Genomic DNA, 72089 nt, shown 5'->3' on the forward strand with positions numbered 1-72089 from the left:
ATAAACTAAAGAGTACTGCAGTATACATTTGATTTCTGACAGTTTAAGTAACACATAGGGCGTGTTCTCGCTATATAACTTAAGTTGGAAGTGAATAGATTTAGATTAAGTCCCATTCTAATTTTTTTTAAAAAGGTCATTTAATGGAGGATTTCATTTGATCAAACACAATCCTACCCTCTCTTATCTGAAACACATATCTGACCGAAAAGGGCTAAATAGCAGCTTCTTCAAAACAGTTTAAAATTTTTCAACAAAAAAGGTCACAATGGCATTCACTTGCATTTGGAAAAAGATGAAATAAATGACAAGTCTATAAGTTTTGTTCTTTCCATAGGTGAGAAAAGAGACTTCCAGACTTCATGTATCTGGCTACAATTTAAATTAATGCGGTGGTTACAAAGCTGTCAGTAACAAATTTTTAAGTTTTTTTTAAATAAGAAACATGTAGATATATGCATATACCTTGCATATATTTATGCAAATGCAAAAAAATGAGGGTGGGGCTGGATACTATTTCTGACCCGCATAATCTTGACATTATAAATAGTACAGACAAGCACACTTTTTATAGTACACATCTCTGGGGACACAAAAATCACCTTTTTTCTTTTTTAAAGAGCAGGATATCTTAAAAGAAAAAAAATTATATATAATTTCAAGTTTCTACTTCATGTGAAGACAATTAGCACACTTGTCCAGCCATACTCCAGTCAGTTTATGCTTTCCAGGCCCTTAGCGATTCCACTCACAGTATCGTTGTCAAGGAGCTAAATTAGAGCAATGGCCCCACCCAGTTTCCAATCCATTAAACAGTTCATCTGTTCCAGATAGCCAAGGGCCTATTAATTTTATGAATGTACAATTTTTTTTTTAAGTTTTGAAGTACTTTTCTGTAAAATTTACTATTGAAACAAGTAGTACCATGCAAATCTTGCAAGACAACTCAAACCATAACCAGAATATGGAACTTTCGTAATTCTGGGTATGAGTAAAGGAGCAAGAAAACACAACAACTGAGTATTTGGAGTTGAAGTCATATCTTAGCAACTATTGAAGGTATGCTCCAAAAAACTGTACATAATATAGTACAAGATTCCAAAGGTAAAATGGTCCATTTGTTACTGGTGTTTAAGAGCGCCATGTTTTAGTTAATGCCAATTTCTTGGTTATCTTCAATAAATCTAGTGAATGGCCGATTTGCTCCTCCTTCTGTGCTCGGTTTCTCCAGACCAGCAACAGGTGGACTGCTGCCTGTGCGAACCCTGTCCATTCCGCTGGTCATCCTAGTTAAAGCTGAGATACCACTGCCCCCCAAGCTAACAGGGAGCTGAGGAATGCCTCCATTCTGTATAACAGAAATCTCGTTATTTTTCATAGCTAGACCATTCGTAATAGCAGCAGCGTATTGGTTCCAGAATGTTGCATCAACATTCATTGCCCGAGCTGCCAAATCCTTTTGAAACATCTCGGAGAACTTCATAGCATCACCACCTAGTAAAGCCATTGGGTTCTCCACTGACAGACGCCGCCCTCGTCTTGCTGGAGCATTATTCCACATATGGGTTCCCATGTGAACCTAACGGAAAACACAAAACAGTAACAAAAAGAAAAACACACTGTTAAAAAGAATATATTTTTGAATGCAATACATTTTTGATATGCAATGTGTTTTTTCAATTACCCCACTATTACAAACATCTGCACAGATTCTCTTTAAGGGTTTCATTCAGCAGGGAAATCTTGAAACAGTGAAGTATGCCAAATGCAATTCTGAAATAGAAGCATAAAATGCTGGAAATGCATAGCAGGGTCAATCAGCACCTGAAAGAGAAAGACAGGTTAAAATTTCGGATGTGACCTTTGTCAGAACATGAATTGTTTTTTCTTTTTCAGAAGCGAATCAACCAGTTAGCTATTTCCAGCATTTTCTGTTTTATATTTCAAATTCCCAGCTTTTAAACAAATATCAAATTTGTTTTGGTTGTAATCGCTCAGTTATAATTATCATTTTTTTTAAAAAACACAACATTTTAAATATGATTGAGTTTATAATTCAAATCTTTTAGTAGCAAATTTCTACTTTACTTTATTTATGTTGCTTAATTTGAATTACTGGATAATTCAACAAGAACTTACATTTATATAGCGTCTTTAATGTAGAAAAACATTCCAAATTGCTTCGCAGAGGCTAATCAGAAAAAAATGGATGCCAAGCCAAAGAAGGTGGTACTAGGAGAAGTGACCAAAAATTTGGTCAAAGAGGTACAGATTTTGTGGTGGGAAACAATTTCTTCAGTGCTCCTAACGTTTAGCTCGATGCAATTGTAGTTCATCCAAGACTGGATGTCGGACAGCACAGTGACAGTGGAGGGTTTGAGATAGTGGCGAGGTAGAGCCAGGGGTCATCAACGCATATGAATGGAAGCTGACCTCATGTCTATGAAAGATGTTGCCAAGAGGCAGCGAGGTAGACTTTCAACTTGCCACCCGGGCATAAATCTGGCATCGTGGATTGGCTGCTCATTATAGAAACTGCCTGATTTGCATTTTCAAATGGAAATGGAACTCCAGTTTAAAAAAAAAATAGTTTTTCACAATGACGGCCAGTTGCCAGGCCAGTTTCATGACTGGGTGGTAAATTAAAAATCTACCCCAGTATGTAGATGAGGATAGGCAAAAGTAAAATCAAGTGATCGCAGACCCACAATTCGTTTAGTGCAAATTAAAAACCAATGCGTATATGGTAGCCAAGGTTAGTGGGAAAGTAGAAGATTGGGAAAATTTTAAACGACAGCAAAGAATCAATAAGAAAGCAATAAAAAAAAAGGAAAGATAGATTACGAAAGTAAACTTGCACAAAACATAAAAACAGATAGTAAATGCTTTTACCGATATATAAAACGGGAAAAAGAGTGACTAAAGTAAATGTTGCTCCCTTAGAAGATGAGAAGGGGGATTTAATAATGGGAAATGTGGAAATGGCTGAGACCTCAAACAATTATTTTGCTTCGGTCTTCACAGTGGAAGACACAAAAACCATGCCAAAAATTGCTGGTCACGGGAATGTGGGAAGGGAGGACCTTGAGATCATCACTATCACTAGGGGGGGTAGTGCTGGACAGATTAATGGGACTCAAGGTAGACAAGTCCCCTGGTCCTGATGAAATGCATCCCAGGGTATTAAAAGAGATGGCGGAAGTTATAGCAGATGCATTCGTTATAATCTACCAAAATGTTCTGGACTCTGGGGAGGTACCAGCGGATTGGAAAACAGCTAATGTAATGCCTCGGTTTAAAAAAGGGGGCAGACAAAAGGCAGGTAACTATAGGCCGGTTAGTTTAACATCTGTAGTGGGTAAAATGCTTGAAGCTATCATTAAGGAAGAAATAGCAGGACATCTAGATAGGAATAGTGCAATCAAGCAGACGCAACATGGATTCATGAAGGGGAAATCATGTTTAACTAATTTACTGGAATTCTTTGAGGATATAACGAGCATGGTGGATAGAGGTGTACCGATGGATGTGATGTATTGGGATTTCCAAAAGGCATTCGATAAGGTGCCACACAAAAGGTTACTGCAGAAGATAAAGGTACGCGGAGTCAGAGGAAATGTATTAGCATGGATAGAGAATTGGCTAGCTAACAGAAAGCAGAGAGTCGGGATAAATGGTTCCTTTTCGGTTTGGAAATCGGTGGTTAGTGGTGTGCCACAGGGATCGGTGCTGGGACCACAACTGTTTACAATATACATAGATGACCTGGAAGAGGGGACAGAGTGTAGTGTAACAAAATTTGCAGATGACACAAAGATTAGTGGGAAAGCGGGTTGTGTAGAGGACAGAGAGAGGCTGCAAAGAGATTTAGATAGGTTAAGCGAATGGACGAAGGTTTGGCAAATGGAATACAATGTCGGAAAATGTGAGGTCATCCACCTTTGGGAAAAAAAAAAACAGTATAAGGGATTATTTGAAAGGGGAGAAATTACAACATGCTGCGGTGCAGAGGGACCTGGGGGTCCTTGTGCATGAATCCCAAAAAGTTAGTTTGCAGGTGCAGCAGGTAGTCAGGAAGGTGAATGGAATGTTGGCCTTCATTGCGAGAGGGATGGAGTACAAAAGCAGGGAGGTCCTACTGCAACTGTACAGGGTATTGGTGATGCCGCACCTGAAGTAGTGTGTGCAGTTTTGGTCATCTTACTTAAGGAAGGATATACTAGCTTTGGAGGGGGTACAGAGACGATTCACTAGGCTGATTCCGGAGATGAGGGAGTTACCTTATGATGATAGATTGAGCAGACTGGGTCTTTACTCGTTGGAGTTCAGAAGGATGAGGGCTGATCTTATAGAAACATTTAAAATAATGAAAGGGATAGACAAGATAAAGGCAGAGAGGTTGTTTCCGATGGTTGGGGAGACTAGAATTAGGGAACACAGCCTCAAAATATGGGGGAGCCAATTTAAAACCGAGTTGAGAAGGAATTTCTTCTCCTAGAGGGTTGTGAATCTGTGGAATCCTCTGCCCAAGGAAGCAGTTGAGGCTAGCTCATTGAATGTATTCAAATCACAGATAGATAGATTTTTAACCAATAAGGGAATTAAGGGTTATGGGGAGCAGGCGGGTAAGTGGAGCTGAGTCCACGGCCAGATCAGCCATGATCTGGTTGAATGACGGAGCAAGCTCGAGGGGCTAGATGGCCTACTCCTGTTCCTAATTCTTATGTTCTTATGTTCTAAAATAACTTCAAATGAAGAATAGGCCATATGTAATTTTGTATAACCAAATCTCTCATGATGCTGTTCACGGTTAAGCAGATGGGGTTGAATCTTTGACAACTATCCACCCAGCATGGATTGGAAAAGTGGGAATGAAGATTTAAAAATTCTCATCCTGGTTTTCAAATCCTTCCATGGCCTAGACCTTCCCTATCTCCAACTTCTCCAGCCCTCCAAGATCTTTGCGCTCCTCCAATTCTGGCCTCTTGTGCATTGGCAGCCATGCCTTCAGCTGTCCAGGCCCTAAGCTCTGGAATTCCCTCCCTAAACCTCTTTACCTCTACTGCTCTCTCCTCCTTTAAAACCTACCTCTTTGAACAAGCTCTGATCACTTGTCTTAATAGCTCAAGTAGCTCGGAGTCAAATTTTATTTGATAAAGCTCCTGTGATGATTTACTATGTTAGACGCTATATAAATGTAAGTTTTTGTTGGATGTCAGCATACTCAATGTGCCGTGGCCTGATTTTCCAGCTGTTTGTGACCTCCAGTCCACCCTTCCATCAAGCTAGACTCGATGGGAGTAGTCTCATGAACTGTACCCTGTTATTCTTGCATGACAGTACTACATGACATAATGCACGATAAATTACTCTTGCTTCTCAGCTGGAGCTGTGCTTAAGTGGCTTGTCATTTTAAGGCACAAAGTCTAATTGTTGTAAGTAAACAGGGCCAATGGTCATTCAGAGTTTAATTGTTGCTTGGGCAAGGAATTTTGCAAATTGGAATGCGCATGTCAATTTCAGATTGCAGCTCAGCCACCATCATCATTTTAAGCCTGCTTTGCATCTTTAACAAAATGCATCATCTGAAGTGCAATGTCTGCGCATGCTGCCACACCACTTTCAATATATTAAAAAATAAATAAATAAGAGTGGTTCCGAGGAAGGTTTTTGTCTGAGAAAGTGTTTATTTTTCTTGAATAAAATTAGATCTCGGAGTCAGTTCACTATCTGTTTGACAAGACTTCTTTTATTGGTCAATCACTGTATTCCTCTGTTGTACAAATAAATCTTTGAAAGGTTTTATCAAATCACTATATTGATTTCACTTGCTACAATTCCTCATTCAAACTTCTGTAAGAAAAAGCCCAGTGCTAGCTACAGAATTCATGACCTTCTGTCTCTGGTCTTAGGATTTTAACAGTCATGTTCTTCTCAGTTTGTTAAAAGCTAATTTCTATTGAAAACAAGGCAATTGTTGGGATTTTTAACTAGAAGCCCATTTGGATATGGATTTTTTTTTGAAGTGGAAGATTTGCCAAGTCTCAGTTGGATTGTCACGAGAAAGAATGAAAAGAGGAAATGTCTTATAGCACTACTTGTGCAAACATCCTACTGGTTAAACAATTGAGATATAGATGAATGAAACCTCCTACTTTCCAAATTAATAGGGACGTCCTTTATTCTGGAAGCTTTTTGGGGAGAACCAATTTCAAAATTTATCTATTATATATCAGCTATTGTATGTCATATATTGTGTGTCAGCTATCGGTAGCACACTCGCCTCTGAGTCAGAAGGTTGTGGGTTCAAGTCCAACTCCAGGAAGCTGAGCAAATAAATCTAGGCTGACACTCCGTGAAGAGCTGAAGGAGTGCTGCACTGTTGGAGTTGCCGTCTTTCGGATGAGACGTTAGAGCAGACAGGGCCTCGGTTTCTCAGGTGGGTGTAAAAGATCCCATGGCACTATTTTGAAGAGCAGGGGAGTTATCCCTCGTGTCCCGGCCAATATTTATCCCTCAATCAACATCACTAACACAGATTATCTGGTCATTATCACATTGCTGTTTGTGGCAGTTCGCTGTGTGCAAGTTGGCTTACAACACATTACAACAGTGACTATACTCCAAATGTACTTAATTGGTTGTAAAGCACTTGGAGACATCCGGTCGTCATGAAAGGCGCTATATAAATGCAAGTCTGTCTTTCTTTATGGTACATTTAAAAAGCAATTTTCACTTATCCTATCTCAGATGTCTCAAAGTACTGCAGACACAATGCAAACAAATTTCCTCAGGGCTTCGTAACGTTGGAGGAACCCTGCTTATCCGTGCAAATGGGGTTCCCAGTTATCTTCTGCTTAAGTTATGGTGGCAGAAGCCCCGAGAAAACTACCAGCAATTAATTACCTTGAAGTGTAGTGACTTATGCTTATGTGGCTCAGTCAATTTTTTAAATGTTTATATAAAATCGCACAATACTCCTGTGAAGCGCCTTGGGACATTTCACTATGTTAAAGGCGCTATATAAATACAAGTTATTCTTGTTTGTGGGGCAAATGTGGCAGCTATTTTGTGCCAAGCAAGTTCCCACAAACAGCATCGAGATGAATGATCAGTTAATCTGTTTGATAGTGTTGGGTGAGAGGACCGTCACCCAGGACACAAATAACTCTCTGCTCTTCTTCAAATGGTGCTAAACATCTTTAACATCCACTTGAACCAGAACAAGCAGCCCAAGCCCTTGGTTTAATGTCTCCCAATATAAATAATATTAATAATAACTGACAGCTCAACATTAACTTGATCACTAAAGCTAGAATTGGTATCTGTAACTTTTAAGATTGAACTCATTCATATGATATGGAGATGTACACGTGACCAAAACTGAACACTGCTCAAAGCTTCACTCCATTGAATTAGTTTGTGCAAAGGTTTAGGTCCTGTGTAAAGTGTAGCAGATCAAAGCCCTAACTGTCCAGCAGTGCTGTGTATTCACAGTTAAAGTGTAAAGCAATAATTATGAATTAAACACTAGACAATATTTGCTGCAACTAATGCCTGACAAATCTGATTTTATAACTCAGTAACAGAAAGTTATGCAACAGTTTGCTATTATTTTAAAGAAACACTACACAACAACAACAACAAATGCTTTGGCCCACAGTGAGGTGTAGTGTGGAGGAGGGAAACATTTGATTTAGGACAGGAGAGCATTATTAAAAATGACAATTGACTTCAGCCAAGCACATCATTAAAAATCCAACAACTGGTCTCAGGGTTGATGGTCCAGGGTGAGAAAAGAAAATCAGCTCTAGGACTCCCCACTCTTTGGTCCCTATTCATTGACCCTTGCTGGATAGTGCATATGTAGATGTCAAGTGAGGACAGGCCTGACATAACTGTGATGATTCCTATAGTTAAACAGACTGGCGACACTCAATGTCCAGGCTCATCCATGAAAAGCGAAAAAAACCCACAATGTTATTTTAGTTAGTTTAGCACTTGAGTTTAAGAACAGGTTAAAAAAATTACTCCAACCAGGAGCAATTTTCATTAATTTACACCCAGGGGCTAAAACGTATGGGGAGATTTTCCTGTTAAAAAATCTTGTGCATAGGATCATCAGGTTGCAGTGTATAAAGGAAAATGCATGCTGGTAATGGAGCCTGACTGATTCCCCCTAATAGGCCTGCAAGCCTCCCCAGGAAATCCAACACATTCAAACGCACAACAGGAAATATACTCCACGAAATCCACCTATGATTGAATGTGAGCTTGCATGGATTTAGTCCTGGATTGCACACTATCACACATTCCTCATATGTACATAAATAAGAGCCTCCAAATACATTTTCATTTGCGCCTTTTTCTGAACAAACTGTAATGATGTGTCATCCACCTTTGGTAATATGTAATTATGGCCATGAATCTCTTCAATGAGGTGCTTGTCAAGTATTCAAATTTTTTTTTGCATTCTTCAGTAAAATGTAATTGTACTCAAAAACAGGTGATGAGTCAGTTACCATTCTATTTCACGATTTTGGACCAACTGCTAATTTGAAAATCCAATTCCTAACTCTTAACTACTTTGGGGAAGAAGTAGTAGTTTATTTCTGGATGGAAACATTCCACAATGTTAATTTGCTGAGAAACATTAAATGTAAAAACTAAAGCAGAGTTTGGGCTTAGCTGGGGATATCATGTTGGAATAGCATAACAGTAGGTTAACATGATGTCAGATTATTCTGCAGATTTCCCTCTCCTCCCCTATCTGAATGTGTACTTCTAACAGGCATGTCAGCAACTATGTATTAACAAACAAGCTATGCTTTGTCATTATTAAACCCACTATCTTCTTCGCCCAGAACATCCAATGGGAGAACACTGCACACAGCTTCATTAAATATCATATTTTGAACTCCTCAGTTGGGCTAAAGATGTGGTACATTGTCACCACAAAACAATCTAACCGAGTTGGGTAGAGAAAATCAGATAGACCAGTTCCACCTTACTTATTCTCATCTGATAAGTACTGAATCTACTCGTGGTAATAGCATAAAAATGGGATGGGAGGGAGGGAACTATTATGTAGTGCACCTTTAAAAATTATGCCATGGCAGTCTAGTTTGAAAGCAAGCTTTAAAATTTGTGAATGAGCTAAAATTGAAAATTTGTCACATACTGAAAGTGACAGCTGCAAAGCTTTAAAGAACTAATGTGGATTTTCAAGCTTTAACTCCAGTAAATTTATATCCAGCATCCTTCCAAAAGAATATGGTTTAAGACAAAGAATTGAGAAGAGGCAGAATGCTGAGCTGTCACAGCTTTAAATATTTTGGTTGTTACATCGGAGAAGGAAAGGAATGTTAAGTGTAATCCTATATAGCATATAAAATTCAGTTTCAATTTCATAGGTTTGTTATTAATAAATTTTTTTAAAGTTTTGTTGAAAAAGAAAAAAAAAATCAATGTAGCTGCATTAATTTGGTTGGTCCATTTTATTATGATGTGGCACTTTTAAGACTGACATAGAAACATAGAAAATAGGTGCAGGAGTAGGCCATTCGGCCCTTCGAGCCTGCGCCATTCAATAAGATCATGGCTGATCATTCCCTCAGTACCCCTTTCCTGCTTTCTCTCCATACCCCTTGATCCCCTTAGCCGTAAGAGCCATATCTAACTCCCTCTTGAATATATCCAATGAACTGGCATCAACAACTCTCTGCGGCAGGGAATTCCATAGGTTAACAACTCTGAGTGAAGAAGTTTCTCCTCATCTCAGTCCTAAATGGCCTACCCCTTATCCTAAGACTGTGACCCCCTGGTTCTGGACTTCCCCAACATCGGGAACATTCTTCCCTCATCCAACCTTTCCAGTCCTGTCAGAATCTTATACGTTTCTGAGATTCCCTCTCACCCTTCTAAACTCCAGTGTATCCAGTCTTTCCTCATATGACAGTCCAGCCATCCCTGGAATCAGTCTGGTGAACCTTTGCTGCACTCCCTCAATAGCAAGAACGTCCTTCCTCAGATTAGGAGACCAAAACTGTACACAATATTCCAGATGAGGCCTCACTAAGGCCCTGTACAACTGCAGTAGGACCTCCCTGCTCCTATACTCAAATCCCCTAGTTATGAAGGCCAACATACCATTTGTCTTCACCGCCTGCTGTACCTGCATGCCCACTTTCAGTGACTGATGAACCATGACACCCAGGTCTTGTTGCACCTCGCCTTTTCCTAATCTGTCACCATTCAGATAATATTCTGCCTCCCTGTTTTTGCCCCCAAAATGGATAACCTCACATTTATCCACATTATACTGCATCTGCCATGCATTTGCCCACTCACCTAACCTGTCCAAGTCACCCTGCAGCCTCTTAGCATCCTCCTCACAGCTCTTGAATATCAATAAATCAACATTCTTTACAGTAATTACATACAATGTGAGCAGAGACAGTTTAAAATATTAAATTAAAGCCATTTTATTAACTGCATACTTCAGATTATAATTTTAATCAGGTATTCAGCTGAGGCTACATATACGATTGCACAATAATCAGATCTTGTATGGCTTTTGGATTCGGTCAGTTAAAAATGCAAACAACTATATTATGGCGTGGCCAAATGTTTGAATATACATATAGCTTGAATTCCTCATTTATGGCATGGTATTTTATATATAGGGCACCCCTCTCGAAAGAAATGAATTGCAGCAAACAAGAGATGTAATTTGCTTGATGACCAAAAAAACCTCAAACACTTGTCCTGGAAATCCCTAGATCTGTTGGAGCAATATGCAAAATTTGGAATGTTTAGCTTAAGCAGCTATTTACTGGCAAGGTTCTTCCAGTCATTATAATGCATCCCAAAATTCCATTCTGATTTTTTTTAATATAAAAAAGGGGTTACTCCATCCCACTTACTGATTTTGTAGTGAGATATTTTCGAGAGATATATGCTGGTCAGATACATTCCAGTGACAAATTAAATGACAAAAGCAGATAGGCTTAAATGAACCAAATGGGGACTGTTGTACTATGTGTGGGGTTTTAAATAAAAGTGAATTCTGAAAGATAAAAAGGTCTTTCAGTAGTCAAGGTCAACCCTCTTTCTTATTAAGCCTTACAATAATGTTTATCAACATATGCAATACATTATTAAATTACATTTAGCATTTTTATTAGTTCAAATATTCTTCCACCATGTCAAATGTTTTTTTTGACTTGTAATAATTTGACAAGATAATTTAATTGCAAACATTTTATTTTTCATATTTTTAATGTAAGGTGACAATGACCCAGGAATATGTTGATTGCCAATCCCCATGGTCAGAGACTACAATGAGTGAGTGTGTGCGTGCGTTGAGGGTGGGGGGGGGGGTGGGGGGAAAAGGGAAAACAAGACCTTTACGGCACTCTGTATAAATTAAAACCTCAATGCAGAGATAAATGATATAGGTGATTGGGTCATCTTTTTAACCATTAAAGCACTAGTCATTACATTTGCTATGTTAACATTCTGGATTAAATTTACTTTAGCAGGTTCATGGTTAAAAGAGTAGCAGCCTATACGTTCTTATCACTAATTTATACATTAAAATGATCTTACCTTAAGATTCCCTTTTGTTGTAAAAGCTCTGCCGCAGATTGTGCAGCCAAATGGCTTTTCACCAGTGTGTGTGCGCTCATGGATCTGAAGAGCACTTGCAGAAGAAAAGGTCTTTCCACAGGATGGACAGTTATGCTGCTTGGGTGTCCGACGAGGTGGCGGTGCCAGAATGGGTGTCATACCTGGACTCATGGCTGTCTGTGGTGCAGATGGAGCCTGTATACCAACTGGAACCTGCGTACCATCACCTAGGGAGATCGGCTTGCTGTGACCATTGACTTCCATTTTGACCACGGTTGGTGCGGTGCTGGTGACCAGGCTAGGAGTACTTTGGGTGGGACCTAGAGTGGAGTTGGGTTCAAATAACTGAGAAGGAAGTTCTTTCATCTTGTGAGTCAGTAAGTGCTGTTTTAAATTACCCATAGTGGAGCAACCACGATTGCAGATTGTGCAAAGAAATGGACGCTCTTTAGTATGGCTGCGGTAGTGAATTTCCAATGCACTTTTACAAGCAAAAGGTTTGCCACAGATACTACAAACAGTACTTTTCAACTTACCACATTCTTGGTTGGGGAACAGCATACTAAAAGCCTCTTCTTTGATGATCGGCCGACCCAGGTTGTTGGCAGTCAGATCTAGTGCACCTCCATTCTCCCGATGAGTTGATGGACTGTCCGCTTTTTCTGATTTCACTGTTGTCTGATGTGCTTCTTCTTGGTTGCCAAAGCCTGGTGACTTTGATGTTTGACTGTCAGCATTACTATGCACAGGTGACAATGCCTGCATTGAAGAAGAGCACTCTGACGTTGCTGGGCTACCTGCACTCTGACTTTCTAAATCACCCACAGCTGAGGCGGAGTCATTTGTTAAGTGATCACTCTCCATGGATCCATTTTCAACAGATTTCATGCTGGATCGCTGCTGTGTGCTCAAAGCACAGTCTATTATCTTCATCTGATTCTCTAGTGTAGCGATGCTAGAAATCACTGAAGGAGGGGAGTTTGGTGACGAACCAGAACAACATAATAATTGTTTTGAAGACTCAGTTGTGGTAATGTTTAATTCTGCCTCCTCATCCATTGAATTTTCATCCATCAGTTCATCATCAGGATAATTGCTCATTAGTTCAGCATTCATTTCATCACAAGCTAGATCGGTGTCCATACTATCCGAGAAGCCCTCTGGCAAAGGTGTATTTGAAATCTGTCCACCCATATGCATACGAATATGCTGTTGTAAAACTACAGCGTTTGTAAATTTTTTCTGGCAAATGGGGCAAGAATGTTGTACTCGAAGAGGCGGCTTTGCTCGGTGAACTCCGAAGTGTGTCTTTAAGTTGCCCTTGGTGGTAAAAGCGCGGCCGCAGATTTTGCATTTAAACGGCCTTTCACCTGTGTGTGTGCGATAATGCATCTTCAGAGCACTCTGGCAACTTAGTACGCGGTGACAGATAACACACTGGTTGGGGTCGGTCATCTTTTTATCAATGTTCTCCACCAATTGTTGCAGTTTTGAGGTCTCAGATGTTTGCATAGAATCTAACAGACCACCAAATGGGAATTTTGCCTTAAACTGCTCAGTTATTATGGGAAGCAGAGGGCTTGGAAGGGCTGTAGGAATGCTGTTCACTCCATTGTCTGCAGCAGTAGAAGATGTGGTAGAGCATAGAGTGGAGGAAACTGACTGCCCAGATGCACAGCTTTCTACTGGTTTGAAACTTGAAGTCGGTGCATTTAAACCTTGAACTATGGGAACTACATTACTGCCATTAATTGACTGTGGAGATTCTGCAGTGATTGGAATGCTGGAATCATTCTTGTTTATGTTTGGTGACAAAGAAGCACATTCACTTGATGGAGGAGATGGTCTTTGGGGTGACCTGTTTAAAGGAGTCACAGTTGGGGACTCACCTAGGCTGGTAATACTGGATAGAGTTGGAGGCAACTGTAATCCAACTGAAGTTGGTAAGGTTGACAGCACAGGCTTGGTGTCCAACCATGTTGTCACTGGTTTTTCAGGTGGCAAGGACATCCCATACGGAATGCCAGTGCTAGTAGGTACATTATCAAGGTATTCAGGGACTGGATATGGATTCATCTGGATGTGAGGGTATTTTTCTTTATGCCTCTGGAAGTGAACTTTAAGATTACCTTTGGTGGAAAAACGATTTCCACAAATATTACATTTAAATGGCCTCTCTCCAGTATGGGAACGAAGGTGAATCTGTAATGCACTGTCACTTCCAAAGACCTTAGCACAAAACCTACATTTATGCTTAAAAAATGGATCTTCTGAGCTTGTTTTGGGATCAAACACAGAAACATTAGGTGGTTTTCCTTTGCGATGTTTCATAAGGGCAGCCAGTGGATCTAGAGCATTAGTAGTTGCAGCAATGCTGACCAGTGGGTTTGGGAAGATCACACTACTTGATGAATTCTGAGGTAGCAGTGGATTAGACATGCTGGAAGCTGGACTGAGAAGATTACCATGTCCAAGTGATGAAGTTGAATACTGTAACTGAGAGGAAGCGTTACTTGTATTTGAACTGGAACTTGGAGTCAGGGAAGATGAAATTCCACTAGTGGATGGAGGCAAGGTGGATTCTAATCTGGGAGATACGCTGCTCGGTAAAACAGGAGTGCTAGCCCCAGAGGCAGGCTGTGTTATTTGCTGTGAACTATCAAAGGCAGAAGGGTGGATACTGGATGCCTGTCCTGTTCCCGAAGCTGAAATAACGGCTGATAATTGGTTAGAAGAATGATCACTGAACGAAACATGCTGGCTAGCAGCAGATACTGAAGTACCTTGGGAAGATGCTGATGGATTTAATGGGTGCAATGTTTGTGGATTCATCATCGCGACTTGGTTTCGGATTTGTTCAATCAGCTGAAGCTGGTGGAGCTGCTGCTGTTGCAGAGCCATCAGCTGCTCTAGAATCATAGGGATAGCCATGGTGGGTACTTCACTATTTGAATTAGGACTGTTAGATCGTGTGTCCTGCGAGAACTGTGCCACTGCCACTCTAGTGCTTTGCAAAGTCTCTAAAGTCACATTAGTGTTTGGCATGTTATAATTTGTCATGGATGATGATTCAGGAATCTGAGGTAGCGAAGTAGCAGTGCTGGAGGTCCCTTGATTCTGGTAACCTTTGTCAGTGGAGGCATCCACCTCCATCGGTTCGTCTTGCTCTGTACTCTTTACCTCAGAGCTGTCATTTCCCTCTAACTGAGTGCTATCCTCAGCAGCTTCACTCTCTACTTGATCACTTGGGCTACTGGCAGGAGAAGCCTCAGGGAAGTCTTCCGAGTGTGCTGCGTCCTCGTCGTTTACGATTAAGACTAGTGGATTCTTAGTGCAATTCTTCTGATGCTCCATGAAGTCAGACCACTTGAAGAATTCTGCACAGCATTTCTCACAGATGTGGGTTTCCTCACTTCCACTTCTGCTTTCATTCCCACTATCAGCATCATCTGGTCCTTCCCCTGGGGTTGCTAGGAAATCAAAAGGACACATCAAGCAATGACTTGCAAGACTATCCCTCCCTCCAATTTCAAGTTTTTGCACATAACTAAAATCAATATTTTTTTATTTTGTACAAATTACCTCACTTCAACACATCTCAGGTCCCTCTGTGTGTATTCTATCACTCTTTCTACCTAGCTAATCATTTTCTTTGCACAATCCATCAAATTATGAGGCCCTATCAATTGTGGATACTGCTGCTTAATGAAATTCCATAGAAGCTATTGATTTCCAATATTTTCATACAAATCACAGCTGCCTTGTCTGTTGGGTACAAATCAAGCCTTTGATGGACTCATTAGGATTCCCCTTTACCATCAGGCTTCCTCATTTCCAGCAAAATTAGAGAAGCCTTTGCCAGTTCACTTGACATCACTAAACTAATCTGTAACCTTTCAGGCTCAAATCAGTACCTGACAGGACAAACTGGCCCTGTGTTACTCAAATGTGGTCTCAGACTGCCCAGATTTATTATCTTTATACAGCATCAAGACAGTATGGATTTAATGCTAGTCTATATAATGTCTTAAATCAATGACCATATCTTTAGCTGCTTTAGAAATCTGAAGAGCAATGTACCCTTAAGCATTAACTCGGTACACTACCTTGTAGAACTCTGCACGATTTAGCTAAATTATTTCCTGTGCTACCAGTGAAACGCAAAGGCTGTGCCATAATTATTAAAAGTTATTGACAGAGACTCAACCTATTACAACTTTGAGTAGCAGAGTTATGCAAAATGACTTTCTTCACAGAATAAAACTGCTGCAAGAACGAGCATTGTTGTAAAAAGGAGGCAAAATTTAAATTTTTTTTGCAACAGAATATTTTTATTATGTTCGACAAAATCTTCATATAGTTCTACCTTACTTGCCGTTGCTTTTTACAAGACACACATGCATTACTACAAAATCTTCATATAGTTCTACCTAGCTTGCAGTTGCTTTTCGCTAGACACACGTGCATTACTGTAAAGATTTAGCTATTCAACAAACAAGTAAGTTCAATACCTGTAATTTTGATAACAAGTAAATTCTCAGGCATCAACTTTTATCTGTGCTCAAGAAAAGGCTCAGTGAATTAAATGCCAGTACTGTGATAGGAAACCCACTAATTGGTTTGTTTAATTATTGTAGGCAGCCACCTTTCTGGACTAGTCTTACCACTATGTGCCAAACAACAAGCATGTTTAATGAACAGGATTCTAATGTGCACCTGGTCAACTAAGAAAGATGAACCAAAGTACCAGTTCTATTCACAGTGGCATTTCTGATCCATATTATGCCTCTAGTAGACTCCAATGCGCAGATTGTGATTATTCAGTTGCGGTCATTCGCCACTTTTTCACATTGTTCAACATACAGTTCCTCCACTTCATAAGTTGCCTATGATTATTCAACATGCAGAAAACCACATGCAATTGTGAAAATCCGTCTGTGTTTCTGCCAAATTTTGTTAAACAAAAATCTTGGGCTCTCCAATAGTTCAGCTGGTTAGACCAACAACAACTTATATTTATATAGCGCCTTTAACGAAGTGAAACGTCCCAAGGCTTCACAGGAGTATTATGAGACAACAAATTTGACACTGAGCCACATAAGGTGAAATTAGGGAAGGAGGAAAGAGAGGGGGAGAAATTTAGGCAGGGAATTCCAGAGCTTGGGCCTAGGCAACAGAAGGCACGGCCACTAATGGTTGAGCATTTATAAATCAGGGATGCTCAAGAGGGCAGAAAACTCGGGGGGGGGGGGGGGGGGGAAAGAAGAGAGAGAGAGAGAGAGAGAGAGAATGAATGTGGGGCTGGATGAGGTTACAGAGATGGCGAGGGACAAGGCCATGGAGAAATTTGAAAACAAGGATAAATTTTGAAAATCGAGGTGTTGCTTAACCAAGAGCTAATGTAGGTCAGTGAGCACAGGGGTGATGGGTGAGCAGGACTTGGAGAGAGTTAGGACATGGGCAGCCGTGTTTTGGATCATCTCTAGTTTACGTCGGGTAGAATGTAGGAGGCCAGCGTTGGACTAGTCAAGTCTATAGGTTACAAAGGCATGGATGGGAGCTTCAGCAGCAGATGAGCTGAGGCAAGGGCGGAGACGGGCAAGGTTATGGAGGTGGAAATAGGCAGTCTTAGTTATGCTGCAGATGTGCTTGAAAGCTCATTTCAGGGTCAAATATGACACCAAAGTTGCAAACAGTGTGGTTCAGCCGAAGACAGAGGTTGGGGAAAGGGATGGAGTCAGTGGCTAGGGAATGGAGTTTGTGGCAGGGATCGAAAACAAAGGCTTCGGCCTTCCCAATATTCAATGAGAGAAAATTTCTGCTGATCCAGAACTGGATGTCGGACAAGTAGTCTGACAATTTAGAGACCTTGGAGGGTTCGAGAGAAGTGGATTAGAATGGGGTGTCACTAAGGGGAAATATGTAGATGAGAAATAGGAGGGGACCAAGGATAGATCCTTGGGGGGACACCCAGAGGTAACGATGTGGGGGGCGGGAAGAGAAACCGTTGCAGGCGATTCTCTGGCTAAGAATGGAAGCAGGCGAGTGTAGTCCCATCCAGCTGGGCGTTGGAGAAGGATAGTGTGGTCAACTGTGTCCAAGGCTGCAGGCTAGTCAAGAAGGACGAGGAGGGATAGTTTGCCTTTGTCACAGTCACTGTGACTTTGGGGAGAGCAGTTTTGGTACTGTGGCAGGCGTGGAAACTGGATTGGAGGAATTGGAGGGACCAGTGTGTAGTTAAGCCATTCCAGGTATTGACCGAGAAATTTGGTCGCACAGTGCCCATCTTTAATTCCGCTTTGGCAGTAAGCTGCTGGTTAGGTGTCTGCACCTAGCCAGCTTGAAGATGATGAGGCCCAAGATCGGCTGTCCCTCTGGGCTCGCCATTCATGCACAGGGATTGTTCACTGCACCCAAATTTCTAGGCCTTGATGCCTGGTCTCTGTTGAATGAGCTGGTTTCACCTAAGGTGACATGAGGCATGTAACAACTGATCTCAATGACACTGGGCTAGGGAAGAGAGGAAAAAGAAAATCAGTTGGCGTTCCCACTCCTGGTCATCCAGCCAGCCTTGCTAGATTGTGTGTGTGCACGCGCGTGTGGGTATGGTGGTTTTGTACATTGGACAAATAATGACCCTCTACATGTAATTCTGATCTTAGCTGTGCTGAATCAAAGCTTCAATGTCTCCCTGCAGGGAAAGGATATCAGATTAGTGATATTGTTATGTTGTCATGACTCCACCTCCCAGCAGCCAGCAAAAAAGGGCATTAGCAGAGATCTGGAGACAGGCTGTGAGGCTGTCCTCTTGGCAGAAACTCATGATACCCACTGGGACCTTGAATATAATGGAGAGAAAACTGAGGCGGCATGTCCTTCATGGGGTATGAACTGTCGATCAATATGTAGAAAAATGAAAGAACTCTAAAGCTAGTGACTTACAGTAGCATTAACTGGTGCACAATACAAAGATGACACTGTGAAGTAAGAACTGATACTATATGCAGTTCTCTTTCTATGTGTATAGTATATGCCTTACAGCATTTACAGCTTCAGATTTAGCATGATTAGTGCTTTTTATTTACATACATTTCAACAGTGACGACACTTCAAAACTACTTCATTAGTCGCAAAGCACTTTGGAACGTTCGGAGGTTGTGAAAGGCGCTATACAAGTGCAAGCCTTTTTTTAAAACCACAACTTAATACATACCTGTCCTCGGTAATTTTCTCTTTCACTATTTTTAGGCAGAAATATATATCTTTACAGCTCTTTATACCTGGCAGAAGCAATTTTAGTTGCTGAGAAGGCACATACTGCATGTGGTTTTACAAACACGTTATCAAGCATCGAAAAAAGACTGCTCATATCGTATGTGATATGCGTTAGTTCTTGATGTGTTAAATCATGGAGTCTTTGGGGCACAATTTTCTCTCAAAATATTTAATGGTCTTGAGGAGGACAGGAATGAAGACAGAGTGCTTCTTCTAAGGATAAAAACATTTGAATTTCAGGTAACGGCAAACACTCAGTGTACTTCTATCTGCTGTTTCAAGAATGGCATAGACAGCCTGCTGTCAACAATACCCAAATAGCTGAAATAGGAATAATGCATAGCTTATTTGAGAGGGGGGGCACCTAAAGATGTGAAATTAAAAATTAAAAAAAAAGTCAGCTAAACATCTTTCAGATTAGACATTATAACCAAAGCCCCGCCTGCTCCGTCAGGTGGATGTAAAAGATTTCACGGCACTATTTCAAATAAGAATAGTGAGCCAACATGTATCCATCAATCAACACCTAATAATCAGATTATCTGATCATAATCTCATTGCTGTTTGAAAGAGCTTGCTGTGCACAAATTGGCTGCCACATCTTCTACATTACAACAGTGACTACACTTCAAAAGTACGTCATTGGCTGTAACGCACTTTGGGACGTCCTGCATTCGTGAACGGGGCTATAAAAATGCAAATCTTTCTTTTAAAAAAAAACCTTTACTAAAAAGGTTAAAAATTGAGATCGTTTGAAAAATTGTAGAATAGAAAATTTAGCAATAATAAATGTAATATTACTTCACAGGGAAGCAATACAGCACTATTTTGAACAGAGGATAGATCTGTTTTTCTTTAATAAGGTTTCAGTAAAAAATATCTCTATACTAAATGATTTCAAATTCATTCTTATCCAAGACTGAAAAAGGTTCACTTCTGCTTTATTTAATTTATCAAGAATGTGCTCTATCTTCCTGTTGAATAGTGACATGTAAAATAATAGGTAATAGGGAGAGAGTTGCAAGGCTGTAACCCAGTTTAGAGATTCAGATGAGGTCAAATGGTTTTGCAACCCTTTTTGGAATCTTTGAAATTGCATTACAGACTTGCAAATCTTGGTATATAGAATTTGCAACAGTTGATAAAAAATTATTTAAAAATGTTGTTTAAACTTCCAGCTCAAGATGCATTTGGCTACATCCATAATGCAAGATAAATGTCAATCACAGAATTACAGGATCAAGAGCATATATGCTACAAGGAATATTTTAACTCATCTATGTCGCAAGAACTGGAGAAATTCACCAGCATGTGACCAATGTTTCCTGTAAGCTGCGCGGCTCCGCTGCGCTCCAGGGATCTCGCGCAGCCGGCTTTGAAAAAGAAAAACTGCGCATGCGCAGTATTTTGATTGGGCTGCGCAGTCCCGTAAAGGGGCCTGCGGCCCGAAAAAACATTATAGGGAAGAACATTGCAGGTGACTTGTATGAAGTAATTACAATCATGTAATTAACTTTTACCTGCATCATAGAATCATACAGCATAGGAGGCAGCCATTCTTCCCATTGTGACTGTGCCAGCTCTTTGAAAGAGCTATTCAATTAGTCCCACTCCCCTGCTCTTTCCACACAGCCCTGTAATTTTTTTCTTTAAGTATTTATTCAATTCCCTTTTGAAAGGTACTATTGAATCTGCTTCCACTGCCCTTTCAGGCAGTGCAGTCCAGATCATAGCAACACGTTGCGTAAAAAAATACCTCATCTTACCTCTGGTTCTTTTGCAAATGATCTTAAATCTGCATTCTCCAGTTACTGACCCTCCTGCCAATGGAAACAATTTCTTGCTATCTGCTCTACCAAAACCCTTCATAATTTTGAGGTTGTATTTCACCAAACAGGATATTGTCTTTCACCAAAGAGTTTACTGTACATTAGATTTAAGCAATAGCTTCTACATGGTTACGGAACAGTGTATTCAAGGTAGCAAAAATTTCCAGTCCTCATCTAGAGCTTTTCCACTGCCTTTAAATATGTCCCACCGCATTAGCTGCTCAGCCAGTGTTTTCCGGATGTGCAGCAACAGGCTCCCTCTTGGTGTTGAGGGTTCTGCCAGAAGCCCGCTACGCACAGCAAAACAGACACCACCTCGGAAAATTGGTTGGGGTTATGACGGGTTCAAAGCAGCATGCAGAACTCACTAATCGTGCCAACGAGGAAAATACTGGCCTTTGTGTGTTTCAAATTCCTCGCTCCGCTATTTATTTTGAGTGGGTTAATGCCTCTGCTGAAATAACAGAGAGGAATTTCAGCTGATTGAGTGAAATGTTCATACTGTAGTATCCCATAATGCAACTTCAGGGCCTAGATCTTGGTGTACATTCTTAAACTACAGGCTGAGGAATTTCTACAGCCTATTATACCAAGTATACGCTGTCATAATTGATTAGTTTTACTATTGCAAACATATGTTTATGGAATACATGTACATAAAGATAGAGACAGAAAAGCCATGGCCCTTTTAAATACCTACATTAATAGATCAATGCTAGGGTTGTTGCTGTCTACAGTGTACATAAATGACTCGGGGCTAGATTTTACACTTTTGTGCAGATCACCCAAAAATGGGCGTTATTTCCAGCGTGGGCGGTAAATGGGTTTTCCGATCACCAGCTTGTCGCCCATTCTCAAAGCCCATAGTCTCCATTTTTGAAATTGGACGTTACCACAAGCGATCTGAAATGAGCATTAGCATTAAATCTCTCTGACCTTCTGTCGTAAAGTGTGGCTGTCCTTAGCAACGACATGGCAATGCTAGTTTCCCGCGATTCAGGAGGTCAGGGGTCATCATTACATGTGCAGAAGAGGAGAGAGAGAGACTGAAAGCGTGTGTGGGTGTGGTGTGTGCTTGTTTGGTTGTTGTGGGAGGCATGAGGGAGATTCACCAGTAGCAAAAAGCCTACTAAGCACCCAGAACATAGTTGGCACCGAGTTTTTGTCCAACAAAGAATATATAACATGGAAGGGATGGAGGAGGCCCTGGAGCCGGTAGCCAGGAACACTGGTGGCAGAGGGTTCCCACTGGTCCCGGAGCACGGCACTGCATCCCAAGGTGCCACATCCCCATTGCCAATGACATCTTGTTTCTGGCTCGGAGCACGTTCCCACCTTGGAAACGTCCTCTCCCATATCCGTCCAAGCAGCGGTTCTCCAGTCATCGCCAACGCCCCCCACCTCCGCCAATGAAGCATCGCCTGAGGAGCTCCTCGACCAGGCGACTTGGCGTCAGGAGGGGAAGGGGAATGGTTGGTTTTTACAGAAATACTTATGATTTCAGACAAATGTTTAGCTTAAATGTTTTTTATTTAACAAAATCTTGTGCATTGGCTCAGATAGCTGCACTGGTGATTCCTTATCAAAAGGGTATAATTACACTTAACTTCAATCAACTTAAACTGTCATGGTGATGCCCACCATTGATGTATGACCTCCACACGTTAAAAAAAATTAACGCGCCGGCATCTTCTGCCCTTTCAATTGGAGTTCAGGACTGGAACATCAGGTCCTTCATTGAAACACCTGTGAACTCGTGGAAGTAAGTCATCCTCATTCGAGGGACCTCCTATGATGATGATGATGATGATGATGACCTCCAAACCCAGCAATGTGTCAGCCTTGTAAATACCACCAACGTTCTTTCAGGCAAAGTGCTCATTGATGAGCTCCTGTTGTAAGGCTCTTGCAGCTATCATGCCACCACGGGCCCTTTCATGCGGTCTACAGGGGAGCGGGAGCATGGTTTCAGCATCAGCCTGATTGTCTGGCCCGATATCAGCATCCACCTCCTCTTCCTCTCTCTCTGCTGAGGTGGACTGTCAGACCCTTCTGGCAATTCTTGTCCCCTCCTGATAGCCAAGTTGTACAGCATGGAGCACACGACCACAAATTGAGCTACCTGCTCAGGGTGGTATTGGAGCTTGCCTCCAGAGTGGTCCAGGCATCTAAAGTGCTGCTTAAGCGCTCCAATGGTTTTCTCCACGATATTGCGAGTGGCTCTGTGGCTCTTGTTGTATCACTTCTTGGCTTCGGTGTGGGTCACGCCGGGGGGGGGGGGGGGGGAGGATGAGGGTGTGTCCATCAGCCAGGTGGCGTGGCCATATCCTTTGTCCCCAAGCATCCAGCATTGACCTTGTGGCTGATTGTATCTGATTTGTTTAACAGTGCTCTCACGCAGGATGTGAGCATCATGGATGCTACCTGGAAATTTAGCATTCACTGCCATAATAATTTGCTGGTGGTCGACAACGAGTTGCACACTCGGAGTGGAATCCCTTGCGGATCCTGAAAACCTCTGCATCCTGAAAAGGTGCCCGCATCGCGATGTGTGTACAGTCTATTGCTCCTTGCACCTTGGGGAAGTTAGCAATTCTGTAGAATCCTAGAGCCTTCTCTGTCTGAGCCTCCCTGGTCATAAGGAAGCTGATAAAAGTCCATCCTGTGTGCATACAGGGCTTCAGTGACCTGTCTAATGCAGCAATGCGTGGCATGCTGAGACATACTGCAAATGTCGCCAGCCGAGGCCTGAAAAGAACCCGAGGCGTAGAACGACAGTGCCGCGGTGACTTTGACCTCGACGGACCTGATGGTGCTGGCAGTCTGCAGATCTCTCCTTATGAGCTGGAATAACTCAGTGATAACCTCTTTGTGGAAGCGCAGTCTCCGAAGGCAGGTGGTGTCAGGCAAGTTGAGATAAGGCTGCTTCTCCCTGTACTTACGGGGGGTGCAACGTCTGGTCCTCCTCATCTGTCAGGCATGTCTTACATTGGGCACATGATGCTGTAGAGCGTACCATCTGCCATCTCGAGTCTGCAGCATGTAATTGGTCATCAAGAGAGGGTGAGAAAGGAAAGGCCCCATTCCAATAGCTATCCGTTCTCCACCGATTGGTTATATAGGTGTCTTCATCGGGACAATCATTCTATTAAATTCCAATTGTCCACAGTATGATAAAGATGTTTGGAGGTTATGTGAACATCTGAACAAACACCTCCAGAGTACATCCGAATTCCCGAGGTTAAAGCAGAGCAGCCTTTTAAATGATGCAACATGTGATTTAGAACATGGTGTCCATACCGCTGAGAGTAGTTCCCGTTAATTCCACTTTTCCCCAGCGGTTTTTTGGGTGAGCGATATTGTGGGCGAGATGTGTGCTAGGTGGTGAAAGTGACGCTGGGCAATCTCCTGAGTGTTAGTTTCAGCAAATTGTGATCTTTACGACAAAATAAAGTAGGGGGTCGCTATTATTGAATCTCAGCGTTAGTTATGTGCGGAAAGGAACGCTGGGCGTTGGTTTCGTCCATTCTGATGATTCCGCCCCAAAAAATTGGGCGGGCAGTATTATTTGTTCCCGGCATTACGCACATGGGGAAAGTAACGCTCGCCGATAAGTCTCCGAAAAATGGACGTCAGTTTCCATTTTGTGGCTAAATGGGCGCTATCTGGGCATGATAACTCATTTCAGCGATAAAATGGACGTTAAGTATGCAAAAAAAAAGTGTAAAATCTAGCCCTTGGAGTAGGGCACAGAAACAAAACTCTCTGAATTTGCAAATAATACCAAACTGGAAGGCACTGTAAACAACAGGGACCAGACTATTCAAATACGGAAGGATATGACAAAATTGGAGATCAGGGCTGATGAATACAGATGTAATTTAATATGAACAAGTACAAAGCCAAAGCAACACATTGCTGATGGTGCTTACTCTACCAGCAGCCAACTGGAATGGCATTTCTGGACATTTTAGAATGGTTCTAACTCTGGGATATCTGTTTTACTGCACACATTCTGGTGCCCGACCATACCAGAACTACACCACTTTTGTATGAAAAAAGCTTTGGACCCAACATGTGTTAGCACAATAACAGATTCTGCAACAAATACAAATAGCCTTAAACTTAGAAAAAGAGGCAGGAAAAGGCAGTTTAGAGTAAACTATTTTATGCAGAGGCTGACAAATATACAGGGGCTGATTGTATCAGCTAATTCAAGAGAGAATTGGTTAAGTACCTGGTGAAAAAATTGATATAGGGTCATAAGAAATATTATGGGATATGATATTTCCATTACATTGAGACCAGCCAGACCTTTCTAGGCCTGTGCATTCCTATGTTTCTTACGATCATCCTTTAGGGAATTATTGCAGTTACAAACTGCAAGCTGTGATATTCCACATTAATCACCTTAACTAAAACCTTTCAGGCAAGGTACTGAAATGTTAGGCAACAATAATATTTTCTACTTATTTGTGGAAGAGCGATTTAAGGAACAAAATAAAACATTGCGGATGACTTTCTAATGAATAGATCTTTTTATCAATGTACACCAATGCAAATTTATACTAAGAGAAAAAAAACCTCACATTTATGTAGCACCTTTCGTGACATCAGGATGTTCTAAAGTGCTTAACGGTCAAGTACTTCTGAAATGTGGTCACTGCTGTACTGTGGGGAAATGCAGCAGCCAAGTCCCACAAACAGTAATGAAATAAACAACCAGATAATACTGTTTTGGTGCTGTTGGCTTTGGGATAAATATTGGCCAAGCAATCTAATTGCGCTTCTTCAAATTGTGCCAGGGAAGACAGGGCCTTGATTTAATGTCACATCTGAAAGATGGCACCTCTGATATTCCTTTAGTACTGCATTGTTAGCCTAGTTACAATTTTCTTGAGTGGGGTTTGAACCCATAAACTTCTGACTAAAGGTATGAGGACTACCACTGAGCCAAGGCTAACACACTGATATTGGTTGTTGAAAACCTAACAAAACAAAAGATCAATATCTGAGCAGCAAGGAGATGAATTATAATAGTTTATGTTGCATTTTGTTTAATTATTATTTTTGATTTTGTTTGTCGTGTCAAGGTGAAGGACCTTAGTGCTGGAGGACAGAACCTAACTTATCCCCAAGCATTCCCAGGTGAAAAATGGATCATAACTGCAGACTAAAGCTCCCTCTGTCAGAACGACAAGATGCCTTAAACCCAATGCCAGAAAAACAATGCCAACTCACCAATGCTTATTTTCCATTCCCCACATAAACTATCCTCGTGATCACTTGCACGGGATTACCAGCTAATGTCAATTTACATTCAGTTTTGATATGAACTAACAACCTTTCGAAAATAGGGGGCTAAAGTTTCTCTTTTCACAAAAAAAATTAAGAAATGGTTTCTTTTTCACGAACCTCGAAGGAAACATGGTAACACATGTAACTGTGATGCCTGCAAAAAAGTTTTACGTGGTAATAATTAAAATATTAGCCAATCATGATGCATCTGCAATAACGATCCTTGAAAGTTTAAGTTGCTAACGAGCTACTTTCCCTGTATAAATCTTCAAACTTATTTGATACAGCTGTGGGGGAAAAAGGTGGGTGGTGCAACTGTATTTGATAACGGCTCCAGGGCAAACAAGAAAAGCATATTTCAGTGACTATATGCTATAAATACTTATAATATTGTCAGGATAATATTTCTGTTGGGTGAGGAAGGATTCCAAACATGCAGAGCAGGCATGTGTGGAAGCGCATCACAACAATGGTGAATGCTGTTTGTAGGGCTAAAAGGACCTCTCAGGAAATGGAGCGGGGGGGGGATTACACAACCGAAGGAGGAATACCAAAGATACGACTGATATTACTGCAAAGTACCAGCACCGGATATAACAGATGATAGAAAGTTGTAAAAAAAATACACACAAAAAAAAGCGCTACTTTTGGAGAGAGGGATTTAAAAAAAAATAATGCAAAGTATTCGAACTAAAACTAGTAAGATTGTGTAAATGACATTATGCATGTCAAGATGGAAGAGAGAATGTAATGAAAGAAGTTCTATGAATTAGCTCACCTGGTCATATTTTTAATAACCAAAATTGGTACGTAATAGGAAGGTGCAAAGTGGAAGAGATCTCAGAATGAGAAAGTTCAAATAGTGTATAATGAGGCAAACAGAGGCTTCCTGAAAAGAATATTTGCCAAGATGTGAATTTTTTGGATGCTGGAGGAAAGTAAATAAGTTATTCTATGTACTACATTGTTCAGATATTTAACAATTTGCACTAATGTTACCTTAATGGATCCACAACCAATGATTGCGCACAGGAGCAAAATAAAAGCATATAATGAGAATGCAATACCCATAGGATAAATGTGCTTATATACTCATGATGTACCATCTGTTATCTTTATCGAGCAAGAAAAACACACTTGTCCTCTGCGAGAAACTAGAGAAAAAAAATTCACTAGAACAACTATCAGACACTTGATCTATTCTATTGGAGGGCAGGTAAGGCGGCTATAATTGGAGTGAAGATTAGCTGAAAGGAAAGGAAGAAACAAACTAAGGACAGAACTTTCATGACCTCAGGATTTCTCAAATGCATTACAACCCATGAAGTACTTCTTGAAGTGTAGTCAATGTTGTAACATAGGGAGACATCAGAGTCAATTTGTGCACAGCAAGGTCCCACAAATAGCAATGAGATTAATAACCAGATCATCTGTTTTTAGTGAGGTTGCCTGAGAGATAAATATTGGCCAGGATAGCAGAAGAACTCCCCTGCTCTTTTTCAAATAGTGCTATGGGATCTTTTGCACCCACCTGAGAGGGAAGATGGCATCTCCAACAGTGCATCACTAAGGTGTTGGTCCAGGTTACACAAGTCTCTGGAGCAGGGTTTGAAACTACAACCGTCTGACAGAAAGGCAAGAGTGCTACCACTGAGCCACGACTGTCACCTGGATTTACTGTTCACTGGAGTATTCTTCCCAGTTGGCTCCAGATAACATCAAAAGCCAATACCCTAGGCATACCCATGGAAGCTTGGCCATGCTCTGTTAAACTCCCGCAGCACGTCTCTACACATTTGGGAGTCCTTGGATCGGACAACCAGCTCTGAAGCTCTTTGAACGTAGATAAATGGAGCGTGTCTCTATGTGCAGAGAGTGCGCACTCTGTATTGTGCCTTGCTGATGGAGAAAATAAAAATCACATTTCCAGCACAGATAAAAGCACTTTGCGAGAATCAGATAGGTGATATGACTGTGGAAACACAGGAGGATTAGGCACGGAGTAGAGTTATAATGAAGAGGTAGCAGTGGGGCTGATTGATGAGGGGCCAGCTAATGCCACTCAAAGATACAAACTTTAGTGGGCCTGTTTGTAACTGAAGTCGATACAGTATATTCACTTGAATCGGTGGGACGTCTGACTTGTGTAGTGTTTGGATATTTGGGGATGCCAAAATCTAGATATGGATGCAATTACTCACAAGTGATATATTGGAGCTATCTGCACTGGTGACTACCATTGGAAAAGTGGCAACACCAATGGCATTTACAGTGGGAACTGCAGCTATGCAGACCATAGGCACAGTAGCGGAATCTCTCAAGAATGTCCCACTGCTGTTTTGAAATCTTTGAGGTGCAAATTTGACATTAAGTTAGGACACAAAACTGTAACAAATGGAGTTCAATGTGGGGAAGTGAGGTCATCCACTTTGGATCTAAGACAGACAAATCTGAGTATTTTCTTAATGGTAAGAGCAAAAGGATTGAGATGTCCTTGTACACAAATCACTACAAGCTAGTGCACAGGTATAAAAAAAAAATCAAAAAAGGCCAACAGCCTTTATCTTAAAAGGAGTTGGAACACAAATATTAGAAAGTTATGCTTCCGTTGTACAGAACCTTGGTCAGACCTCATCTGGAGCTAGGGACCATACCTCAAGAAAGATATATTGGCCATAGAGGGGCCTGAACCCTGGACTGGATAAAATAGGGTGGGAGGAGGCTTGTGTTGAGTATAAACTCCGGCATAGTCTGGTTGGGTCGAATGGCCTGTTTCTGTGCTGTCAATTCTATGTAATAAATTCCAAGATGGGCTGGCTTCAACTTACATGGTGAATAGTTGCAGGCAATCATGAGAGAGGCACACAGAGACTTCATACAGGCCCAGTGTTGTGTGTTAAGCAGATCAGTGGGCCTTGCAAGGAGATGCCCTCCAGCAGTGACATGAGTGGACCAGCAACTGGTTGGTCACGTTAGCAGTAGTTCAGTTTCATTACCCGTCACTGCACCAGTGGTAGTCAACACCTCTTAATGCAAAGAGTCCACAGGGACTCCAGAAAAAGACGTTCCTGGTACTGATGCAAGTTCATCAGGGTCTGTTGCAGATACAGTTGTTGGGCCTCCTGTATGGTGTGCAGTTTGCCACCGGTTCTATGCTCTCAACCAATAGGAAAAATGCAGATATTCACACAATGCAAGGACAAAATTCATTCACAAACCACATTAAACACAAACACCTTGTGATCAAAGACATACTCTTCTCCCCGTCCTTCACAAAAACAAATTCAGCAATAATAGTGGAGTAGAAGACTCCTCTGTACTAAACACTTCTATGCTGATAATTTCAAATCTTCAAATGACTAATGCCTAGTCTACCCTGACATTAAACACTCACTTTACAAAGTGCAATTGTACATTAGGGGAGGGGGTTTCCATTGATTGACTTGAAAAAGGACTTAGTAAGCAATAAATATTTGCTTCCTTTTGTTAAAGTTCGTTAAGATAAAGATAATGGGATTAAAAGGCTAGATAAATCCTGTGGACCTTAAGATCAGAGGGTCTTAAGAGAAGTAGCAGCAGGGATAGTGGATGCACTGGTTGTAATTTACCAAAATTCCCTGGATTCTGGGGAGGTCCCAGCAGATTGGAAAACTGCAAATGTAATGCCCCCATTTTAAAAAAAAGGAGGCAGACAAAAAACAGGAAACTATAGACCAGTTAGCCCAACATCTGTGGTTGGGAAAATGTTGGAGTCCATTATTAAAGATGTAGTAGCAGGACATTTGGAAAAGCATAATTCGGTCAGGCAGAGCCAGCATGGATTTATGAAGGGGAAGTCATGTTTGACAAATTTGCTGGAATTCTTTGAGGATGTAATGAACAGGGTGGATAAAGGGGAACCAGTGGATATGGTGTATTTGGCCTTCCAGAAGGCATTTGACAAGGTGCCACATAAAAGGTTACTGCACAAGATAAGAGTTCACGGGGTTGGGGGCAATATATTAGCAAGGATAGAGGATTGGCTAACTAACAGAAAAGAGAGAGTCAAGATAAATGTTAGGGTTGGCAATCAGTAACTAGTGGGGTGCCGCAGGGATCAGTGCTGAGACCCCAACTATTTACAATCAATATTAACGACTTAGAAGGGACCGAGTGTAACGTAGCCAAGTTTGCTGACGATACAAAGAAGGGAGGAAAAGCAATGCGTGAGGAGGACACAAAATATCTGCAAAAGGACATAGACATACTAAGTGAGTGGGTATAAATTTGCCAGATGGAATATAATGTTGGAAAGTGTGAGGTCATGCACTTTGGCAGAAAAAAAAATCAAGGAGCAAGTTATTATTTAAATGGAGAAAGATTGCAAAGTGCTGCAGTATAGTGGGACCTGGGGGTACTTGTGCATGAAACACAAAAGGTTAGTATGCAGGTACAGCAAGTGATCAGGAAGGCAAATGGAATCTTGGCCTTTATTGCAAAGGGGATGGAGTATAAAAGTAGGGAAGTCTTGCTACAGTTATACAGGGTATTGGTGAGGTCACACCTAGAATACTGTATGCAATTTTGGTTTCCATATTTACGAAAGGATACACTTGTTTTGGAGGCAGTTCAGAGAAGGTTCACTAGGTTGATTCCGGAAATGAGGGGGTTGACCTATGAGGAAAGGTTGAGTAGGTTGGGCCTCTACTCATTGGAATTCAAAAGAATGAGAGGTGATCTTATCGAAACAAATAAGATTATAAGGGAACTTGACAAGGTGGATGCAGAGAGAATGTTTCCACTGATGGGAGAGACTAGAACTAGGGGGCATAATCTTAGAATAAGGGGCTGCCCATTTAAAAGTGAGATGAGGAGAAATTTATTCTCGGAGAGTTGTAAATCTGTGGAATTCGCTACCTCAGAGAGCTGTGGAAGCTGGGACATTGAATAAATTTAAGACAGAGATAGACAGTTTCTTAACCGACAAGGGAATAAGGGATTATGGGGAGCGGGTAGGGAAGTGGACCTAATTCCATGATTGGATCAGCCAAGATCGTATAAAATGGCGGAGCAGGCTCGAGGGGCCGTGTGGCCTACTCCTGCTCCTATTTCTTATGTTCATCCCTTTTTGAAGGAGCAAGAATCGGAGATAGGCTCAACACAGACAAATAGTTATTAATGCTTTCTCTGCAAATTCCACATGTACATTCACATTTTTTTTTCCACTAAATTTGGCAAAAACATTGGGTTTGAGCTTTGGTTTAGACTGATGAAATTCATTTTACTTACTGCTGGCAGAGACTTCTACCGCATTAGGCAGGGATAGAGATGAAGAGGCATTTAACTAACTGTGCCAACAAGTTCTCCATTTTGTATATTTAATAAAACTCTTAGTCAAAAATTATTTGAAGGTCCTTGTCCTTCCTTTAGAAGTGCTCCAAGGCCTCACTCCACCCTATCTCAGTCATCTCCTCTCACCATATATCTCCTGCGCATGCACCCCCTGGTCCTCTCACACCGTTACTGCTTGTTCACTGCTCCCACTTGAAATACTGTGAGATAGCCCCCTCTATTTGAACAGCACTATCGAAATGTAAATTGTTGAAATTATGGCTCATAATTTACTGTCAGAATGAGGCCGAGGCTAATAGCACTCGCTGTTATTTATGCGCAAATGGTACCGCAATCTAAGGCGAGGTGCAAATGCACGATTAAATGCGGAAATCCAAACGTTGTTCTCTAAGATACGCTGCTCTGCCGTTAGATTTGTGAAAATGGCAACTCGTCAGTCTTACCCTTGAAATACATTGAATGGCGTGAAGTTGCTGCATTTGCACGGTAGATATGAACTAAACTCACCATAGAAAGTTCAGTCTTTTCCATTTAAAGTTGAAGGGGGAGAAAGAGCCCTCCTTTGCGAGAGTACTGACGCCCGTCACCTAGCCTTGTAGGTTAGTGGCGGCGGTAAACCCCTAATGCCACGATCACTTGCGCCCCAGAGATTGTGACGTCATCCGGTGTGCAGCACCACCAGATACGAACTTCGGTTACGCCCCCTGCAGCATTGCCGGGCTTCAGCACTGGCAGTTGCAGGAGGCGTTGTAAGGTAGGCCAGCCACTTGGGATAGCTGGTGAGGTAAGTGAATAATCTTAAGAACTCTCTGGATTTTTTATATTTTTAAGCCTTTTCTTCGGCCATAATTAATCAGCCCTATACCCCGTGAGTGCTTGGGGTAGATCGTCGCAGATCGCGGCTGCTGTCGGTGAGCATGGGAGTTGATTTATTGCAGATCCTACAGCAATGACCCTCCCCTTTAAGGGAAGGAAGGAGCCTACGATCCCGGCAGCGCTGCACTGGACATAGCGACAGAGCACAGCACAACCACCGCTCTTGTCTGGTTTAGCATTCCAAGGGAAGTGGTAGTGCTTGATTTGGCGCTCCACTGCCTTCCTGGAGCGCTAAACTGGAAGATTGCGTCGGCTTCACCTGCGTAACGCCCGGCGATACTTTTGCACTCATGCAAAAGTAATCGCCTCAAACTGGGTGCTATGCAATTTCTAGCCCTAAGGACTCTTAACGACACTAATCACTGCCAGTAAACCTCTCTGGCACTGAAAATTAACTATTAAAAATGTGTGTACGCACATTCCTTCAGGTTTTAATTGTTGGACATTTTAAATTTAAACTTTTTAAAATGTTTTCTCTGTCTTAATATTTCTTTCCTGCTCTTCATTTCTATTTCTGTACCTGATTGGACATTGAATTCACCCGCTCTAATTTTCTGCTTTCTTCTCAGTCCACGCATTGATAATTTCATAATCCTTCAATCTGATTGGTTAACGAGATGCAGTCACTTGGCCTGCTCACTCAGGTCCCAGATTCCCTCGCTACGATTTTACCAGTTTGCACTTTCAGCAATTTGCCATGCAAAAAAAAATTAAAAACCTAAACTTGCAAGGGCAAGTCTCTCTGTCTGTTGGATGCAGACTAGATCGGGCTTGCTAGTGATTACTCCCGGCAATCAAATAGCCCCTCAAGGGTCATTCATGAAGTCACTTTCAAAGGACTATCAGCATTCATAAAACCATAACCTAGTGAGAATTCAGCTGAGAAGAAAATTGGGTAAAAAAAAGTTGCTCAATACTAAACTTGCATCAGGAACAAATGACGACTTCAGGAAAGAAATATACTAGAATCAGAATTCTACTGTAATAAGTGTATTTAAAAACAAAAATCGTGCCAAAACTCCAAAAAGTAAAAACAAGCCACAATCCTGTTAATTCAATAACTTATGATGTTTAAAAACTGCCTATTTTTAAGTAAGAAAGTAAAAACAAATTCTCAGGCACTACATGTTTTGGATAAAAGACAAAATGGCTTTCCTAAAAACCTCTTCATGCAGTCTTAAAACACCCACCATCTCTATACCGTGGCATTTTACAGGAACCTTTTTGAGATAGCAATCTTTTTAATCCAAGTTTTCTTAATGAATACAGTATTTACTTCCCTGGCAGACACCAATAGAATTCATTACCTTACAAGAAAGCCCTCTTTATTAAATGTTCCTGCAGACCTCTTTGCGCACAGTATCTATTGCCTAAAACAGAAGTATGATCTGTAGTACTAATGCAGTTACTAAACTGCCACTGCACGGAAAGCTCCATAAATGACAATAGCCTTATTGCTCTGTACGCTAGTTTTTAAAAGTCTCTTTCCCTCTCCCCCGCCCCCTCCCCCCCACATTTTCCATCTTTAGGTCCACACCAGCTGCAACCTGCCACCGTGCTTCAATACTCTGGACCAATAACTGCTACACAGTCAACTGTCGCACAGTAAACAGGCCAACAGATGGGTATACTTCTGTGGGATTGGATTGATCCCAATCAGGTTTTCCGCGTCCCTACTCTGCCCTCACAAGCTGTACGGTCGTGCAGTGCGCCATCCAATGGTTTAGATCAGAACCTGTGATCCCTTACAATCAGAATTATTAAATTCAAGGAACTTGGGTTATGCTATCAACTCAAGTGTTTCAGAACTTCACTACTAGAGCTTCTAAGCTCCCCACTGAGTGATCATAGATGCTTCTTCAAAGAAACCCCGTTTTTCAAATCTCCCCTTCCTCCTATTTCCTAATGTGAATTTTCTTTTATTGAGACACCAAGGTGAAGGGCGAAGGCTCATGATGCAGGACACTACCATAGTTGAAAAGAGTAAAAGAAAAGATTAGGTAAATCCAGAAGTAGTTAAAGGTGATGCCCAGCTTGGGTTTTTAAAAGCCTGAAGATTATAGAAGGTGCCAAGTAGTGAGACTGACAAAGTTAGAATAGGAGACCACACAATCAGTTTTAATTCCAGCAAAGTGAGGGAGGAAGAGGACAGCCTGGCATTTTGCAGCTGAAAGGAAGGCAGGAAAGTGCAGAGAAATAAGGATGAGGGTACCATCAATGAAATAGAACGAGAGGGACAAGAGAGCTTACGACAGAGAAAGACAGGTTGGTGGCCAGTGGTGAGAGAAGGATTGCCTATCAGATGACAAGTTTCTTCTTCTATCCTATCTCGGGGTGTGAGAGGTGTTAAAAGACCCTCCCTAGATCATCTTTTCTGAGTGGAACTTTGTAGTGTTAAGAATGATTAAGGAGAAAAGAAGTGATTGGCAAGAAAGAGGAAACCGAGCATTTGGACAGCTTTAGCAATGGAGGAAATGCGAGAGCTTTATTTAAGGTCAGAGGAGATAATGAGGACAAGAATGTTGACAGATGGGAAAGGACTAAAGGTGAGGCCATTAAAGTTAATGGGACATAGCTGTTACTTCGACTTGCATGAGACATAAGCAAACTGTGCTGAAGATTTGAAAGAAACTGCATTCTCATTGCTCCATCGAAGATGGATAAAATGAAGTTATTTAGTCATTGCAGTGCAAAAGCACTGGGATGTTGTGTATACTGAAGACTTATGATCTGAAGGGCATTGATGACTGTAGAGTAGCTTTATCAACAAGAGTGGTTTAGGTTGGAGAATAAGTGGAGGAGGTCATTATATGAAGGAGGAATAGAGTGGGTTAGAGAACAAACCCTAGGGAGTTAAATCATATGATGAGCTATCAGCTACAGCACAGATAGAATAACTTGAGAGGAAACTGGATAGCCATGAACATAGCTTTGGTGGCAGGTCATATGATAACTTCATGGTGCCAGACCCTGTGAAATGTTTTGGAGTTGCCCAAAGCAATGATAGATGATGATGCACTGAAAAGTGTTCAAGAAGAATTTCAGATGTGCATCAGCAGTGGAACAGCCGTACGAAAAAAATCTATATTGTCGATCGTGGATTTGGTCAGAACTTTCAAGTTGCTGTATTGTTTGAGAATTAACAGCAGATTTATATTTCTTGGAAAGTACTACGGGCAATAGCTCAAATCGAGAACATCCTTTATAGAGATAAAGAGAATAGAAGCACATTTCTGAAGAGCAAGAAACATGGAGTGAGAGTTAGAAAGAGTTAAAAGATGACATAAGTCAGAGTAAGTTTGGAGGCATAGATCTTGATGGGAGGGATCAGAGATCTTATTGCAGTTCAGAGTACAGAGACTAGGGGTGGGTAAACTGTTTGTCACAAGAGTTGAACAGATAAAGAAATGGAGGAATGATCTACATTGCACTCATCAATAGTAGAGTTTAAGGAGAAAAGTGAACCAAAAAGATCAGCTTTTCCATTAGAGGAGATAGTAATTATATCATGACAAAAAAAAGAGGCGGAGAGAAATATTCTTAGAAGTTACAAGGGACAGCTTTGGCAAGGAATGAGGAGTAACAATTGCTGAGGGCCAGAAAGACACAAGTTGATATACCTTCTCAATAAAGCTATATTTAGCAGTAGAATGGCAGGCATGGCTGAACCAAGATGCAACACCAGATTTGACAGTAGGGGAGGAGTAAGGTATGAAACCTTCCAAGTCAACGACAATAGCACTTTACTGGTGCTGATAGAATGATAAGAGTAAAAGCCACAACTGGACTAGGTAAAAGCAGCAAAGAATTCTAAAAGACTGTTGTAGATAGTTGATTTATACTGCCAAACACAGAGGGGCTGATTTATATATAGTGTGAGTTGTTGCTGGGTATTCTGAAAGAGGTAAATGAGATAGTGATCAAAATAGTCTAATGAGACAGATATAGTCTAAAGAGTTCGAGCTCGACGAAAGAAAAAAGAAAGGAAGGAAAGAACTTTCATTGATACAGCGCTCTTCACAACCTCAGGATGTACAGCCAATGAGGTACTTTGAAGTGTAGTCTGGTGAAATGGAGGAATATGCAGTAGTCAATTGGCACTATTTGAAGAAAAGCAAGGATGTTCTCCCAGTGTCCTGGCCAATATTTATCCTTCAATCAAGATCACTAAAAAACAGGTTAGCTGGTTATAATTACATTGCTCTTTGTAGGAGCTTGCTGTGTGCCACCCTTCCTACATTTACAACAGTGACTATACTTCAAAAAATACTTAATTGGCTGTAAAGTGCTTTGGGATGTCTTAAGATCGTGAAAGGCACTACATAAATGCAAGTCTTTCTTTCTTTCTTTCCAATTTATGCACAGCAAAGCCCCATATACACCAAAGATATAACAGCGTGACAATGTCGTTTTGTGTGATGTTGGTTGAGAGATAAATATTGACCAGAACTCTGGGAGACCTCACCCGCTTTTCTTCAAATAGTGCCATGAGATATTTTACATCCACCCGAGAGAGTAAACAGGGTAATGTTTAATGTCTCTGCTGAAAGACAGCACCTCCAGCAGTGTAGCACTCGCTCAGTACTGGACTGAAGTGTCAGTCTCGATCATGTACTCATGTCTCTGAAGGTGGGGAAAGGCTTTTGGAGATTAACTGAAACACTGGTCCAACTTGGGTAACAGGTAGGCGGACATCGTTCAAGGTCACTCAAAAGGGCAAAGGACTCAGCATTAGCGGAATCATTGCTGATGAATATTGAAATCACTAGTAATTTCAGGAGAGGTGAAACTAGATATGACGAGATTACATTTTGCTTGACAAAAAGTTGAAAAGTTCTAGGGAGTTATCAAGGTTAGATAGGACAGGGATAGACTGCAAATTAATTTTGTACGGTGAAGGAGGGAGACTTTAGCCACAAAAGATTGAAATACACTGATTCAAAGAAGCAAAACGGTAAAATTCAGAGTTATCAGAATGAACATAGTATCAACTTGGCTGAGATTGTATCACTCTTGCCACTGGGCCAGAAGTTTCGGGGTTTGAATCCCACAGCAGGATTGGAGTATAGAATTGGCATTCAAGCACAGTATTGAGGCAGTGCTGAATTATCAGAGGTGTTCTTTGAATGAGCTGTGAAACAGAGGTCCTGCCTGCTTGTTCAGGAGGATGTTAAAGCTGTAATATGAAGACATCAGGTTTGGTAGTGTGGGATTAGATCCCTTCATGTTAGCCTATCTTGAAGTAACATAAGCACATAATGAGCTGTGTGTAATGGCCTTATCTACTTGAGGTGCTGCTTTTTTTAAAAAAAACACCTTATGAACTTGAACCCCCCCACCATGCCACTGCTCCTCCACATCACCCAGCTTTCCCCAAAGTATATTTTTTTTACCAAAATGTACATCATCACATTAACTGACATTGAGTTCCATTTGCCATGTTTTTGTCCATCATGTTATCAATATCTCCTTACAGCTTCCTTTAGCTCACATAATTATTTGCTATGCCTCTTATTTCAGTATCATCTGCAAATTTGGACACCAGTCCCTCTGGCCCAATACTGGAATGACTGATATACATAGTGAACAGAAGGTGACCCAGAACAGAACTCTGTGGGGCACTGCTATCCACTTCCAACCACTGAGAACTATCAGCACAGGTGCTTCATGGAGGTTTAGGTAGTGAGAAGGATGACCTGGTGATTCACAGAGCATGAACATGGAGGAGCAAATGAGGTGACAGTAGAGGAGCATGAAGCTTCTTCAATTGAAGAGCCCAGAGGTTCATTCCTCATGGGGCCTGCCATTGCTATCTGAGCAGGATCTTCTTATGGAGTCATTTTGAGGCTGTCGAAAGCACTATGCAAAGTATGGTGACAACTGTAGAGGAACCAGTCCACCTGTGCACAAGTCCTTGGTCAGGCCTCACTTGGAATTCAGTGTCCAGTTTTGGTCTCTTCACATGGTGGGTAATGTTGAGGCTCTAGAAAAGGATGCAGAGGAGGGCTACTACAGTATAAAACATATTGGTGATCAAGATAAGCTCATCATCATTGGCAGTCCCTCGAAATTGAGGAAGACTTGCTTCCACTCTTAGAATGAGTCCTTAGGTAGCTGAACAGTCCAATACGAGAACCACAGTCCCCGTCACAGGTGGGACAGATAGTCGTCGAGGGTAAAGGAGGGTGGGACAGGTTTGCCACATGCTCTTTCTGCTGCCTGCGCTTGATTTCTGCATGCTCTTGGTGATGACTTGAGGTGCTCAGCGCCCTCCCAGATGCACTTCCTCCATTTAGGGTGGTCTTTGGCCAGGGACTCCCAGGTGTTAGTGGGGATGTTGCACTTTATCAGGGAGACTTTGAGGGTGTCCTTGTAACATTTCCTCTGCCCATTTTTGGCTCGTTTGCAAAAGGGTTGCAACTCTACACTTTAGAGAAGCATAGACTTAGGGGTGATCTGATTGAGGTTCATTAGATAATGAAGGGAATAGATTTTGTTTAAATTGGCAGTTTGTTCCAATTAAATAGATTAGGGAGGACCACAGGTCACAATTTTAAGTTGTATAAGGGCAGATCTAGGTTAGATGTCAGGAGGTGGTTCTTTTACCAGAGAATAGTAAACCTCTGGAACTGGCTGGCGTCTCATGCAGTGGTTGAATTCCTTCAAGCAAGAGCTTGACCTGTTTCTGGCTGGGTGGACATCACCTCTTACAAAAGGTAGGTACTGCAGGGAATTCAGGCCAGAGTGATCGCCTGGACTAATTTTGATCGCCTGAATGGGTAAGAGAGGAATTCTAGATTTTTTAAACCCCCTAGATTGGCCTGGGTTTTTAAATCTAGTTTTTTGCCTCTCAAGAGATCACATGATTTTGGGTGGTGTGAAGAGTGTTTATTGTGGTATCACAATTGTATGGAACAGGTTGGATGGACTAGAGGGTCTTTACTTTCCGTCATTGTTCATATATTCATTAGTACAGTTATGCAAGAAGGCTTCTTAGCACTGCAATCCACCACAGTGCATGTGGCACTCCACGAGCATCTCATTGAATCATAGAATGATACAACCTTAAAGGCGGGCATTCGGCCCATCCTGTCCAGATCTTTGAAAGATCTATCTACTATGAGAACCAAAGAATCTACAGCAGAGGCCTCTGTGGTAGAGATGATAATCACAATGGGATTATTTCTACATGGATGTCCATCCACACTACTGCTACTGAGGCCTTGAACTTCAACATCTTGTTCATCTTCCCATGACTTCATAATTTTGAGAGAACATCCGTTTAGTTCATGGCACTGAATATCCACTGCCATAACTACGGTGGACCAGGAATTGCCTTGTGCTATAATAATGTGAGGGGACCCTGACCCTGCAAGAATTTCAGGGAGTTCAAGTAAAACAGGCGGATGGCTATGCCAGTATGAGTGCATCTTGGCCGGGGGCAGAACAGAAAGCGATGTTTCTTAAAGTATAGTGGGATTGAAGCTGGCAAGACCAGCCTGAAATGTAAAGAAGTGTGGAAGTCGGCTGCATTTATAAAAAAGAGGGCTGATCTGAAGATGCTGGAGTGTTCATGACTCCAGTCTGGAATAGCTGTGTGAGCCCCACTAATGTTGCTCCAGCAACTATTTTTTGCTGGTGTCCATTTTGTTGGTGGCAGGAGAAGGAGTAAGCAGTGGGAAATCCAGTGGGCATTGCCATCCCACTTTCTCCTGCTCCATCTCCTTTGCCTATGCCATGATGGGGTGGACAGAATTTACACCCACAGCGGGAGTCATCCTCGGGGCAGAGTTCCAGCGTCCCTGGATACTTTTCCGGTCTCACCAGTCACTGTCCACAGTACTTCCACCCCTGGAACACTCCTAGCTTTCTTTCAATTTACTATCATGTAGATGTTATACTAAACTATACACTAAATCGTGAGTAGCAGTTAATATTTCTACAACGTATAATAGTTTGTAAAACTGGTGATAATTTAAAAAGAGTAATTCCAGTACTTTTATTCTTATAAGTGAAGCAGCAATATAATGGACTTTGTGGGGGGTGCATTTTGCACTTATTCAAGATGAGGCGACGGTATTTGAAAACATTTCCCTGCACTCAGTGACAGCATCAAGCAACCTATGCCAGCTGTACCATACATTAGAATCAAAATAGGGCCCCATCTATACTGCACCGACAATGTGTCTGCACCCTCTTACCAAATGCTCTTTCACACATTGTGCACACACACAAATACACCTTTTCCTATAACCTCACTAGATGTCAATAAATAATCAAATCATAGTTTGTGAGAAGTTCTGTATTATTGACTCACTCTGGTTGGCTTGAGTGTTCAAATTCATTCACTTGGGAAACCTTGAATACAATTGACACAGTAAGGAGAGCAAAAAGGAAGGAGATCTGGCACTACAGGTAAAACAGCAGTATTCTAACCACTCTGCTCTTCAGTGTCCTCAGCATGTAATGTGTTTTACATGATCCAGAAACAACGTTTTACACTGCAACAGAGATCTAATCAGAAAGTAAGAACCCCTGGCCCCGCCCCACCCCACCCCCAACCATCACCACTACCGCTCCAAATAAACTGAAGGTGGTGATTCATTCATGAACTAAAAACAGAAAATACTGAAATACAGTGGATCAGCCAGCATCTGTCCAGAAAACAGAAAAGTTATGATATTTTGGGTGTTTACCCTTCACCAGAACTCACTCATGAACTTTGGCTGAAATTTAATTAATTATATTTTTTGGGGGGGGCGGGGTTTATTCAAAATTTACAGGTGGAAGTGGGAAATATTAATGGTGTATAATTCATTTCGGTAGTCCGGTAGCTTAACCTGTACTGTGCTTTGAACCCAAATCTGAAGTCAATAGGGTTGGAGTTTTGGAGCTGCCTAACAATTAATTTGCCTACACAGGCTGAATTTCATCAGGTCTCAGCTGAAACACAGGACAGATCACCATCTGAAAGGTAAGATTGGTGCAGGGAAAAACTGGCATTGACTCAACCCTCTCAAAACTATAATTGCTTCTGTCCAATGAAGGACACTGGGATAGACGTAGGCAGTTGCTGGGGAGAAGTCCAGAGTCAGCCTTCTTGACTGTAGCAGAATTCATGGTGGTGATCAGCGTGTGCAACAACACGTGCATTCATATAGCACCATTAAAATAGCAAAACGCCCCAAGGTGCTTCGTAATTGATGGTCACATTTGAGCAAGAATTAGAGGGGATTCAGGGAGGTGGCCAAGGGTGTTGGTTTTAAACAAGATTTTGAAAGTGGGCACAGATGTATCAAGATGAAAGGGTTTAAGGAGTTCCACCATGTGAGAGCATGAAGGCTCACCATTTGAAGAATTGAGATGTTTTTGGTTTGGCAATGCCTATTTTAGTTGAATTCCATTTTCTTTTCGTTAATCTATCCAATGATTTTCAATATTTTTGGATAAATATTAAGATTTTTATTTCTCCCCCATTATTCCATTTTCTACTTGACACTTCCCCGTCAGCTTTCACATGTACCCCAACAGTACCTAGCCTTAGCTCTCCACTAACATTCTTGATTTGACAGCTGTTGCCGTGTTGTCAAATGCCTTGTCCAACATCAAGTTGTTGGCAAGAGAGCATGAGGGCTCTACTAATATGAGTGCAGAACCGAGGGAGGGAGAACACATACTAGACAAGTGTTGAAAGAGTAAGGGCACAAGCAAGTGTGTCGAGCTCGAACCAGTTACAAAGGTGGGGATTTGAAAATGAGGACAAGGGTGTTGAAGTCAATGCACTAGGTGATGTGGAGCCATTGGAGGTTGACTACAATCTGTAAGATAAGTGAGTGGGACTTTGTGCGGAATAGAATGAGGGTGACGGAGTTCTGAATTAGTTAGATTTTGTGTAAGGTAAAGATTGGGAGGCCAGTAGAAAAGTTGAGTCTGAAGATGATAAAGATGTGGATGAGAGTAGGGGCAGAGGTGGAAGAATGTTCAGTGGACAGCTAAGGCTAGGTACCGTTGAGGTACATGTGAAAGCTGACGGGGAAGTGTCAAGTAGAAAATGGAATAAAGGGGGAGAAATAAAAATCTTAATATTTATCCAAAAATATTGAAAATCCATTGGATAGATTAAAGAAATGAAAATGGAATTCCATTAAAATAGGCCTTGCCAAATCAAAAACATCTAAATTCTTCAAATTTACAAAACCTGTAGGACACTACTATTTTAGGATTGTTATTCCAAATATTTACATTAAATGGAAATACCTCTCAAGCAAACACAAACATAAAAACCATAGCTATATTATTCATATCCACCTTTTTGGAAACCATTTAAGATTTCAATGTGGCAACTGTGAATAAAGCGCATTTCACAAAGTTAGTTTTTAATCCTAAATATGTAAAACGATTGTGATCGTCATTATTTACATGCTGAACCAACTGAATAAATATAAACAGCTCTGCTACCTTTCTTACTGGGGGTAGCAGTAGGGAGGAAGTGTGTCAAGGGATCCTTGAAATGGTACTGGTGGTACAACTATGGTGCATCAAGAGAGCCAGACAATATAACCAATACAGCTATTCAATGAGTTCTCTCATTCCTCCTCGCTGCAACAAGATTCAGGAACATGCTCAACTATAATGGGAGCACAGGGGTACATTTTAAAAAAAGGTCTGAAAAAACTCGGAGGGGGAGAATTTAAAAAAGACCACGTCACATATCGCTAATACATAAATACAATTTATATGCTGTAAAATGACTTTTGTATTTCACTGAGACCCAATTTCAAGTATCCATTACAGTGCTGCTGATGCATGAACAGTTTGGCATATACAGTATCTGGCACTCTCACGCTGAGTGAAGGGCTAATGGCATGTTAGCAACCCTTGCTGCAAAACATCCCTTTAAAAAAACCCTCAGTCTATGGATCAAAATAAATTTATATTATGACTAATGGGAAAAAAATTCTAGATTGTTTTTAAAAAAAAAATCTATTACTCCTGCATTACTGCCTCAAGTCACAAAAGCTAAATAGCAAGAATCCCCAAAATCACCGACTTGTGTAATGGTGAACAACTTTACATAGAGTTTTTAAAAACAGACCTCTGCAATCTGAATATCTGTTGCTGATGCCTTCATCAACTATTTAACTAGTTACAGACGTGAGTTTCCAACTATATCTCGGTTTACGTGATTAGTACTGCTTCCGTTTTTGTACTGAATTTGCATGTTGTTCTGTACAGGTATTAAAATACATAGTTAATTTTGCACATTTAAAAAAAAAATTACCCTTCTCTTATGCTACTGCAAAAGATAAACACGAGTCTCTCTCTCACGATGCTGATTTTATAGCAGCAGCAAACTAGAGTGATTCAAATCAAGACCATGTCAACAGCCCGATTCAAATCCCTCGCTGCCTTCTGCCCCCTTGTACAACACAAGAGTGTGCATTGACATGAATGTGATACAGTCTGGAGTACCTCCTGCCATGGTGCCATGTAAGTAGAGTACCAGGATTGAATTTAGCTCTGATCAATAATCCATATAGAACTCAATCAGCAATGTAAATGGGCTATATGATTTTTTTTAAACAATAAAATAACCTGCTCATTTTGTAGAATGTTGAAAAATATCTTGGTACACATCAAAGATTATATATGGTGATCCACTCCAAAGCAAGTTCAATAAAATGATAACAACTACCGATAAAAAAAAGTTACTTACAATTTAAAACAGAATTTGAGATTATTTCCGTGATATTAATTTTCTCAACATTTATATATACACGATAGAGATTTTTAAAATACGTCTTTAGCTTCCCATTCCCCAATACTTTACAGCATCCTGCATGGGTGGTATCAGGTGTTTTTTTTTTAAAAACTGGTTTTGGTTTGTTTCCCTTAAAAAATAAATTCCTCTACAGTGCATTGTTTTTCTGCTACATAAAGCAATTAATTTTGGCAGTTTTGTACTTTTCTTTTCAAAATATGTTAAATTACTTTACTTCAGCATAAATCCTCAATGTTCTCATGGTAATTTTTCCACCTAAAAGAACTCTGTACATGCTTACAAAAGAGGAAAAGGCTATGGGGAATATTTAGCATTAGCAGTTCTAATTTGGGTAAAGACTGCTGGAATTCCAACACTGCTGGCAACTAGTTAGTAAAAAAAAAATTAAACGTGAAGTCTTTCTGAAATGTAACAGATCTAAAATACGTAGTCAGGTTTGCATTTCAAAACCAACATCGGTAGTAGATGGGAAAATTACATGTCTCATTGTGAATTTTACTGTAAAATACAAATAGACAGCAGAGTTAAAAGGCTGTAGCAAAAAAAAATTCTCTAATATTCTTGGAGGGTATTTGTGATTTTTGAATGTGTGAGTAGCCAGCAAATGGTTCAAATCGCTGCTGAATCTGTATCAAATAATGACCCTGCCTGAACTGTATGAGAAAAATTAAAGAGGTCAGCAAGTCTGTTGAAGGACTTGATTTGCAACCTCTTCAAATCAATCTGCATATCCTGAATTTCCTGTTATAGTATAGGCAGTTATCAATCATTAGTTATATTAACTGATACAATATTATGATGGGACTTTTGAAATGCTTAATCTCCACGTTGACAGTGCCTTTTGTGAAACTCCCTCCTACATTTTAGAACCCCTCTGTGCTAGCCGATCAGTTCTGGCTATTCCTCTCAACAGAGGAAAGTATTTGAACATGGTTATAAAAATGTTATCTCTGAAATGTTATTTCTGGCCGACAACACATATTCCAGAAACTTCTCATTGAAAGTATCTTCTGAGTACTGGGTCTGAAGCTTCTGACTGGTCATAAGTACCTGATTCTTTTTAAAACCCTTTGATAAAATCATCACGGTTACATTCTGCTGTTATATCACATCACAGAAATCAATTATAACCTTTTGATAACATTTAATCAGCGCTACTTTTAGCCACTGCTTTATCAAATAAAACAGCCGAGGTAATGTAAATGAAAACTTGACATAACAAAAATGCAGGATGCTCCAAACTATTGGTGAATCAAAAACCATCATATTTTTTAAATCTCTATTTTATATCTAAATGTTGAGAACAATAATATTAGAGGGAATTAAGGGCTGTAATTCAATCTCTGTATGCTGCAGACATTCATTAACCGCCTGAACTTCTCTTGTGTGATTTATGCCTTCTGAACCTCCAAGTTAAATAATGGCCATTAACTTCCTGTCTGGCATTTATTATTCTCCATTTTAAGCGCTATCAAAAAATACAAGGTTCCCCCCCTCCCCCCCCGCCACAAAAAATTACTTTTTCTACAATGATCTTCCGTTCACAAATTATGAGTAAACACATATTCCTTTGTAAATGTTACCATTTTCTACTTTCCAAAAATATGCAAACAAGAAATAACAGCCATCGTTTTCTAAAGAAAATACATAATACAAATATACAACCCAACTAATAACCACCATCTCTCGTCATTTTTGTAGCAACTGCATTCCTCCAACGACACAAACTTATATATAATCACATAGGTATGAATCTCATTCACATAACATATCACAAAATACATGCATGGCAATTAAATTAACTAACTTATCAATCTGAAAAATTAGTTAAAATGAGGGTTATTACATCACAAACTCTGGTGGTCTTTGTACTTAGAAGGTTTACGTCAACACAAATCCTCCAAGACATATTTTATTGTGCAGTTAAAAAGATTTTAATGGGATTTCAAAAAAAATCTTGATGGTTTGCCTTACACTGGCTACACTGTTGTACATTTTGCGTTCTTCCACCTATGACTGCTTCTGCCAAAATCTCTTGGCCGCAAAATAAAAATTAGTTTGTTCTGTCTTATTTACAAACAGTCATTAAATAGGTAAAATGTCAAAACTTCTGGCATACCAGCACACAATCTCATCTGCAAGGCACTTGCTTGCAATTCTTAGCCAAGCCGTTAATATTTAAGGTGAACCCCGTTATATGTAATAGATCAGTGTGAGCAAGAAAGTGCTCGCTCCCAAACACTATGTACCCAGACTGCTGCTCCAATACTCAATAATTCTGTTGGGAACAAACAAAAAGATTTGACTATTTCAGAACATTACCTGCAATTTGCTTACATCAGGTTTGCATTTAAATGAATTGAAGTAAGTACTATGAACATATGACACAGTATGTCAGGCAAATTAACAGTTAAAGGGTACTTCAGATGCTTACTAAACAGAGCACCAAAGAAGGTAGGCTCCTTCTATACAGCCTATACGATTATTTTTAAATTGCATAATTCAGGCTATTTTTTTTTTTTTAAATATAAAAACCACACTGAACTTTTTCCAGAAGACTGGAGCCAGTTGTAAATAACTGCTCAGCTTAAATAGGGGAAGAAAGGAACTAATGTCTGTGTTACTTGGAGCCGAAGTACATCAGAATGTTTCCTTGTGGTACAGTTTCACTGAAAATTTGTGATGAAGCAATCTCTGCCTGTTGAATACATTAATTGTTTTTTTAACCCTTTATGGTGCCATGAATGCTGTGGAAAAAAAAGGATGAATCACCACAGACAGAATTCACGCTGTGAGACAGGAGGAGATAAATAGGGATTTCCCACAGAGTTTAACAATGCGGGAAAAATTCCAGATTGAATGGCAGATTCTTCCACCGTGGTCTTTGCAGCCAAAAAGGCTGCCAGCAAGAGGCTGAACAGACGAGGGCACTCTTGCTATGCTAAACCCTATCACTGACCTGGCACATTCATTATGATCTATTCAGTGGCCCAAGACTCAGGATCTGTAACATAGAACCACCTGTGGTACAGTCTGCAATAGTATTCTATTGGAACAGTTGCATTTTCTAAGTATTACAGCATTGCATTACCCGGACAAAACAATTAGCTCTTTGTATACAAAACGCAGATGTGGAAAGGGCTAAAACATTCCTGATATGATGTATTACTCTATGCATGTTGAAAGAGTAATATGTAGAATGCTGAGATTTCCGTGGTCTTCAAGTAACCTCCCAACAAACTTCCTTCTAGAAATAAAATTTGCTGTTCTTTTTAAAATTGTTGATGTGCAGATGAGGGTAGTATAGGCAAAGACACACTGACTGCATGGTATATGAACGTTAACAAGTATTATTGACACTCCTAGTGGGTGGTCTTAAATGGTTGATTAAGGAACAGAGAACAAATGGGAGATTAAATGAAGAAAACACTGAGCCTGTTCTCACTGTGCCATTGTCCGTCAGTCATTAACAAAATGCTGAATTTAGTGGGACAACACTGTAAAATTGAAAGTTGAAGCTGACACACATCAAATTAAAAACTTTCAGCATTCCTCTTCTAAAAGTGGTTCGGCAGTAATATGCTAACAAATGGTTCTGCCTCTGCACACAGAAATCGCTAGCTGGTTGGTTTGGAATTGAATGGAACTGACAAGAATTAGGTCATTACAAAGACATTCTTCAGCTTTTGACCATATACCCTGGATAGCTACTTTTTTCCCCTCCAAAAGAATGATCTGCAACTGCCACTGAAGACTGGAATACTGTACAGCATATGCACATTTGAATATATTGTACTAAAAAAAAGGAATAATTAAACGCAACATCCTAATATAAAAAGCAGGTAAAGTTAAAATTGGATCTGTACCTGCCTGTTTTGAGATGGTTTCTGTACTGTTCTCCTCTAAAAGGCGGCAAATTCAATGCAAATCAGCAGCGTGACAATGTTCATGCTGTTTTGAAGGTTCCACCTCAATGACGTCATGGACAGGGAACTGACACATCGGAGACAGCTACATATTCAACTTTTTCAATACTCTGATGCCATGGTCCGGTTATGTTCCTTTCACACCCAGCCATATTTCTCCCCTCTTTACCGTCATGTCAAGAAACTCAACAGTTGCCAGCAAGCATGACTTATGAGACACTGCATCCATTACGTCACTTCCAGGTCATTCCGTTTTGTACTATAGATTACTCCACCGCTAAATAGGTAAAATGTCAAAACAACGAGAAAAGGGGCCTTGACAGCTACACCGAAGCACGGAATTAAAGTTTCCCTGAACCAAAACACATTTCCACTTTAAGAACATGAACGCCAAACACAAAGCAGAAATTTAAAAAAAAGTTTGCTACATCATTCTTTTTTCTGATCAATGCTAATGGCAATTATTTTGCTTTAGCCTACAACACAACAACATTCTGCACTTGGAGGGTTAAGAAACTAGCCTAGCAAAAGCGTTTTCCCTACTTAAGGACTGTAAACACTTCTCTTCATCTAGATGGGCATGTGATAAGCTGTGGCATGTAACAAACTCACTGGGATCTCTGTTTAACACTCAAATTCAGTGTTAACACTTAACAGAACAGTGGTAAGCTGTGCCGCCAAGGTCAACGGCACAGATGTACTAATTGTATTATGAGTTTGACATCTAGTGGCCACCTCTGGCAGGGCAAAGCAGGCAAAGGTTAAATCAGCAAGCTCTGTCAAAGCGCTTCTAACTACCCACCCTCAGGGATAACCCATCAGATGCTTGTTGGCACACCATGCAATCCCACCTTTTCACTGAAGCCAAACAAAGGAAACTAATGTGTTACACTGGACAACAATGCAGTGCTAATAAAGAAGGGAAGCACAAAAGGTCAAAACAACTCCAGTTTTTTTTTGGAAGCCATGAATAAAACCAGCAACACATTCCAACTATAATTATACCAAATCCTTCCCCTCCCAATCTAGAACTGCACAACACAATTTTCTGCAGCAGAAAAGCTCGGCGTTAGTCACTTCAAATATATATATAAAACTGATCAAATATTCCCACAATTACATCATCATTTTTATTTTGCAAAGTAAATAATATAACTTGCTTTTCACAATTCAGCCACGCCTTCGTGAATATTTTGACAATGCTGTCACCCATGCAATATGTTCGCCTCATAAGTAGTTGAATGTTACCATATTATCAAAATCTGGTGGAACTTATACTGCGATCAAACCGCGCAATGCTGATCAATGTCTGAGCATAGGCAATACTTAGTAAAAATGCTACGGTAGCAGCAACCAAAAAAAAAAATTACTCAGAACAGCCTCAGAACGAATGAGAAACTACTAAGTTATGATAGATGTGTTTGCATATGCCAGTGTCATAATGTTAGAACTAATTGTTACTTAAATCTACTCCATCTACCCTAAACTGGTAGCAAAAAATTAACCACAGCAACAAGAATGTTTTTTTTTAAATAATTTTTGCAAGACATTGGAACTTTTTAATGCAAAAAGTGTGAAATGAAAACAAACATATCAGCTCCTTTGTCAGTTAGAAAACACAAGCTACCTTTTAAGCTATGTGTAGCAAGACCATTTTGTGCTCAGTAGCTTGAGAGAACGACGACATTTTTTACACTAGCTTTCTCTACCAAGTTAGGTTATCTTAAAAACTGAGCTTTAGTAACCTCTATTGTTGATCAAAACAATTTTTAGAATGGTATTAGTAAAAGAACTTCACCAGCTGTCTTTACCTCAGAGAAAATAGTGTAACAACATTTCATTTCCCTGGCCTACATATTCTATATCTTCTTCCCCATAAAGTCTACAGAATGTCTTAAAAAGCCGCAGATACAAAATGCTTTTGTGAAATATTTCATTTGGAATTTGTAATTGAGAAAGGAGAGAAATCAAAATCACTGCAGCATTTTAACTGTCTTATTTTTAGTTGTAGGAAAATGATACCGAATTACAGGATAACACTATAGGCATAGATTAAAAGTGCAATGTACAGAATCAAATGCAGTAATTCTGACAAAGCTGACAGTGTCTAGTGACAAAGAATATTATATATTTTAAGGCGGCTAAAGACCCAAGCAGTTAGTATTCATTGCCATGTTACCCTTACTACCCAAAGTGATTGATGTTCGTAATAGTGGAAGTGAAGTGTTTCTTTATCTGAAGCTGCAATTTAAAAAAGGTAAGCCCATCAAAAAAATTATTTTACTTTCTCTGTCCTTTTCTTTTGAGTGAGAATGCATTTCTTCAGGCACTCACAAAATGAGTGATCTACAAACATCACTGTTTTACATGGGCAACACGGTGCTCTGTGCAAATTTACTACAGTGCATTGCATAAAATAAATTGAGGGTCATCCTTTACTATAACTAAACATACCACCATCTGTCACAATTTAAAATTAGATTATCTTTTTGTACCATCTTCTGTAATGACAACTTTAAATTCCTGTTTTATTTTCATTAATCAATCGTTAATGTGACATTAAAAAAAAAGAAATGCACTAGGCAGTTCTATCTCTGTGTACAAATTCATTTAGGGTTGTTGCAAACTCAACTTGCTTTCAGTGAACGGTTTTAATTTACCAGAGCAGCAAGTGACAAACAGAAATACGGTACTGTCCATTGATGCCTTTTACCAAGCCTATCAGCTATTGTACTAAATAGATTACTATCATTACAAATGACAGATCATAATACTTCCCACAGAGCTATTTTTCTACAGTATTATCATTCAATTCTCAAATATTAACACAAAACTGCACCCTGAGAGGAGTGTTTGTCTTTATTAAAGATAGTTTTTGAAGCATAAATCATTGAGGAAGCTCAGCCGTGCAATGTATCTGGATGGAAAATGAGTGTGTCTCCATGGCATGAGAAACTCTTATTTACATTAAACTCTGTTCTTATCCCAGTATTAAAGTTCCCCACTATATTATCAAGCCCCAAACCAAGGGCTTTTCAGCACAGCATTTTTAGGAGTTCAAAAGAAACATTTACTGTATTGAATTCTGTGGATATATAAATAAGTGTATTCAAATTGATCACCTTAAATTCTGCAAGATTACACATATCTACTCAAACAACTCTCTGTTGGGACTAAGCAAAGAAAATTCCATTCTAAACTTCACTGTGCCATTTTTTGTGTTTCTAGCATCTCTAAAGTGTGTCACAAGAAGAATTATTACAGCATTCATTCCAAAGTATTTTAACAGTTCATACCATGGGAAAATAATTTAATGATCCATTACTTTTGCACTGAATTAACAAAGAAAGGGGAAAAAATAAAACCCAAAAACTTCCTTGCCAAATTACATAATAAAATGTAAACTTGACTGATAATGCTAGTCACAGCAGGGGTGGGGGCTGCCATTCATACCTCTACCTCTGGACTCCAATCAGTTCCTGTTGATTTCCAGATTGAAGATGGCAACATCTGATTAAACCACCGCATTATACCACAATCCCAATCTGAATGTGTGAAAACTAAACTAAAACTTCTCTATCAACCAATTGCCTCGTTTACAACGTCTCCTTAAAAAAAACCTCGTGAATAAATGTGGATTAATGTAGCATTGACATAAGTCAGAATTCCACAACTCAATGCTGGAGCATGTTTTACTTATGTCAATTCTGCATAGAAGTTTGTGGGTAAATATTTAACTATTATTACGAAATTTTTTTTGCACAAGAATGCAACAAAAAAATATGGATTGTGTCTGAAGGCCTCTCTCCTATTTAGTAGTAAGTCTATAAAACCCTGAAATCGTTACATTGTTGCAATGGGCGCTTGTGAGAGCCGGTTTACAGCTATTCACAAATCACAATAATAATGCTAAAAAAATCCACACTGGGATGCAGTGTAGTCCTTTTGATTGTGAGGCTGTCTTTTTCCCCCCGTAGAAATAAATCCATTCATCTGGCCATGTAGTCATTGAGGACGATACAAAACAAGCCAAGTGTGAGAAATTCTACGTGATGAAATAAACAAAAAACATTTCCATGACAAAAAGATACTTTGCACTTAATCTACCTTACCATATGCAAGCGTTTCTTTTTAACTTTGTTTTGTTGCCCTGCTCAAATCTGGCCTGGCATAAAGCTGAGAACGGTCCGCACCCAAAAAAAAAATACATTGCAGCTTTACCTTTCTGCTAATATATCTGTAAAGTCACGTGAAGTTTTAACATGGGCAAATGTTTATTGTCCGCTTATGTGCGACATTACAGCTGAACTCTTGAATATGCCTTCGGTGAAGATTTCATAGCCACACACAAATGTGTTTTATAGTGAGAGAGAGAGGGAGGGGAGCAGGAAAATAACCCTGCAAATGAATCCGCAGACCTGTCTACGAAACACACCACTTTTACCAGACGCAAGATTGTTTTTGTCCCACTTTGTCACATTTTTCCTCCTCGGTGCCTCTGAGGGAAGCTGCAAATACCGAGTTTATAATCTTAGAAGAACAACATTACACAAAATATTATCTAAACAGTGGGAAGCGTTCTGAAGGATGAACTCCTGACCACACTGCGGCTTCCTCCTCTACCTTCTCACATTTGACTGCAAACACGTTTTGACAGTTTTAATTTTGTAGCTTTGTAAGGAGGATGATTTCTCCTGTGCTGCTTTTTTGATGTTTTAAGTAGAATGTGGCTTCCAAAACAAAAATGGTCTAACATGCAAGTCGAAGAAACATGCCAGTCATGAACACTGGATAGTTACTTTCGACATTAAGTTCTCCACTAAAATTGAACATTGTCTGTAATTAAAACTCTTTTAGCGGGGTGATTTTGCTTGTAATAAAAAACTTGAATATTCGTTTTTTGGTCTTACGCCGTGGCGGCTCTGAAATTTGGTGGTGACTAGACTTATAGGTGTTCATTTTTTTGAAGAGATATATATACACACACACACACATACACACGTATATATTTCGCTAAAATTGGGCAGATCTAAAATCCGATGCTTTTAATAAAACAAATTTGGGGGCCAGGAGTGGAGGAATGAAGTGAGAAATCAAAGATGGCTGGCAGGTCAAGCTGGGAGCTCGGCGTCCGGCTTTTTGATAAATTCAACAACAAACACCACACACACCAGTCACACTGACCCTTCACCCAACTTCTCTCTGCCGCCACTGGCCCTCCTTAACCCGGACACCCAAAACTTCCCTCAAATTCAATAAATACACACGCAGAGTTTTATTTTTCTTTTAACAACAAGAAAGCTAAACCTCTCCCCCCCTCCCTCCTCCTCACCCCCCTCTATAAACTTCTGCCAAGCCCAAGCGAAACCAGGATGTCCTTTACTGATCACACACACTCTTGATATATATATATATATATATATTAAAACACACACTCTCTCGTCCATCAAACAGTGCGCCACTTCAAAGTTCTAAGATCCGGTATTATGCGAATAACCCAGGAAGAAAAGGATTTACCAACCAGTACGATTGCACTGTGTTCGCTCACATCTGTTACTTAAAACGCTCGAACTGCAAGGTTTCTTAGAAACATGCAGCTGGGAAGGAGAAAAGAGGGAGGGGGACGGGAGGGGTTGTTGTTGGTAGTCGAAGCTTGTTGTGTTTGTGTGTATAGAAGTTTGGTTTCCGGGGACTGAAACCCCGAGTCCAGCTCCCTTTCCAGCCCCGATTACAACTCTCACTGTGGGCAGAGAGGGGGAAGAGAGACAGAGCTGGAAGCCACCCAGCCTTCGACACACACACACACACACACCCTCTCTCCAAAACAATCAGCACCTCAACTTTTTACAACAAACAAAAAAATGAGAAAATAATGTAATAAAAGTGAAAGATAACGCACTAATCTAACAATATCACTTTCTAAAACTACCCGAACTTCTCGCGAAACAACTCGCAGGCTGTGCCGTTCACTCGGAAACAGCCTAAAAATGTGACAAATGTTGCAATTTTCTAATTATATATAGGAAATATTACATTCTTCGTCCGAAGTCCTTGTTAAAAGGGGGAGGGGTGGAAGAGGGGACTATCTGTGCAAACATTACAGAGTTGCAAGTTACCACTAAAATATGATGCAAGCTTTTTTGTGAAGAAAATATTTAGATACATTTTTTTTTAAATCCCCCCTCCCCTCAACATCACCATCATCTCATACACGTTTTACCCTCCTGGCTTATTCTCTTCGGGGGAAATAATATGCCAGGAGAATTTTTTTTTATAAATAAAAATAAATGGGGATGGAGAGAATCACAATAACAGTAAATAATAATAAGAAAATTGGAAAAGCACACTTACAATTTTGCGAAACTATTGCCACTGCTTCCTCGTCCGACTTGAGATGCTGGGGCTTAGCTTGCTTGCGGCGCGACATGGTAGTGGTGGCAGATACATCAGCAACAAATAAAAAAAAAAAATTTTTCACAAATACCCGAGTTGCAAAATTACGGAAATTAGCCGGGCAGGAGCGGCGCAAGTGCGCATGTCAGTATATAATTATGATTATCAATAATGCATTGCGATTAATCATCGGCGCATCTGACAGACGATTGGCTCCTGTCCAGCGGGGGGAGACACTTTGAAATTATTCAAATTAGAAGGGAGAAGGCGAGCTAGGGAGAGGGAAATAAAGCCACTAATCAATTAGCCGCCCAGTCACTCGCAAGGCAGCCGCGTCCCCTGCTTCCAGCTCCTCTCCATGTGTGTGGCGAACGCAGACACCCAAAAAACAAAAACTGTTGGCATACTTTTTTTCTCTGTAGGATTCAGGAAAGGTCTCTTTCAGAATGATTTTGTCCTCTCTTGTTGGGAAAAGTCTCTTTTCTTCTTCACAGCCAGTGCTGAGATATAGGCATACACATGTTTATATATATATATATATGTGTAAATATATATATAGAAAAAAAAGCTTCGGTTTTGATGGTAAGAAGAACAAGGCTTGTCTTTTTTTTAAACACACACACACAAACAAACTTTTGTTTTCATCTCTCTCTTCTGTGTTGTGTATATTATAAATATATATATGTATGTGTGTGTGTGTGTGTGTGTGTTCAAAGGGAGAGAGGCAGAGAGAACGAGAGACAAGAGTGCGAGCGAGAGGCCAGCCTTAATGCGAGGAGCAGCGGTGCGAGTCACGTCTTCTTGTACCCGGGCTCCATGAGCTCTGTGCAGGACCGGTTGCTGAAAAGGTTACGGGTCGAGTCGATGTCTTTCCTTGATGCCGAGTGTAACAGAACAAAACAAAAGCAACAGAATCCTCCAACAACAAAAAAAAACACTATTAGCTTATATATAAAATAGATAACAATTATTATGTTTTCTTAGTCCTTGGGAAAGTTGTCCGCGATTTGAAGGCAGCACTTACGGTTTTTTTCCCCCAGTAGAGTTTGAAGGAGATTTGACGGTAAGAAGTGCCGGTGTTATATGTAATGAGTGTCCTTGCGTGTCTCTCTATGTGAGCGCGTTAGAACTGTGACCGAGCCAACAAGTTGGAGCCTTTCTGCACAAGGCATCAGCGCAACAACACTACGACGAGCCGCCGCTAGGATGTACCAGATAGTTACTTTCACCAAACTACTCAAAACATCAGCACCGCTCTTCGCTTCTCTGCACACATCACTTTCTCATTTCCCCTTTATTTTCTCCACATTTTTGAAATCCGTCTCTCTTTTTTTTGTTCCTCCCCTCATTTTCTTTCATTTCTTCTTTTTCATCATTGAGACAGAATCGCAAAAATACTTGAACCCATTTGGCGTTTGCCCAGCCGCGTGTTGTGAACGGCTGGGTTGGGCGGGGGGGAGTTGTTCGTGGATCCGCCTTTGCGCCAGCACTGGGGTTCATCAGAAAGATTTGTTTTCATTTTTTTCTTATTTTGAGCAGTAACGCTATTCAAATCCGAATATAACAACAAACACTTGTTAAACTTTGCATTGATACCGCGCAGAATGCGGTAACCTACTTGCAATATATATGGTGTGATGTTACTGTGCAATAAAACGTGACATATAGGGACAGTAACGAAAGATTGCATCGTTTTCCACTGCGTGTTTTATAACTGTCACCAAAGGGTGTTATATTTAAGAAGGGGTTCTCAGTTTTGTCATTTTATTGCATTCAAAACGCGTTTGAAGAACGCGTTCTGTAATAGGTTATGCCTTAAAATGCTTCGTTGAACACAAATTACAGACACCCAAAATGAATGCAGAAAAGGACCAAATGAATTTATAACCGCCCTGAAAGCATAACGCACCTTTTTTTGTTGTTGCATAATTTATTTTACTTAATAAACAATGCAGCCTGAGCGATAAAGAAACGCTTACATCGCAGCGATCAAGTCGGTGATTTGGAAAGTGTGGCAACATGCGAGGCCAAATGTTTAACCATGTGGCGCTCTGCGAATTAAGGCGAAATCATTTGAATATATGTTAAATAAATTTGAGCCATTCGTTAACCTGAAACCAGAATCTTTGTTTCCCCCCCGCCCCCCGTCTTTGACGCCTCAGTGGAAACTCGCACTTAAAATGCGCTGTTGAATATGAAACGCATCTTACATTACAGAGATTTAATTAAGTCTTAAAAACAATGATTTTGTAAGACGGAATCTATCGAAATGTTAAGATTGTCTTAATCTACGTCTTGCTATCAAATCTTAAATAAAACGAATTCACAACATAAGTATGTTTTATTCCTGCTGGTAAAGACTCATATGCTTGTGTGAATCTGTTAAATAATATATTAAATCTTAGATTAATTTGGACGTTGAGATATTAATGTTAACTGCAAAGAATTCCGGTGATCATTTTATTTTGAAATTACGAAAGGACGAGCTCCCTGGGGAATTCAAGCCTGAACATTTATCAGATCACAGCCGAGTTACTTCAATAAAACTTAAGCAAGCAAATTATTCCAGCTACTCCTTACAATTTCAGTGTCTGCACCCCAATATTCTAGTTAAAATAATTTTGCAGGAATCGCGATTAAACTTCTTTACCATTTATATCGAGCGACAGGTATTTAAAGACGAGTTTGGAAATATGCTTTGCTTTGTATATAAAGTGACAGATTCCCTTACAGATCTTTAAAGTAAAAAAAAATGCAATGCCTTATATCTTCGAACTACATTGCGTTTTGACTTCCACACGCGTCAGCGAAATAAGGTTGGGGAAGTATTGGACAGGTTAAATTATCAGCCACTATACTTTGTTTTCCTGTACCTTACAAGACGACAAACTAATAGTGCTTGGGTCAGTTAATGCTTAGATGAGCTAAACCATATGCTGAGTGTTTTTTAAACTGATTTATATGAAAAAACAAAGGATCAATTTCAAAAGGAGGGTCAGGGCAGAATCGTTTGGTCAGCAGTGCGAATGTATTCGGCTGGTTCCGAAGATTTTTGTGCACATTGTAGCGATTATACCCGATATGTGCGCTCATGTTAGTGTGTCATAACTTTTCTTTTTGCACAGAAGTGCCAAAGCAGTTTCCAAATATTCGGGCAGCAGACCACGTTGATTCGGGAGAGAAGAGATCCGGGCTTTTTTTGTCGACATGTCACATTCTCAGATGATTCTAAAGAAAGTCACAAGCGAAATAGCATTCTTTTGTGTGAAATATTAGCTAAGTAAGCGACAATTAATTACACATCTGCTCGCGTCCCCGTTGTACAGGGCAGATATTAACATACCGATATTATATATTATTACATCGACAGATAATTGATAGCATAGCCTGTCATTCTTCAGCAATCACGATGATATATGCTTCCATCAAACGGAAATCTCAGTTGCTTCACCACAGCCAAAGCCAAACAGCCTGTCAAACATCAATTGTATTCATTTTTTTTTTGGTTGTTGCTTATTTAGACTCTTTTCATTGCTTCTCTCTCATTTCCCTGCGAAGAGAACTCTTGTTTAACTGATGCGTGTAGTCCCATCTAGAAGGTTATTATTAGCCAACATTATAGAATCCAGCTCGGGGAGAGAGAGAAAAAAAATCAGCTATTGATAATTGCAAGAACCATACAGCAGCTACTGTATCGATCGGCTTGTCCCCTATTCCCCTGGTATAGGAGAGATAAGAAGACACACTATTTAGTGGAATATAATTTCTTTTGACCTATCTGCTTCGTACAGACTTATGATGAATAGCCAGAGTGGCTATAGTGCTTTATCAGGAAACTTACTCCTATTCTGTTGCTGCCCCCTCCAAAAAAACCTGTCTACTATCCCATCATCATCAATATCATTACAAAGGCGCCCGAATAAAGATCTACTCGAGATTAAAGTGCTGCTTTATTATCTGACCAACTAATCTTTATTGGCCGATGATGGGGCGAAAAAACTGTCATTTAAACTTTTTTTTTTAAAGTGCAAAAAAGCGCCATTAAGATCCGCAACACAAAACGAAGCAGTTATCAAAGTTATTGATCAATTCCTCAAACCATTTGAGTAAAGAGACACCAGGCACAACAAGAACGACTCGGTGCGCTGTTACAGGCTTCCCCTTTCCCGGCTGTAATATTTTTTTCCCCCTCTCACTTAACTTGGAACGCGTGTTACTATAATAAACGAGTTTAAGTTGATCTAAATCTTCGGTTGGGAAAGTAACAAAATATTGTGTTGTGGACACCAACAAAAAAAGTCAAGCGCACGATTTCTATATGCATATGAAATATGTATATATCGAAATCTCGCCTCGTATTCACAGCGTTAGCATAATTTTAAGAGCATACGTTATTGAACCCATTAGCAATTACTGTATTGTGTGAGATTAGGTACGGGGGAAATGGAATTACAATCCCCATTGAGGTAATAATGGCAGAGGAAGGTTTCATTTCAATGAACACTCTATGTTGTTCACCGATAAAGAATGTCTTGACAACTAGTTAAGATGACCATGTAATTTTGGTGCGAGTGCACTTTTAGAGAAAACTTGTTTTCTTTCTCAAGTGCTAAAGTAAAATATAATAACGTGACACGAAATATCTCGTCTGCTCTGAATTTAAAAGCAAAAAAATACTATGTGCCCCCCCCCCCCCACAAACCCATTGATTTCAGTTACCATATCACGACCAACTTTTACAAATATTGCACCTGGATAAAGATTTGCACTCAAACCTGCCGACTCTTAATGGCGTAATCGTGCTTTTATTTGTAGTTTACATTCAACAGCACATCATTTTGTTGCAATTAATGCTCCGCTGCAATCCTAAAATTACAAACCTTTAACTCACACAGTGAAACAAAGTCTGTCCTTTGTGCGACAAGACTTTACACCGCGTTTCAGCGAAGAGTTTACACAAAATAATTTCAGAAATGGACTTTTTCCGAAAACGGACTGTTATTCCAAAACAAACAGTCTGAAGAATAAATACCAATGTAAAGATTACAAATGTATTCATTTTTACAAGACCTCCTGTTAATAATTCTCCAACCAAAGAACGGGTGGCATAAAATAGGACGCATTTGTAGCATATTAGACTGTAGACATTTATTTAAATGGGCACATTATTATGTTCCTCAAGAATTACATTTATTTCAGGAAATTTTTGCCTTGCATTGCTGCAACTTCCTCAGCTCCTTTTTTGGGTTTCTTTTAGCCTAAGAGTTCTGAATAACTGAGGCCACCCTAATTACGTTTGTTTTCTTGATGTTCGTTAGTAGGAGGTGAAGCTCAGAATGATACAGCTGGGGCTCCGAGGACAATCTGTCTGCTTCTGCAAGGTACTCTAAACTGCTATGGCAGGAGGAACGCTTTCACGCTCAGAAGTATTCCAAGTGATGCATCAAACAGGGTTCGTATACACTTGGTAGTCTGATCTAATGTGTTAGAAAAATAAACCGATTATAGGTCGTGCAAGCAGCCTCAACTGTTATAGTCCAGATAGGAAGGTACAGTAGTAACTGATAACTTGAAGACAAAAGGATATGATGATACTCTTTATCAAGAAAGGTCACATTTGGAGCAGAGATCAATCTCCTACAATCTATTCAGCAGACACTCCAAACACCTACCACTCCGATTCTGGATAGATGCACTGCAAACATAACAGATTGCTCTTCTGAGCAAGCTAGAAACTTTTTATAGTTGCTGTTATTCAGGCATAGAAAGTAAAAATGAAAACTTAAAATGTGAACCTATTGTAAAAAAAGTCACATTAAAACATGTTTATATTAATTAAACTCGAATATCACAGTTGAATAAGTGATGACTTGTAAACTATTTACATAGCATTTAAATCAGACACAACTTACACAGACTTTTCCCTTTCATGGCCCAGCAACATTTTAAAATCTATTCCTTATTTATGTAATAAATATACAAACATGCGCAGGTTGATTAGCACTTTTGCTTGGCCATAAAATGTTTGAGTTGTTTGATGACAGGTAACTTTTCAATCATCTGTAAATAGTCGAGTGCTTTAGATTTAATACAGATAGTGAAATTAGATATTTGATAGGCTTAGAGTTGCAAATTATATTGAATTGCAGGCAATTAAGAGTGATGAAAATGGGACTCAGTTAACTGAATGGTTTTTTTGCATATGCATGTGGTGAGATTGAAAATACACAAGTAACTTAAAACTATCAAGAAACTGCCTGTAGCTTTTGTCTCTTCAAGCTTCTGTTTTTGCAGCTCCCTGCTATCCTCCCCCAAAAAGTTGTTAGCACATTTGACTGAAACTTTGTAGAAAAAAGGTAAATATAGATTAAAATGTGAAATACACAAAAAAAAATCACTCAATAGTTAATCATGGGCTTTAAAAACAATAAATTTCAGTTTAAAAATGCTGACTGTTACTGAAAATAAGCAACATTATAGCAGTTTGTGATCCTGCTCTAACTAACATGGATAATATGGAAGAAAAAAACCATGTTTAAACTTTGTAGTATGACTATGTGATGTTTTGTCAATGCAAGTGATTAAAGTGGTAACATATCAATCATCATCAATAACCCATACAAATAGTTGAATCGAGTACATGATTGGTGGCTTCGTTTTTCTATGTCCTGCATAGTGTTTCACTGAATTGAATCATCTTTGTCATTTTTATATTGTATCACTTCAATTTTACATGTAATAGTAGAGCACTAATTCAACCCGAGTGAAAGCGAGTGTCACCTATGTGAATAATGGCAGTTCGAAAATGGATATGAATAAAATTATCAACATTTGTGAAATTAAGGGTAAAACTAACTGTGAAAATGGTCTAAAAATAGAAAGTGCATATACAATTTTTTTTTGATTACACTTTGGTTGACTGCTGCTGAAATTCATTAGGTGTCAATTGATTGAATCGCTGTAACACCTTGGTTTGAAATGTTACCGTTTTGGTTGAAAACAAAAGAAATATTTACCTTACGCTTGATTAATTATTTAAAATATTTAACAAGTTCCTTCCCTTTTTTGTATATGTGTCTGTGCTTGTATTGAGAGTGCTGGCTGGTGGTGGCAGAGAGCCTGTCACAGGCAGTTGCCACTCAGTGAAGTTTCACAAACATTCCTTCATTATTCATGCATGCTGTGCTTTATTACATACACCAGGTGTGAGCCCTGAACACTCCACTACACACAGGCAGTTAAAAAAGGTCAAATGTCACTGTTGGAGAAATAACAATAAAAACCTCAACAGCAGAGGTGTGTTGTCATGTGACTGACCACATGTTTGTCACTCAAACGTTATCAAACTGTACTCATGTTTTCAGTAAAGACTAAAACTGACCATTTCACCCAGCACCTTATCTTAATAAAATGTGAACATGTTTCATTAAGATAGTGACGAGGCCAAGATTTTGGCTGCACTAAAAAAATGGTTAAATTTAAATTACCTTCCCACTATCATTTTAAATTCACCACCTTTTAAACTCAATAATTTTGGATTCTTAACACTGCACAAAAAATTAATATTTCTAATTAGAAACAAATACATTAAAAGGTACTACAACATAACTAAAAAATTCATAATTTATACTTAAACTAAAGTATCCTGATATAAAATTACTTGTACTCCAATAAATAATTCTAATTTTATTTAACAGGCTAAGATTGTGGAAAGAGAATGCATATTTTATTGAGCTAGCTTTTTTATTTCGCAAAATAAATTATATGTACATGGCTTTCTGTCAGATTTTTCCCAAAGCTGAGCATGATTTCTCTCAAAACCATCGAGTGCACACCATCATTACTTTTACTCCAATAATTAGCAATATTTTCTAGCGTGTTGTGTTTCTCCTGTAAGCATGTTAAGCTAAAGTAGTTTACTTCTTCAATATCCTTAGTAATCTTGATAAATTCCCATTACAAGCACCCCTTTTTTGAAGAGTGTGGTGAAGATCACATTCCATTTTTAAAATAACATTTTAATAGACAAAAGACAGTTCTCAGCCTGTTTGCTACCAACTCTCCACAGTTCTGCCCTAGTTTCGAAATCCTCACTCACAATGAATAAGCTCATTCATAACTGTTCAGTTGTTGTTTCACTTGTGTTGTGATAATTTGAAATTATTACTGTAATCCCCATTAAGACTTTGTTTTAAAGTCAGGGGACCATAACATTGATAAAGTGGGTTCTGCATATCTCTATACTATTTAAATATTGTAACAGTGTCTTGTGGGTGTTTATTTTAAACAGAATCCTTTCTAACTTCTAACATTCTCCCTCATTTTACATGAAAAATAAGCATTGCAGGCTGTAAGGTGGAAGATGCTTCTTAACATCACTTCTTACCTATGATGAACACTTCTGAAGCAATATACAAAAATCTTCCTTTTATCAATATGTAATGTGACAAATAAACCTTATAGAACACATACACACACCCACATGCGCTCACACACACACACACAGTAATCTTTACATTTACCCAAACTGTTCCACTCCAGTGTGGTTCCAGAATTGCTGTCACTTTGAAGGATAATAGTCCATGGAGTCAGTCTAGAGTTAAATCTGTCTGGCTTAATGGCAGTTTCACGGAGATTTTATCTCTTCATTTCTTAAAGACGTTTCTTTAGTTTATAAAGAACGACAAAATATTGCTGAATTGGTAAAGTGTAAAGTGTCTCTGGAGTAGAGCAGAGGCTGGTTACTTTGGAAGAGGGAAAGCGATGACTCACAGTCACAGAGGCCAGAAAGTCTCAAGCAGCGCTGAGTTAACTGATCTCACTGCGGGGGCAGCAGGGTTGCTACAATTAGCTTCAGCACCCTGGGCTACAAAGGGGGTGGGGTGGGGCGGGAGGGGAAAACATGCAGGGTCCTGATTGCTATCCATTGACCCCTGTTGGAAAGATGTGTGGTGTGTTCATTAGACGAAGCCGGGAATGGCCTTGCGTGCCCCCATGGTGGAATAGCCTGCCGATACTCACTATTCAATTTTACAAATAAGTAATGGCCAGCAAGGTGAGGTGCTGGAGGGAGCTATGCCCCAGCTTAAACCAATATCTTCAGGAGAAAAGGAGCGGGTAAAGTAGCAGGAAGATGCCAAAATAAATGTCATAATGCATTTGTATTTCTCATATGCATTATATTTCAACACATTTTGGGTCAGCCATACAGGTTCCTGTTTATGTTTTAATGTTTTAATGTGTAAGTAAATGTGACCTATAAAAGTGTATAAAATTGTTGTTAATAATTAGCGATCAGTTGTCAGGAGAGTAAGCTTTTTGCTCAAATTAAGTCCAGTGGATCAAGAGAAAACTTTTCAAATTTGAATTTTAAAATGTTATATGTTTGTTTTGCACTTGTAGGGATTATAGGGTGCATTTACAGTGCAGCTACTAGTTTCAGACTGGTAGTTGCAAATCAGGTTGTCGCCAATCAGGTTGTCGCCAAGCAGTATCCAATTTACATAGATGGCTTCTGCCTGGCTGAAATTCTAACGGTCTTGCCTTTGGAGAGCTCTGCATAGGCATAGATAGATTCATGTGCAGACCTCTATTCCACCAGTAAATAATTCAAATATTTAGATTAATGCCAGGAAATATATATTTTTAAAGTGTCCACCATACCATTTGAGCACTTTGTAAATTAGATTTGACACTGCATTGGATTTATACTCTATGTTTGCTAGGGAGTGTTACATAGAATTTACAGCACAATGACAAGCCATTTGGCCCAACTGGTCTATGCCGGTGTTTATGCTCCACACGAGCCTCCTCCCACCCCTCTTCATCAAACTCTATCAGCAAAACCTCCTATTCCTTTCTCCCTCGTGTGTTTATCTAGCATTCCCTTAAATGCATCTGTGCTATTCATCTCAACTACTCCTTGTGGTAATGAGTTCCATATTCTCACCACTCTCTGAGTAAAGAAGTTTCTTCTGAAACTGGAGAGTTAAGATGGAAATCAACTTTCCTTGCCTACTGCTCCATTTGACTCTGGAGTCCGATCGTGTTCTGACTCTGGATTTGCACCGCCTGTTTAGCATCAGTGCAAAGCAGAAATTGACATTCAACTTGCAGTATAAATGCACCCATATTGCATCCAGTACAAAGTTGCAGCAGTCTGAAGTTACCTCTTAGATGTCTCCTTTCACCTGAAAGCACGATATAAAAACACTTTGTAGTGTTGCAAAATCTGCAGTATAAATGTTCGCAATCTTGAGTAAAGTTATTCTTTAAATCTTTGGATTTTTGAAAAAAGTCAAGTTGCATTTTCAGTGTAAAAGTTGAATTAAATATAGCATCAAGAATCTGTCTTTACATAATAATTTCCATGGTCTAATTTACTACCTAATTAAAAATGTGATTCTTTAAAATCAGTCGTCCAAAATTTCCACACAGGCTGTCCCGATCTGCCAACATAACTATGGCAGGAGATTGGTAAACCCCCAGAGATATAGTGTAAATGGGTATTAAGGTAGGAGATTAGAACTACCCCAATGGGAATTCAGGGCCCGTATTATGATTAGGGCCCCTTTTCAAATTCCAATAATTGTAAAGAAATATGGTTAACAGCACCATCTTTTTTCTTGTTTTGTTGTGAATTTTGTAATGGTTTTTGCATAAGCAGTGATGCGGCATTTGTTGGGAAGTATTGACTCAGCAAGGTTATTCAGTGAGCCATATAGGGGGAGTGGGACTAGCTGAAGTGCTCTTGCAGAGAGCCAGCACGGGCTTGATGGGCTGAATGGCCTCCTTTTGTGCTGTAACCATTCTATGATTCTATGATATAGCCAGTGAGCCATATGGACCAGGAAGATCCCAGGTGTAATCGCTGGTCCATGTGAGACTGATCTCAGCCAGGGTACCAGTAGTGGTGGTTCAGCTGGCTTCTGTGCCGCTGAGTTAGGAAGAGGAAAATCGGCCAGGATTTCTGCTCCTGAACATGATTCTGTGGCTGAGGTTGCATGCGTGGGGCATTGGATGGAGACACGATTGGGATTAAGCGTGACGCCCCTACTGTCAAAGAGCCTGTCAACACTCACTCTCAAGGCTCCCATGTGAATAATGGAGAGTTCAGAAAGGTGAAACTTTTCTACCCTTTTTAAAAAAAAATGTTAAGCTATTAGACATCACTCAATGTAACTCCTTTTTTTGCCCAATTTGTCTCCAACTTCCAAAATAATTAGTTGATTGTGGAGTTGGCGGGTTGGAATTTGTACAGGTAGTCTACAAGAAATCCATTAACTTTTCAGTTTTAAGTTATTTGTGCTGTGTTTATGCAGCAGAGTCACACTGAAAGTGGCTGAGAATTTAGAATCTCTCTCCCGCTGGTGACGAAGCAGCAATTCCATCATAGCAAGGTGAGAAACAAGATAGTACCGGTAATAAAATAAATGATGGCAGCTACCAGTCTGCTGCCTGCTATCCTGGCCACCCTTCAGATTAGTTTAATGAGAGGTATTGGGGATTTGGATCCCAAGTATGTTTTCCCTCCATGGCCTCGCTCCTTCCTATCTTTCTAACCTCCTCCAGCCCTACAACCTGAGATCTCTACAACACTCCAATTCTGGCCTCTGGCGCCATCCCGATTTTAATTGTTCCACCATTGGTGACCATGCCTTCAGCTGCCTATGCCCTGAACACTGGATTTCCATTGTTAAACCTCTCTGCCTCTCTACCTGTCTTTCCTCCTTTAAGACGCTCCTTAAAACCTACCAATTTGACCAAGCTTTTGGTCACATGTCCTACTATCTCCTTATGTGGCTCGGTTTCAAATTTTGTTTGATAACGCTCCTGTGAATCACCTTGGGACTTTTTACTACGTTAAAGGCACTATATAAATACAAGTCATTGTTGTTGTTGACTTCTTTCCAGATAGATCTCAAAGAACCTTTCCAGTCCTGTATGTTTCCTTAACATTTCTATATTTAAAAAACAATGTTATCTTCACCACTTTTTAGAGCCCAAGTCTTAGGTAGGTTGTGTGAACGAATTTGATGAACAGCCAAGATGGAATTTGATGGCAGCCATATTAATTCAGTGTGAAAATCCAATTGTGCAACTTGTTAGTGCTTATAATGACAGATATAATACTGGTTTCAGCAGGCTCACAAAGGTGCATATTTTTTATTCCAAGTATTCTAAATTCTCCAGGTTTATATAATATAGAGGAGCTGAGCCACCTAAAGCATTGGCTCCAATTTAGCTGAGGTATTACTTGTCTTTTACCATAATTTGCTTAATGTTAGATGTACATTGGTGAGATTGGGTTGGGTAATGTTTGGCAATACAATTTTGGAAGCAACAGAAAGCAAGATAAACAGAACAATTTTGAATACAAAAGTTAAACAAGGTCCTGCAAATGGTTTGATGCTGCATGCTGTATATAAACTCAATTGAAGTAAATTGCACATAACCAAGTAGTGAATTTTCTTGTAATTCACCTTAAAAATAACTTGATAACAAATCCAATATACCTTCAGGTTCTATGTTTCAAATTCAATATTCCTTTAGATTCTACATTATTAAATTGATATTCTGTCAGGGCCTGTGACAGTTGACACCTTGGACACAACAATTGTAAGAAAATAACTGCAAAGAAAATTCACTGCCTTTATGTAAATGTGAAAAAAACTTCTGATATTTCTTGGTGAATTTTATGCAAATTTAACCTCATAACTCAGTTGCAAAGCAGAGTGTACTGGAGCCTTGATGTCCAGGTTTATTATATCCTCCAAATCCTGGATTGACTTACTGCTTTGTAATCAATCAAAAGGCATCCACATGTCCTCCATGCATTTAATTGAAACAGAAATGAAATATCTTTATGTTTAAAGCAACTATCCTTCTTAGGTTATGCATATTTATGGTAGAATCACCAATCCTGCTTCAAACAATACTAATTTACACATTTAAGCAGAGAAATTCGGGTCGTTTGCGCCCACCTTTAGCGTCCCTGGGAGCAAACAACTTCCCGCCCGGGTGCAGCGCCGCTACCAACTCCCACGAAATTCCGCGAGAGTCTAGCGGCGGTACTAACTGGTAGTGCCCTGCCCCTACTGGTAGCTCCCTGGGCTGCTGCGTCAACAATGACAACGTCAGCACCATGTGCAGCGATCTGTTTTTACCCCGGAGCGAAAATTCGGTAGCGTCCTGTGAGGCTGCCGCGGGCGATGCCCACGACAGCTTTGTGGGATGTGTACCAGACTTTAGACCGATCGCAGGGCAGAAATTAAAGGGGAGGTGCGACGAACACAATGTTACAAATGGCTGACCTACTGGTCGCAGCATTCTGATGTTCATATTGTGGGGTCTGTGCCGCGATGTTGCAGCCCGGCACTCCGCTTCTGCGCCAGCTGTTGCCACGGCACCCTGATCCCTGGTGGTGAAATGGTGGCCCCTCACCCCAATGCAGAGTCCTCAGCGTGCCCTCCCCTTTAATGGAAGGGGAGGACCCTGTGTTCCTGCCAGCGCTATGTGCCTCTCCGTGTAGCGCTGAAAAATTCCCGAAGGTTAGCGCCCCAGTCAAGCCCCAAGATGAAGTGGCGCACAAGACTTTGCGTTCCCTTCCTCTCGGGGACGATAAGCTCAATTTAGCTGCCAGGGCAAGACTTTTGTGCCTGGCACAGGAAGTCCCGCCTCGCAGCTGTTACCGCCCTCAACCAGAACGATACGCAATTTCACCCTCTCAATCTGATCAGTGGGCAAAGACCCTTTAATTAGTTAAGTCAATCCTGCTTCTCTGACAGGCCATAGATTCGTGCCATGTCAGAGCTAATGGCCAAAAAATTCAATTACGCAGCACTTGTTTTTTGAGTGAACAATGTGCACAGCAGGACCCAATATAGTGTGCGGTGTGCATGCGCTCATTCTATACCAGTAACGCTCTGCATGCCATTTTGGTCAGGGCAACGTGCAGTCCTCCAGGGAACCCACCTGAAACTGGTGTTAGTCCCAATGATAGTGCACATTGTGGGGGGGGGAGGGAGGGAGGGGCGTGGCGGGGTGGGCGGGCGGCCTAATGCTGGTTTTGCACCCTTTTCTAAAATTTGCTCCTGACCAACTACAGCATGGTCAGTTTTCTTAGGTGCATAACAGCCACACCAGTCCATTGAGGCTGCCACCCGAACGGTATGTTTAAAGCTTTTACTTACCTGACTGTGGAGCCAGGAGTGTGTTCCTCACGGCTCCACGTGAAAACTGTGGGCCACTGCCTGCCATCGTTCACACTCAACCCCCCTGCATTACCCCCACTCTCGATTGCTTCCCGCACCCCTTCTTGGACACCATCTGAGAACCTCGGCCGACGTCCCAACCCCCAATCATGCACCCCACCTCCGCCGCTCAACACCCCCCCCCCACCCCACGGCCAGAGAGCTGCCTCTGGGGCTATTCCGGGTGCCCTCAGCTTGCCGGCACTCATCCTAATGAGGCTGGTGGACCAATTTGCCCTGGTACTGCCTTTGGCTTCATTGGTGCAGCACTGCGATCGTGTCCGATTCAGGCATAATCCAATTCCTAGGCCTAGGTGTGTTTTTCCATCCTTCTACTCCACTATGACTCCATGAATATATGGTGCAGGGTGAACTCAAAGGGTAATAACCCTTTACCAGTGTTTGTAACCTTGGATAACTGCTGGTGCTATTCTCCGCCAACGCATTAAGGAAGATGAGATTATAACGCAGGGCACTCGTTTGCTGTAACTGCAGCACTTCTGCATCTTGGTCACGTGCCCCGTACATGTCTCTCTCTCTCTGTTGTGTCTAGTTTAGATTGCTGACGTGAGGAGCTCTCAGCCCTGGCTCCTGAAACTCCTGTAAGTTTAACATGTTTTAGTTGATTAATGAAATATCGATACATTCTGAAACGCATGGCGATTCCGAAGAGGAATCGCCACAGAGATCTACTAGATTATCCTGTGTACAGCAATTCTATTGCTATTACCGCTAAAAAGGAAAACATTACTGGGCTGACTTCAGTCAGAGTGAGGTTAGATTTCCCCATTCATACCAGAGGAGGATTGAGGCAAGAGCTCTGACCTCTGCCTTGACCTCATTATGAAGTGGGCCAGTGTCATTATCTGTGCAGGCAGGATCCCCACTACCAAGAGGGAGCCTGGCATTGTTGAAGAAGGAAATGTGGGCACAGCTGCAGTGAGACACTTGCTACAGTGACAGTAGAATAGAGACTGATGTTAAATGGAGCAGGAACACCCAGAAGATCAGAAGTGTAATTGAAATTTAGGCCTCAGACTGAGTTAAGGCCTAAACAAGATCACCTTTTAGGGGCGTGAGGAGAAGGAGAGGTGCCCATGACTGAGCCCTTTCATTCCAAAAGGTGGGCCTTCTGCATCTTCCCCAGGGCTTACTGCCACCCTCTCCTGGCAGTCTCTGGTGTTGACATTATCAGCGGTGGAAGAGAGGGAAGTTGGGCTGGTTACTGGACACGACCTCCCTGTCGTCCTTTCCATGCAATGAGATGGTGACGGGTTAGCCAACAGCCTTCCTTGCCAGGGTGGGGAGGAAAAGTTAGTTGTGGGGGGAATGGGATATGATGTTAGGCCTTGCCTCCCCCACAGATTCCACAATTGTCCTTCATTATACTATATTTGGATGGTATAATGGAGGAAAATCTAACACACTGTCTCCTGTCTGGCATCGAAAGATGAGTGTGCCTGGTAGTGGGAGGGTGATATTTCTGACTTAGTGGTTGACTCATCCCTCCATATATTTCAGGTTTCTTCTCAGTTGAAATCAGTCTCTTATGATGACCCTGTGGAGCATCATAGATTGGCGGTGACACCCTTTCTGCTTATCTTCATGGCTGCTACAATTCTTTGAATGTTGGATCTCCAGTGGCAACTGGTTCTATTGTCAACTCTTCTTCCGAATCTTCCTTCTGCTCCTCAGACAAGATGATATGGTTCCTTCCCTTGAGAGCTCAGCTGATAAAGCAGTGAGTAGTTGAGCCAAACAGCTCATAGAAATACCAGGTTTAACCCATGGCCTGCACTGGATTTGTTGATCTCGGTTCTTGGTAGTCAGGGTGTGAAATCCTTCCCAGGATCTTAGGGGCCCCAATCATTTTTGGACCCTGAAATCCTATAATTTGCAAAATAAAATCCCAGGAATTAGGAATTACAGAAATCCATAAGGCGCCTTTGCAGCATAGCACTGTCAGCCATATGCCAATATACAGGAACATCTTTGAGATAGTTTTTCAGTTGTCTTTAGAATCCTGAAATCAAAATAAATCATGACAAAAAGCAGAGATTAGATTATTTTAGCACTTGGGTCCTGGAGCAATAACACAGTAATAGTCAACAACGTCTGTGTCCTCCAAACATTAGAAATAATTAAAGTTCCTGGGTTGTCTGAAATGAAGCCATAGAATTGGGCTCAAATTTCTGAGCCTCTGTAAAAAAAAAACCTGAGAAGCATTGCTTGATATTTGTTCGTACTAGTTCCTTATCCTATTGTAGGTAGGTAGCATACCCGGTCATGACCTGGGACTCCGAGGATGTGCAAGATCCAGTTCCGGGATTACAATAGGATTGCAAACCCGAGTGACAGTAGAGACGTTACTATTGGTTTGAGTGCCATTTAACTAGAGAGGGGGAACAAATCAGGCAGAGTTCCTGCTCATGATCACTGTCCAATGCCCCTGCTGGAGGTGTGCATCTGTGTATGCTTGGGTGAGGACAGGATTGGGCTCAGTTGCAATGCCTCACACAGTCGAGTAACTCATGGACACATATATACACACACACACACACACACACACATGAAGAATGATCAGGATCCAACTGTACCCCAGCGAGGAGTCAGCACCTTCAAGAAAAGAGGGAGGCAGAGAAGGAAAAATTAGCAAAGTAAGGGGAGAGAATATAAAAAGATAATAGGGTAACTTTTCCTCTTCACCATTGGGCGTTAATCTGGCGGATAACCCAACCGTTATCGAACCTATGGAATGAAAATTGGATGGGTTCCCTGATGTGCGGGCAAGCTGCTCTGACAGATTACTGCCATGTGGTGAAGACATAAATTTACCCGAATATGTTCTTCTCTGAAGATTCAGCCATTGGTCGGATTGCAGATGTGAAGAGATGAATGTAGGAATTATGAAATGGGCATTATCTGAGGAGTTTTTTTGTTGAAAGACCACCACATAATAACTTGAACCTTAATTTTTAAAAATCTTTCAAGAATGCCAAAACAAAAGGATAATGAATATTATGTTTGAATTCTAATATATAAAATGATTGTATGATCCACATTGAGTTTGTGCACTTTACAGGTGGTGATTATTTATATACAGCGTATTATTTCTGTCTTGGTGTCAGACCTCCAGCCTTGATTTTACATTTTAGACCTTTATATGGGTCATTTTTAAACAGTCAATCTTGTTAGATAATTTAGTTTTTTATCCCATTCATCAATATCTCTGATAATATCGGGTGGTTTATTTATTTTGAGGACAAGCTTGGACCCAGTCTTTTCAACATTGAGATGTTGGGGATTCTAAGACCACCCTCTTTATTTTTTACAGGTTGTTGGCTAGTGTGTGCGATCCTTTCTCTGTGAAATGTGGCATTCACTTCTGTTATATTGGCTGTCTGAACTTAACTGCAAAGCGAAACACAAACAATCCTCTGTGGAAGCCTGTATTTGTGTAGACTGTACTTGCTGGGAAAAGTGCCTCCTGTCCCAC

At 40.5% G+C, this 72089-nt stretch overlaps 1 protein-coding gene across 1 annotated transcript; it reads right to left on the minus strand.

Annotated features, from left to right (window-relative positions):
• Positions 1–1147: 1147 nt before the first annotated feature.
• Positions 1148–54375, minus strand: LOC139254108 (sal-like protein 3). Its single transcript, XM_070873649.1, has 3 exons — positions 54300–54375; positions 11611–15101; positions 1148–1579 (listed from the first exon to the last, which is right to left on the minus strand). The coding sequence occupies exons 1-3, from the start codon at positions 54373–54375 to the stop codon at positions 1148–1150; spliced, it is 3999 nt and encodes a 1332-aa protein (XP_070729750.1).
• Between the last annotated feature and the right edge of the window lie 17714 nt (positions 54376–72089).

This window comes from Pristiophorus japonicus, chromosome 1 (genome assembly GCF_044704955.1).
Source record: "Pristiophorus japonicus isolate sPriJap1 chromosome 1, sPriJap1.hap1, whole genome shotgun sequence".
NCBI classification, from domain to species: domain Eukaryota; kingdom Metazoa; phylum Chordata; class Chondrichthyes; family Pristiophoridae; genus Pristiophorus; species Pristiophorus japonicus.

What these genes read in the sequence shown, in the direction of transcription:
- LOC139254108 (XM_070873649.1), bottom strand. Translation starts at nt 54,375, where the DNA reads ATGTCGCGCCGCAAGCAAGCTAAGCCCCAGCATCTCAAGTCGGACGAG. An exon ending in GGCAATAGTTTCGCAAAATT is followed by an intron (nt 15,102 to 54,299) that starts GTAAGTGTGCTT and finishes TTGATTTCCTAG; the next exon opens with CAACCCCAGGGGAAGGACCA. An exon ending in CAACAAAAGGGAATCTTAAG is followed by an intron (nt 1,580 to 11,610) that starts GTAAGATCATTT and finishes GTTTTCCGTTAG; the next exon opens with GTTCACATGGGAACCCATAT.